The sequence below is a fragment of the Phragmites australis genome, chromosome 12 (assembly GCF_958298935.1).
Source record: "Phragmites australis chromosome 12, lpPhrAust1.1, whole genome shotgun sequence".
NCBI classification, from domain to species: Eukaryota; Viridiplantae; Streptophyta; class Magnoliopsida; order Poales; family Poaceae; genus Phragmites; species Phragmites australis.
Genome location: NC_084932.1, coordinates 12,815,650 through 12,887,738, shown reverse-complemented (window position 1 = coordinate 12,887,738; position 72,089 = coordinate 12,815,650). Strand labels below are relative to the sequence as shown.

General features: G+C 43.9%; 1 protein-coding gene across 4 annotated transcripts; it reads left to right on the top strand.

Moving 5' to 3' along the window:
* Window positions 1-40,526: 40,526 nt before the first annotated feature.
* On the top strand, window positions 40,527-66,183 carry LOC133886785 (phosphoinositide phosphatase SAC7-like). 4 transcript variants are annotated; one of them, XM_062326620.1, is made up of 19 exons: window positions 40,529-40,785; window positions 42,157-42,529; window positions 42,609-42,700; window positions 42,879-42,936; window positions 49,473-49,529; window positions 49,617-49,650; window positions 49,773-49,853; window positions 49,973-50,079; window positions 50,289-50,375; window positions 50,507-50,584; window positions 50,948-51,018; window positions 51,093-51,191; window positions 51,692-51,791; window positions 52,330-52,438; window positions 52,571-52,643; window positions 63,479-63,572; window positions 64,586-64,678; window positions 65,204-65,270; window positions 65,683-66,183. In XM_062326620.1, the coding sequence occupies exons 2-19, from the start codon at window positions 42,167-42,169 to the stop codon at window positions 65,811-65,813; spliced, it is 1,794 nt and encodes a 597-aa protein (XP_062182604.1). In that variant the 5' UTR covers window positions 40,529-40,785; window positions 42,157-42,166; the 3' UTR covers window positions 65,814-66,183. The 4 variants fall into 4 exon arrangements, with proteins under 4 accessions (XP_062182606.1, XP_062182604.1, XP_062182605.1 ...); XM_062326621.1 differs by having other exon boundaries at window positions 42,149-42,529; XM_062326623.1 differs by lacking the exon at window positions 40,529-40,785 and having other exon boundaries at window positions 42,476-42,529; window positions 49,589-49,650.
* The last annotated feature ends 5,906 nt before the right edge of the window (window positions 66,184-72,089 follow it).

Here is a 72,089-nt window from a genome sequence, read left to right as displayed (position 1 = left end):
TCACCTAATGCACCTCAAAACGCTCAAACGAAAGTAAAAGAATTAAAGAGACAAAGCAAGAAGACTACTTCTATGGCAACATGACTCCACAGATGGAATATGAACCATAGGTTCCATTCAGGACCATTCCATGTGTCTTTGTGCACAAAAACTCGCAACTTCCAAAGAAACTAGATAAGATGGACACCAGATAAGGTTATCCTCCAAGATGATAGTCTAGTGGCAATGGGACTCAAGACCCTCTCAAATACATGAGTATGTGAGTGTTTAAGCCACTAGCATCAAGAAAAACAACCCTCCAAAGGTGAAATATTGCAGCTCAAAGAAAAAGATCATCGGGCAAGAAACCTCTCCAAGTTGATGATCTAGAGGCAAGGGTACTCAAGACCCATGAGCATACACTCGTATGTGAGTTTTTAAGCCTCTAGCAACAAAAATAATGATCTCACAAGGTGCTGAAATTTCAGACCAAAAACCAAAACGAAAATCAAAGCCGAAAATCAAAAAACTTGCAAACTTGCAAGGGAACCAATAGAGGGAAACTAGAAGGAGGGGAATTCAAGCATATGCAAAAACATAAACTTAATTACTCAAAGAGGTCAGCCCTATTTTAGGCGGATTACAAAGATTTATCTCTCAAAACTCTCACCTATTATATAGGCTAAGCACTCATCCTTCTCTCCTCTAAAAACCTAGCTCCAAGGCTCTCAAATGAGTGGCACAAGGGTCTCAAGTGGCTGGTTCAAAGCTCTCTCTAGCCCTACCCCTCTAGTTATAGGCCTAGGAAACTTGGCCTTTAAGTTTCCTAGCTTTTCCCCAAAATACCCCCTCTTGTAGTGCACTTCTACCTACCACCGAGGGTATTTTAGTTTATTTTCTTCTCCATTCATCGAACGGCCGCGGCGTCTTCATGACTTAGCTTCGCCTCGATGCAAGCTTCGGGATGGTACCACATACTCCTCCAGTCCTCCCACGGTTTTGAGGCCAAACCGCGAAACCGCCTGCACGCTTCTCAAAGCGTGACTCACTGCCTTGCTTACACCTTAAGCAAGCGCTTCGATGTTGACACGTGTACTCCGTCATGCGATCCTGACCGTCGGCAAGTCTCTCCTGCACCCGATCCCTCGGGCCGTCTTGTCACTTGCACCGGCTTCCCCTTCGCTTGACTTTTTCAACACGTCATCTCCATCCGCCTTCAATGATTTGCTTCACCTCCATGTGTTCAGCTAGGATCACCCTTGACTCCGCCCGGCCTCCTTGATCGTCTGGCACCAAGCACTCCGCTTGGCCCCGATCATCCCGCCTTCGACCGCCAAGTTGCATCCATCACCTACACACCATGAGACAAGCAAACACATATCTCCAACTCCAATTCCAATTAGTCCATAATCATTATGCTCAAATGAAATCTCAAATAAATTCAAATCACATCAAAGCTCATGCAAAATCGAAGATCATCAAACCAAATAAATGACAATGATTTCTCAATCACTCATCACAAGAAAACCAAGGCACATAGTTTCTCAGTTGTGTTGTACTCTCTACCCACTCGGCTGCTTCTCCAGCCACTCCCTTTGTTCTGATCTGTGTTGCTCCCATGCACCACCTCTCTGCTTCCCCTCTCTCCTGTGTTACCTTAGCCAGGCTTTACCAGTATCTGTGAATTTTTTTCATAAGGCTCTACCAGTCTTTGAGGAAGTGGTATACTACGATCTTAGTTGAGAATTAATTCCATTGAAAGCGCGATCTTGGACAGGATATAGGCCGATTAGTGACATAGCACACCCTAATTGTTGAATTATGTCCCTTTGTCCGGTTAATGATAATTTGAGCATATCTAGTTAGGGTGCAGGACATAGTTTAGCCATGGAGCTAACTAGATTTTTAGTTCTGAGGCCGTTTTTATATTTGTTTTTCTTTTTGTAAATGATGAAATTGGAGACCATACATATGAGTGCAAAGCTCGACTGAGATGGTTATTACACATGCATCTTGTACGTCTTTTAACTATCCCAGTCGAGCTTGCAGTCATATATAATTATCTACATAATATGATGCTAATGCTTTTTTCATACATGTTTTACTTTTTGCAAGAAATTTGAATAGTTTGGTTTTAGTTAATTATGTACTATGAGTGTTGAATTATTTTTTATGTACTATGAGTTGTAATTATGTAATCACAATATTGTCCTCTTTTATCTAAGGTCTCAAAGTGGTTGTATTATTTAATTATTTGCCTTTGTCCGGTTAATAATAATTTGAATAGTTTTGTATTATTCAGTTATGTATTACGAGTCGTGTACAGACACAAATGAATCATGATGAAGTACTTTTTCATTAAATGTAGTCATACTGTATCTCTCTGCATTCTATCTATTGATTCCCTCCCGGTTAGTTACAATATTTTGATAGTTTATTTCCCTCCCTCATCGACTTTCTCTCTATCTCCTTCCTTCCTTAGCTCTCTATCCGTATAATACTCAACCGCTTGTCACCATCATATGCAGAACTTTCAGGAAGGGATGGCATCACCAACCGCTCGTTACGATCGTATGGAAAACACTTAGGAAGGTGGCTCCTCCGATCCGGCCCATGTGCAGGTTGGAGATATGCCGCTGTCAAACATTGAAGAAGGTAGCCCAAGTACCTACCTCAACCTGGAGCAAACAAACACCAGTGGAGGCGATGAGGTATTTTATAAGTAGATTATCTATTGTACATATGATCGTATATGTTCTCATTACTTTTTTCGCTTATTTATAGATGCATGTGCAATCCTAGGAGCGGCATTGTGTCTGAGGTCCCTCGAAGATGCCTACAGGACGATTTGTGATCATGAAGGTCTCACCTGCAGTGGAGCCAAACACACCAGAGAGTTCTAGGGGCATACAAGTCAGTATGTGGGATTGCTGTTAAGGATCACATGTCCATCATCTACAGATTTTGGATTGGCAAACGAGATAATCCGCACGTGGTTCTTGATTCGATCAAGAACGACATCTTGTGTTCCAAGATATTAGAAAGTTTGACTTCCCTAAAGAGACAGATATGGAAGTAGTTAAGCGTAAGACGCTAATGATCATAGGCCTTTCATTTAAGAATTGGAAGGGCACACTGAACAGAACATATGTGCAGAAATGTACAATGCCAGATTTCCATAAATGGCCACAACTGGAAGATCATTGGCATGCCTTGGCGGAGTACAAGTTGTCGGAAGAAGCACAGAAGTGGAGGTGACCAAAGCAAACTCAAAAAAAAACCTCTACCCCCATAAAGTCGGCAGTCGTGGGTACGTGGGGAAAGAACGACAATAGCCACAATAGCTAGATGAACTATGAGAGAGAGGTGTCACACCTGAGACGAAGGGCTGGAGCGAACGATCGACACACTTTCTTCTTGGGAGAGGGGCTTCTTACTTGGCTGATCAAAGCTTATGCTTTACGACCTCCAAAGACCAGGAAGTGACGCAAACTCTTGCAAAAAAGCTTGCAGAAGCCCATAAGCAGCCTGGGAAACAAGGGTTAGGGTGGTCTCACACGAGCTCACCTGGGCACTGGGAAACAAGGAGCACGGTAGTTGCACACGAGATGTTGGGGTGATGGGTTGGAAATATAGATTCCCAAATAACGTCGATAGTTACACGAGTCGAAAGAGGTCCCAAGTAGAGCGAGATGCAGAAGAAGAGGCAGAACAAGCTAGGATGATGGAAATGCTTGAACAAGTACTACAAAAGGATAGGGAAAATACAGACAAAAGGATAGCATAAGCAGTACAGCAAGCCCTCGTGCATAAATGGGACGCCATGTTGAGTGAAAAGGAACGGCTGGCAATGTCTCCTAATATTGCGCGCTCTAGCCCTGATGGTCATCAGAGTAGCTGTGCGTCCACGGGAGTTCCAGGAGCTGACCCCAGCACTTATCCCGTGGACCTCATCACAACACGAACACCGTGTGAACTACACATTAGTGCTAAGAACATTACCATCAAGGTGGCTTCCGGCATGGCTTATCTCTACGGCTCCCATGACCATTTGCACAGACATTCGATACCGAAGGGCTACTCCATGGTCGAAGTAGATAAGACAGTTGACTAATACCGTCATGTTGAGGTGGACTACCCCACAGAGGAGGGAGTGAACACTATAGGAGAGAATAAGCACATATTCATTGTGTGGGTGAAGGCCTACATAGTGTTTCCATTAAGGACAGCTCCCGAGAACCTATACTCTCCATGACACCACAGGCCACTGTCACCTCCTAGATCTCCCTCTCATCAGCCATCTTCTAGATGAAGTCCACCTCCTCACCCATCTCCTCAAAGAAGTCCACCGCTCAAGAAGGAGCACCATCAAGAAGCTAGCCATCAGCTTGGAAAACACGATCAGGTTCCGCAGCATCCAAGCAAATGACATCATCTAAGAAGTCGGTGCCATCTAAGGTGGTGGAACCCAAAAATGTCTATTCACTCATTGCTGAGAAAAACAAAAAGATTATGGACGCTAGTGTCATAGCTCATTTCCATCCTCCACCACCTCCACCGAAGCCTGTTGTGCCTGAAGATACCATAAAATTTTTCATGAATATAGCCAAAGCTAAACAAACGCAGGCAGCTTCAAGTAAGCCACCGACTAACTACGAACATATCAGTAAGAAGCAAGCTAGGAGCAAATCAGGTCTAATCATTCAGGATGCTCCAAGCATTGAGGACTTCCTAGCTTCTTCTAGATTAACAGCAGAAGAACTAGCACGACTTACTGTGGGAGTGGATATGTCAAAGTTGGATGTTATATGGCCATTTGAGTTGTGCAAACCTTTGGTCAAACCAGCTATAGAAAGAAACCTTACAACTCAAATACGTCTATTACATCATTGGTACTTGGAGTAGTCCAGGCAGGGTATACATGCGTTCCCCATAAGGTACAGAGATGAATATTTTCTCAACGGGGACGACTACTTCTAGGTGAAGTTCAAGTGCTTGTATGAAATGTACAAGGAAGATGCTCTCGACGTGGCCATAATCAGAGCATGGACTCTGTAAGTGACTTATACATATAATTCACGTTGTATGATCTTGTATATTGAAATCACGTGGCCAACTACTCTCTTTCGTAGAATGGAGATTCAAGCATTCAAACAAGAATTAGATAATAAAGTAAGATTCATCGATCCTGGGCTTGTCAACTAAAAAATTATACGGTTGAATTCAGATTTCACTGGGGACTACTTATTGAAGTGTCTCCTTCACCACCAACACAAGACCTTCATACTCTTACCCTACAGCTTTGAGTACGTGTTTGCATGCTAGGGTGTTCTCCTTTTATGGGCAACTTGATTCTAGTACTAATTAGCTATGGTGATATATTCCTGTAGTTTTTACTAGATTCTCCTTATCATCCACCCAAGCTTGAGCAAGATCATTATCTTGGACTCACAAAAGAGAGATAAGACGACTTACCAAGACATCATTGACATTCTAAACAGGTAAACTCGATCATTTAATCTTCACGTTGATTGCATCTAAGTTTAATTGGTCTTCATATTCATGTACAGTGCGTACACAAGATACTGCAAAAGGAGTGTTATGTATCATCCATACAAGAAGCAATATAATGTAAAAATTGACTTTTTGGTTCGTAGGGAATAATCATGACTTGCATTTCCTACTGAATAAAGCAGTTCAATTCATTACACTGATGAATCCTTTCCTCTTGAAATGTATAAGGCAGCCACCTGGCAACAATCTCTGCGGGTTCTATGTTCTTACTTTCATTCATAGATTCAGCCCTAATAGAGACACGTCATGTTCAATGATGTTGAGGTATGAAATTATATATCGATGCCTTCTTTCCAATTTCTATACGTGTTCAAGGACTAATTCTTTCGGTTCTTCAAATACAAATCTCCAAACAATGCACAGATGTGTTACAACCTATAGAAATACATGGCATTCAAGAACAGGTCATCGGGTTCTTCGTGGAACATGTTATCAACCCAACTGGCGAGTTTCATGAACCGATCATGCCGTCGACGCGTGAGAGATCTTCAAATGATTCCGTACCTTCTAATAGGGAGTATGCGACAAGGAGGAAGGCTACCAGGGGGTTAGATGACTTAAATATCGCCAAAGGACACAATTTTAATGGAGGATATTAATTAATATGTATTAATAAAGGACAAGAATTACTATGTATTAATGAAGGTGTATTTATTATTTATTTACATTAAATATGTATCTCATTGTATGCATGTCAGTGCACTTGGTCCGGAGGATCCTGTAGCCTTCGACCTGCTTTCAGAGTTGGTACCGTCGAACAACTCTTCAACAGATTGTCCTTCCAATGATGATACAATGGAGGTGCCAGAAGCAACGACTTGTAAGCATGCCCAGGAGGAGGAGGGTGAGAGGCTGGCCCGTTAGCTGTGTGCTGCAGAGGAGCAAGAAGTAGCGTCTCATAAGCGTGCCAAGAAGGAGAAGGACGAGAGGGTGGACCGTTAGTGCACTGTGGATGAGCACGAGAGCGTGGCTCGTTAGTGCACTGTGGAGGAGGCCGAAGGCTCAAACCGTAGTGGCATTTAGGTGTCGGACTTCGATGTCTCTGACACGCCAGTGAGCCTGGAGCATAGGCAATGTTGCGGTCGATCAGGCATAGTCGGGTCCTCCGCTCCACCACCATCGGTCCCCCAGTGTCCTCGGACGTACACACGCCATCAGCCATTCGTGCGGAGATGTGATCTTCATTGCGAGAGAGGTAGAGGGATATTGGACTAGCTCAACTCGACCGACTTTTCGAAGGGTGACCTATGAGAACTATTATATATATGTGTGTGTTTGTCGATACCTATGACTTGTAATATGTGTTCACTCGAATATGACATGAATTACTATGTATTAATGGAGGTGCCTTTATTATTAATTTACATTGTATGCATGTATTAAGAGGGAGAGACATGGAGAGATTGAGGAGATAGGGAGAGGATAGAGAGAGGGAGCACATGGAGGGATGAGAGGCAAAACACTACTAGCTGAAGCATTCAGCCGGCAGTGATGCCTTGTCGGTAGTGATTCCTAAGGCATCACTGCTGGCTGAAGCCTTTAGCCGGTAGTGATAACTCCTTCACTACCGGTCCCCCCGAGCCGGTAGTGATAGTCCCTAACTATCATTGTCCGTTACCCACTGCCGGCTCCAAAACAGGCAGTGAAGGGGGTTTTGGAGCTGACAGTGATGTGCTCTTCTGTAGTAGTGTGGGTTCTAGACTATCTATATAATTTAGATCTGTAGGCTAATTGACAATTAGTAGGCCTGACTCATCTATCTATATTCCAATTGGACCTTGCTTCGTCAATAAGCGTAGGGACCAGGCAACCAAGGGTGGGGGATGCCAGAACGCATCCGTCCCAAGCCCTAAACTTCACAACCCACCCTGGCTGTGAACTGGAGATGGAGGACACTTGCCCCCAACCTTGGCCCTGGCGGGTTCCTGGACACCTACGGGGCCTCATGTGGTGCAGCGCATGGAGGTGAAGAATGCAGTGGCTAGTGGCGGCACATTGTCATCCACAGCTCCCCAATGCTATGTCACCTCCACCTAACAGTGTATCATGTGGGGGTGGACAATGGGTTATGCGGTCCCGGATCTTGATGGTGACTGTCGTCCTCACCTATTTCTTGGATGTGGACGGTGAATCAATCTCGGTTGAGATGAGGAGGAGGTGGCGACTAGCGATGGACTCCCCACGGCGAAGGCGAACACTGTTGATTGTATCTTCATTCATGGATGCCACACCCTGTTTTAACGGACAAAATCAAGTGCGGCTTATGTGTGCCTAGGAAGTTTAACACATATAAGGATGTCATAGGTGAAGTAACAAAAGCAATACTTTAACTTATAATCTTTCACTTCTTACAATAAAGACTTCACGGCTAGACGCACACGGGGAACATGATGGAAGTCTTACCGAGGGTGGAAAGATACCGGAAGAAGGTCAGCGATGAGGGTGACGGACCTCACGGGATCTCATCGGTGGCGAAGCTCCGGTGGTCTTTCGGCAATGGCAAGCAGCGGGGAAGCTTCAGTGAACATGCGTGCTTCTGTTGATGACTTCGGGTGAGGCTCGGTGGCCCTCGAGCGGCAGAACGGCAAGCACGATCGAGGCGGCAAGTTTGGCGGTGGCAGCAAGCTCAAATCCAGCGAATTGGGCTCGATCTCAGTGACTTCTTGGATTGGATCTGCTCAGGAAGAGGCGACCTATATTTATAGGGGCTCGGGAGGACACGGGAAGGCCTAGGACTCGAGATTGGCGACGAACTCAGACTCGGACGTGGCGGCGGAGGCTTCTTTGACTCAGAGTCAAAGATACTAACAAGTGGGCCCCTCTGGTCAGTGGCAGATGGCGAAGGTGGAGACCGGGCAGGCATCTTCGGCGGAGCGCGGGCACACGGCTGGACCGACTCGGGCGCGCGGCGCGGCCCAGTGAAGCGGGGGCGAGCGGGCTGGCGCGAGAGATGGGCCGGAAAGAGGAGGTGGCCCAAGGTAAGGTTTAATCTTTTTCTTTTTGTTTTAACTTTGTAAATTCATTTGAAATTTGAATTTGAAGGAAATTCAACTCAAACAAGGACTACGCCACACAAAGAAAAACCCTACATGCCTAAGGACAGCATGGATGCACATTATTCAAATATTTCCTATGTCAAATTAGAGTTTCTTTTTAGAAAATAGGTTTAACGTTTTTAACAATTGGTTTAACTCAAAGTAAAATCTAGCAAATTTTTATGAATTGCCAAAAATGAAAATTAGGGTGTTACAAACCTACCCCCTGGAATGAATCTCGCCCTCGAGATTCGGACAGAATGGAGAAAAGATGAGAAAACTCTGTCTTCAGGTCTTCTTCTCTTTCCCACGTCGCCTCATCTTCTGAGTGGTGACTCCATTGCACTTTACACGTTGGTATTATTTTGGTTCTGGTCACTCTTTCTAATCTCTCTTCATTCCATACCACCAGTAGCGATCCTTGAGATCTTGATACATCTTTGTACTTCTGGGATGAATAGAATATGCTAAATCATGAGCTTCTCTCAGAATTATCCCTTTAATATCCTTCTGGTTAGGCACACAGATTCTCTTTTTGAACCACACAGTACCTTGACTATCTTCTGTAAAGTCTGGAGCTTTATCATCCTTAATAAGCTGGCTAATTTCCTTGAGCTTCTCGTCCTCCAGTTGACCTTTTCGAATCTCTTGCTCTAACATGCAATCAACTTCATGGCAGTTGCTTCCATGTCTGCCACAAATCCAAGGTGAAGCTTCTCGAACTCCTTACATAACTCAGGCTGACTTTCTTGAACCATCATCAAGTTACAGTAACTCTTCCGACTCAAGGCATCGGCTACTACATTAGCCTTTCCTGGGTGAAAATGGATTCCTACATCATAATCCTTGATTAACTCTAACCATCTGCGTTGACGAAGGTTTAGATCCGGTTGGGTGAAGATATACTTTAAACTCTTATGATCTGTATATATCTCACACTGTTTTCCAATGAGATAATGTCTCCAAATCTTCAATGCATGAACCACAGCTGCTAATTCCAGGTCATGCGTAGGGTAGTGCTCCTCATTCTTCCTTAACTGCCTTGACGCATAGGCCACGACTTGACCTTCTTGCATGAGAACACATCCAAGTCCTTGTCGCGAAGCATCACAGTAGATATCAAAATTCTTGCTAATGTCTGGTAGAACTAGCACTAGGGTTGTAGTTAATCTCTTCTTCAATTCTTCAAAACTTGCTTGACAAGCCGAGCTCCACTTAAAAACTAAGTTTTTCTGAAGCAAAGATGTAAGAGGTTGAGCTATCTTAGAGAACCCTTCTATAAAGAGACGATAATATCCTGCTAATCCAAGAAAACTCTTGATCTCTAACACATTGGTAGGTGGTAACCAATTCAACACATCCTTTACTTTACTTGGATCTACTGCTACACCTCTAGCCATTATGATATGTCCGAGGAAGGCAACTTGATCTAACCAAAAATCACACTTACTAAGCTTGGCATACAATTGATGCTCCCTGAGTGTCTATAACACCATTCTCAACTACTCTTCATGTTCTTCCTCACTCTTAGAGAAACCAAAATGTCATCAATAAATATTACCACAAATTTATCCAAGTAGTCCATAAATACTTTGTTCATAAGGTTCATGAAATAGGCTGGTGCATTGGTTAATCCAAAAGACATGACGGTATACTCATATAACTCATATCGAGTACTGAAGGCAGTCTTGGGCACATCTGACGGTCGAATCTTTAATTGATAGTATCCAGACCTTAGATCAATATTGGAGAACACTCGGGCTCCTCTCATCTGATCAAACAAATCCTCAATTCGGGGTAATGGATACTTATTCTTAATGGTCACATCATTGAGTGCTCTATTATCTACACACATTCGTCAGGTACCATCTTTCTTATCTACGAAAAGAACTGGAGCTCCCCAAGGTGACGCACTTGGTCTAATAAATCCTTTATCTAACTGTTCTTGGATTTGCTTCTTTAACTCAGCTAGGTCATTAGCGAACATTCTATATGGCCTTTTGGCTATAGGAGCCGTATCGGGTACCAATTCTATAACAAATTTAATATCTCGATCTGGTGGCATACCTGGCAATTCATCAGGGAAAACATCGGGAAACTCGCAAACCACTCTGATCTGATCAATGGTTGTACCTTCAAGCAAATTGAGACAACAATCCTCAGCTGTTGGAGTAGTAGCCACAAACTCAACTTTGATTCCATCTCTGTTGGTTAGGTGCACTGCCCTTCTAGCACATTCTATCACTCCATCAAACTTGGCTAACCAATCCATTCCAAGGATAACGTCTATGCCACTTGATTCCAAGACTAAGATTCGCTGGAAAGTCTACCCCCCTTATTTTAAGTTTCATCCTAGGGCATATATATTGTGCTCTCAATTCTCCTCCAGGAGAGCTAATGAGCATATTACTCTTCATCATAATCATAGGTAAACCATGCTTTGTAACATACTGAGTAGTTATGAAAGAATACGAAGCTCCAGAATCAAACAAAACAAATGGAGGTCGGGAGTTGACGAGGAACATACCGTACACCACATCCTGAGCATCGTGAGCTTCTTCTACTGTGACATGGTTGACTTTCCCATGAATATAATTATGTTCTCCATGGTTGTTCTGACTGAGGTTCTGACTCCCACTGTGTGACTGAGCTGGGGCTAGAGTTGACCTTGGTGTGTTATTGGTTTTGGCCTGATCCTGCACCCTCTTAAGGCATTTACTCACATAGCGCCCTTCCTCTCCACAGTAGAAACATCCTTTGTTTGGGTTAGGAGTAGCTGGGTTATTCTTGACTTGAGGAGTAGCTGGTGAAGTTGAACGGGGTGCCTGATAGTTGGAGCCCTGAACAGGGACTTGCGACTGAGTCCAGTACTGAATGTTGGAACGGAACATAGGGCCTTGCGGAGACATTTGAGTTGCCCCACGGGAACATGTGTTACTTCCTTGTCCTTGAAAAGACATCTTCCTCTTCTTCTCATCCAGCTGACGGCGTTTGTGTTCAACCATCAAAGCTTTGTTTACTATTGCTTGGAAATTGGGAAACTCTTGCGAAAGTAGAGCATACTCTATGGCATCATTCAGACCTTCCAGAAAACATTCCTGCTTCTTCTCATCTGTATCCACTTCATTATGAGCATAACTGGACAACTGAGTAAACTTGGTCACATACTCCCTTGCAGTCATTGGTCCTTGCTTCAGGCTCATGAATTCCTTCTTCTTCAGACGGACATCTCCTGACGACATGTGATGAGTGCGGAAACTGGATTTAAACTCCATCCAAGTGATAGCTACTGGATTTCCATGTCCGGTACAGTATGCTTCCCGCCAATCTAGGGCTTGACCACCGAGTTGATGTGAGGCATAGAGAACCATCTCTCTATCATTGCACTGAGCAACCTGTAGCTTCCTTTCTATATCCTTCAGCTAATCATCTGCATGACTAAAGACTGGGGGTTGAGTTCTTTTGAATTCTCCAAGTCTTGATGGTTGATGCGGTTGAGGAACATGATTTGGTTGTTGCTGTTGCATCTGCACCATGGTTGGGCTAAAGCTTGCAAGATCTGAGTTTGCATAGCCATCTGTTGTTCCAAGGTCATTGGAGGGGGCGGGGGTGGATTCTGGTTACTGTTGTTCTCCTCGTGGGTATTGATACTCCTCCTTGTGTTAACCATCTAGTTAGGGTTAGAAAGAAGGACAGGAGTAGATAAGCGAGACTGGAAATAATTTAACTAAGGAAACCTATCTATATTATATTATATAGATAATAAAGATGTGTCTGTGGATAAGGTGCCAAAGCATTCCACAGCTCACATCGACACTCAAACAAAATATCCAAATTACACACTTAGCACCATAACAAATCTCACACTAGCAATATTATTATCCTTAATGATTACATCGACGCTCGACTCTAACATAAGACCATCTACAATACTATTGGGACTCCTCTCTAGTACGGGATCCTGAGGGGGAGGAATCAACTGATCCATCTCCATTTATAGCGGGGGTGTTGAGACAGATCCTCTTGCGCGGGGGTGAGTGGATAGACAAGTCTTCTTCTATATCTTCAGATTCTTTTTGGTTGGCATCATGTTCATCCTCAAGAATTGTAGTGACGAAAGCAAGGCGTTGGCGAACTTCTCCCAACTCCCATAAAGCGCAGTCTAGTTCATCTTCCAAGGCCACAATGAGTGCAACTTGTTCACATAGCTTGGGGTTTTCTCCAAAGGGACTCTTCACGAACGGTTCATTACTTCCACGAGTTCTCCGGGAATAGTATGCATAAGGAGATTCAACTATCTTGCTGTTATATTGATCTCAAACACGGGATATGGCTTGACGAGCTGCATCTCGAACACCGACGGTGAAGGTTGCTCTTGGGGCCATTGCTGAGTGAATGCCCACAACTCGACGAACCTCCAAACCTTCATCTTGGCTTCGCTCATAATCATAGATAGTGACTTCAACCTTTCATTCTACATATTTAGAGTGTTGTTTCTTAACTCCCATGTAGACTGGCTCCTATGTATGTCTAAGTCCAAAAAGTATCCCCCATAGTAAGCAAGGAAGGTGTCCAGTGCGAAGACCGTCACTTTCATAGACGTCGGGAACAGGGTCCATACTCCAAAAAGTGGGGTCATCAATCTCCTCTTCGGTTGGAACACGTTGAAGAATGGGTGGACGTCCTCCAGTTGACTTGCGGGCAGTAAGCAGCTGGCAGACCATCTAAAAAGGAAGAGATGGGATATAAGAAATAACCTTATGAGAACTAATGGAAAGGCTCTGGTGGGTTTAGATGAACTAGGAAAAACCTTAGGACAACCATTCTATCTAGTCTTGTGGTCCTACAGTCACCTGGCTCTGATACCACCTCTATCACACCCGATTTTAACGGACAAAACCAAATATGGCTTATGTGTGCCCAGGAAGTTTAACACACATAAGGACGTCATAGGTGAAGTAAAAAAATAATACTTTAACTTATAATCGTTCACTTCTTACAATAAATACTTCACCTAAACAACTTCAAAAGCTAAACGACAGTATCTAAACAACGGCAGCGGGACGAAAGCATTGGTGGCCAAGCACTCCACAGGCACTGACCGGAAGACACGCTCCTAGAATGCCAGGTCATCGTCTTGAAAATCTCCAAAGTCTTCCACTGAGCAACATATGTTTTGTTGGAGATAGCAAGGGTGAGCACATAGAGTACTCAGGAAGTGTGGGAAAGTAATGATATGCAGGCTTATATCAAGAATAGGCTAACTCATGGTTTATTTGCGTAAATACGAGTAATAAAAATATATTTGAACTCAAAAAGCAATAAATAATTATTAAGTAAATGTAACCCAAATAGTCCATCACCCAGCATACAAGGCTCTGCACCTTGCATACCACAACCGTCTAGTACTCCCTGTACGATAACCAAAACCATGACCAAATCCGTAACCACAACCCACTAATCATGTGAGGATACAAGTCTCTCATAACCGTGAGCATGGCTGTTATAACAGTTTTACACTCTGCAGTGGTTGTCGAGCTTTCCCCACGAGTCAGTGAACTCCATGTTACCGTGTTCGCGAAACACTTAACACACGCCAGTGGTGTGCCACCAAGAAATCACTGAATGACACTTTTCACTATCCAGAGACTAATTCAGTATGCGTCTGCCCACTAGGTTTCACTGCCTGGATTTACGCGAGTTAAACTCCTACTCAGAAGCCCCCTTTTGTGCTAACACAACATACACTGGATAGACTCTAACTAGTATGTCACGCCTTACCCATATTAGTCTCGTGGTTGGTACGTTACTTCTTAGGTTGTCGCTCCACGAACAGGTCCTTACTTAGGTTACTTGAGCAAACACTAAATCAACATCATAACCATGACAACCATCAAAACCACTTTTCCCTTATCATCCCATAGAACCTAGATGATTTATGGTTAGGTGTCTTTGTGGAGTAGGTTGCTTAGCCATGCTTTTGGGATACTGGGAAGTGTCTTAATCTTGACTAATGAACATATGCAACAATGGTGGTTAACTTGTTAATGTTGTAGCAACATGGAACCTTAGGTTTCAGATGATCAAATACTACGTGCAATTTGTAAAACCAAATATTTAAAAATATAGGTTTCAGATGATCAAGGACACTTGCTTTCTCCTTGCTGCTGCTCAGTGTATTCTTGCTCCTGGTCTTGATGTTCCTCAAATTGATCTGGGGCGTTGTCGACTAATCGCACAATTATCGATAAAGCACATAAAAAATACACTAAGAACAAAACATAAAACAAAATAACAACAAGACAAAACCTATCTAGAAAGAAAGAGCACTGAAAAACTAATCTAACGGCGCAAGAATCGCTTAAAATAGAGCTACGACGAAAAAGATATGATAAAAACAAGATTAGGGCTTATTTTAATTAAGAAAAGGACTTAATTGTAATTAATAGAAAGTTTTAGGAACTTTTTTATAAAAATAGAGGACCTAAATGTAATTTTGGAAAAGTCAGGGACCTAGGTGTAAAATATAGGGCTCTTTATGCTATTTCAGAAAAGTGCAGGGTCTTATTTGCAAAATTACCAATTTCTGGAATTATCTTTATATTAGAAAATCTTATTTAATGCATGGTAGCTGACTGGGCTACACGTGGCTGACACATTAGCAAAGGTGCTGAGGTGGCGCACACGTGGCAGGGCTGACTGGGCATGGCGACTGACTGGGTTAAAGAGGGACACGCGGTGTCATCTGATTGGTTGCCGAACCGGTATGAAGTAGATCTAATCTGGGACGTTGGCTTCGGATCCGACGGCGCAAGGAGAACGGCGGCTGGGGAGGAGCGGAGAACGGCGGCGCCGAGGGACAGACGGCGGACTCGCCAGAATGGCGCTCCAGCAACCTAAGTGCTCCGACAAGCGGTCAAACACGTCTAGACGCACACGGGGAACGCGATTGAAGTCTTACCGAGGGTGGAAATACATCGGAAGGTGGTCAGCGACGAAGAGGGGCGGCGGACCTCACGGGATCTCATCGGCGGTGAAGCTCCAGTGATCTTTCGGCGACGGCAAGTAGAGGGGAAGCTTCAGCGGACGTGTGTGCTTCTGTTGACAGCTTCGGGTGAGGCTCGGCAGCTCTGGAGCGGCGAAACGGTGAGCACGATCGAGGCGGCGAGTTTGGCGGTGGCGGCGAGCTCGAATCCGGCGAATTGGGCTTGATCTCTGTGACTTATTGGATTGAATCAACTCGGGGAGAGGTGACCTGTATTTATAGGGGCTCGGGAAGACACGGGAAGGCCTGGGACTCGAGATTGCCAGCGAACTCGGACTCGGACGCGGTGGCGGCGGCTTCTTCAACTCGGAGACGAAGATACTGACAAGCGAGCCCCACTGGTCAGTGGCAAACAACGAAGGTGGAGACCGAGCGGGCATCTTCGGTGGAGCACAGACATGCAGCTGGGCCGGCTCGGGCGCGCGACGCGGCCCAGGGAAGCGGGGGCGAGCGGGCTGGCTCAGGAGATGAGCTGGAAAGAGGAGGAGGCGGCCCGAGGTAAGGTTTAATCTTTTTCTTTTTGTTTTAACTTTCTAAATTCATTTGAAATTTGAATTTGAAGGAAATTCAACTCAAACAAGGACTACACCACACAAAGAAAAACCCTACATGCCTAAGGACAGCATGGATGCACATTATTCAAATATTTCCTATGTCAAATTAGAGTTTCTTTTTAGAAAATAGGTTTAACCTTTTTAAAACTTGGTTTAACTCAAAGTAAAATCTAGCAAATTTTATGAATTGCCAAAAATGAAAATTAGGTGTTACAATGGAGGAATGAGCATCCAAGCGACGGGAGTGGGGACGGGTCAATTGGTTGGTCAGATTGTAGGAGGCAGCTGATGGAATTAGGAAAAGAGTTAGGGTCATGTTTGTGGGCTGTGTGACTAATGGCCGAGCTATGTGAAGCCTCAGCAGTAACATCAGGTCTTCAATTTCAGCAGATCAGTCAATATTTCCAGGCCTTGTGGAGGCCCATGGGTTGAAACCATCCCTCGTTCCCTGCCTTGACATCAGAGTTTTTTATTTTTATATTTTTTATTAAAAATTTAAATAAATAAATTTCTCATCAAAAAAATTGCAAAACTAGGCGCCTACAGCCCCCTGAGAGTGCTGCAGCCCTCTGAGAGGGCGGTTAGGCCTCCTTACCGCCCCATGAGAGGGCGGGTGGCCTAACTGCCCCCTCAGAAGGCGGCTAGAGCCTGCCCGCCCGCACCGACCCCTTACTGCCCCCTGAGAGGCCCTAACCGCCCTCTCAGGGGGCGGTAAGGAGGCTGCCCGCCCGCCTCCCCCCTCCCCCCTTCTCTATAAAAAGGCAAAATTGAGAGTAAATCCTCATTTTAATCCGAAAAAAGAGAAAGCTCTGAAGAAGGAGGAGAGGAGAAGAGAGGAGAGGAGAGGAAGAGAGCGCGGTGAAGCCCTCCTGCATTTGATCCGCGGATTTAAAGATCACTTTCCGGTAAATTCTTGTATATTTTTATTGTTGTTAATAAGTACAGTAGCACTGTATGACATAGGGTTTATACACGTATGACCTAGGGTTTAGAAAATGATGTCTTTAGTAGAAAATTGTCAATATTACTTATGACATGGTAGGATAGCAATTAAATACAGAATATTATTTGTAGTATGGTAGTTTTGAATATGTAGATTGTACAGAGTAATAATTGTAGGGCAGCATTGTGTGATATAGGAATTAGCACTATATGATAACGGTATGACCTAGGATTTAGGGTTTAGAAAATGCTAGTATACTGTGAATATTAATTCCGACATGATAGGATAGCTATTAAATGTAGATTGTATAGAGTAATATTTGTAGGTAAGTTTGGTTATGGGTATTATTGAAGAACCTATTGTTAGGTATGAATCGGTGTTGGTAAATTTTTTAGTTCCGATACTGAGAAATATAGTTTGTCGGTCTTAACATTGGTTATATTTGCAGATGTTTCCAGGGATGGCAGATAAATTAATTTTTTAGATATATTATGGTGAGGGTGAAATTAGGTACGGGATGAAATTAGGTACGGTCCTAACGGTGTAGATCTGTCTGGATTTCGTCATGTCATGAAGGGTCTTAGCAAAGCTAATGAGAGGACCATTGTGGGTGTGTGCAAGTGGCTGATGCGGTTTTTCTAACTGGATCCGCAGCAACATGATCTTAAGCTAAAAGCTATCCTCAGTCGTGCTAGTCAGGGATACTTTGGCGAGCTTGTTCCGATCGAAGCCACATCAACTTGGAGGCAGTATATAGATATATCTTGTGAACATGGCCTGCCTCTGTTTTTGTTAGCTAAGGCGTACCTGAAAGATCAAACAGAGGTGAACTCTGCGGAAGCAGTAGCGGGACCAAGTGAGGAAGTGGAAGATGAATCAGACCCGGTAAATGTCGGGACTAGGGCAGATGTTGGGGATATTCCTGAGATGCAACCGATGGGTGTAGCCGATGAGGGGGAGCATATCCCTAGCATAATTGAAGAGATGGAGTTGGAGGATCAAGAGCTGGAGGAAGCCGTTGCCGATGGGGATTCATCTGACAAGGAGGGTAATGCTCCAGTGCCTGCAGAGTGGAGGGATCATGAATATTCAAAGCTGGTGGTTAGCGAGGCTAATCGGACACCGTGGCAGTATCACGAGAACGAGGTGTCTCAAGGTGCTATGTACCCTACAAAGGAGGTTGTTATTGATGCAGTTAAATTCTGGTCGCTGTCTCTTCGAAGGCAGTTCAAGGTTGTTAAATCTAGTAAATGGGAGTATGATGTGAAGTGTTTGGTGCCTCAATGTCCTTGGTGGGTGCACGCATTCAGAGGGAAATGGGTATACTACTGGAAGTGCTCAATAGTCATGGAACATAATTGTCACATTGAGGAAATAGAGTTTGCCCACCGGAACCTGTCATCTGCCTTTATTGCTCATGTTATGTATGGGGAGATTGTGGACAACCTAAGGTATGAACCACGATCAAAATCTGTGCTATTGAGCAAAGGTTCCAGTACACAATAAACTATGCGAAGGCATGGAGGGCGAAACAGAAGGCTATTGAGATGAGGTTCGAAACATATGAAGATTCATATCACAATCTACCTCGTCAATTAGCCACAATATGTGGAAGGAACCTAGGCAGTTACTATGATATCAAGCATTACCCCTCCACTGATGCGGAGTACAGCAGGAAACGAGTATTGCAGCGTACTTTCTTTGCATTCACTGCAACCATCAAAGCATTTTTGTACTATTGACCCATCATTTGCCTGGATGGGACATTCCTGACTGGGAAGTACAAAGGACAGATATTGTCTGCAATTGGGGTCGACGGTAACAACCAAGTCCTGCCACTGGGGTTTGCTTTCGTGGAGAGTGAGAACGGGGACAGCTGGTATTGGTTCCTTGAGCGGGTGAAACATGCTATTGTTCTTAACCGGCCAGATGTGTGTCTGATTCATGATAGACATGAAGGGCTGTTACAGGCTTTGCTGGATATGCAACATGGGAGTGTTCGACGGGGTGTTGCAGCACAGTGGCCCGACCTGAAGAGCAGGTGGTGCATGCGCCATATGGGTGCAAACATCTACAGACAGTTCAAAAACAAAGAGTTGATGAAGCTTTTCAAAAAATTGTGCAGTCAAAACCAGCAACGGAAGTTCAATGCCCTATGGGCAAGACTGGACGAACTAACTCTGAAACAGACAACGAAGGCTGCACACACTGGTGATGAACTGATAGCTCATGGACCTCTCCCAACAGATACTTCGCAGATAGTAAGGAGGTCAGGGTCAGCTATTAGGAGCTTTTCATAGTGGATACGTAATGAGCCAAATGAAAAATGGGCTTTGATGTACGACAGTGGTGGGGCAAGTTATGGGGTAATGACAACAAATCTTGCTGAGGTATATAACTGGGTCATGCGAGGAATGAGGTCCCTACCACTCGTTGGAATTGTAGAAGGCATTTTGCATGGGACTTGTAAGTACTTTATTGATCGGTATGCAGCTGCTAAAAATGTAATGGAGGATAATTGTATGCTTTATGGATGGATGCTATGTGAGTATATGGAGAAGGCCACAAAGAAGGCCCACATGCATCGCGCTAATCAAGAGGGGACTGCGGAGCACAGGTTCAATGTCTTGTGCCGGGATAAGGGTCGGAGCGGTGGAAGACGTGAGCGGTATGTGCAAGAGTGCGTGCTTAGGAGTGGGACATGCATTTGTACTTGCCAGAAGCCACAATTACTTCACAAACCTTATACACACATCATAGCTGCGTGTGCGGAGCACAATATGCTTTCCAGGCAATATGTTTCAAAATATTTCATTTAGGATCAGATACTGAACACCTAGAATCATGAGCTGTATGGTTATAACATTGTTGACACTTTTACAAGTAATCCAGACCCTTCACGAATCTATGTGCCTGATTTGGAAAAGATGAAGAACGCAATGGGCTGTCGACAAACTCGCTGGATTCGCAACGATATCGATGAATCCAAGGCGGGTCCTAGGGTCAAGCGATGCAGCCAATGCAATTAAACAGGTCACACGTACAAGTATTATCCTAAAAATGCACCTGTTGTGTTGGTGAGTATTACAGCGCGTTCTAGTGTGATTGTATTTAGCGTAGCTTGCTATCTTAATTGTACTTCGCTGTCTAGCATTTGAACCTTTCATTTGTAAGTACCTGCCGCAATATATTCATGTTACATATAGTTGTAAAGTGAATTTGAATTCAATATATATTGTTCTTGTCTACATGTTGCAATGTATTAATGTACATGTCGTTCAAATGAAGATATGGCAGATCCTGTGACCCCCGAGCTTCTCGACCCTACAGTGGACAAGAGGCACCGCAGCTTCTTATCCGTCAAGCACCAGACGGAGTTAGGAGTGTTCCGACCACGTGGCTCTGGAGAGCTACTTACGATCGACGATCGGTGGAAGCACAGGTACTTTGATACTTTCATACGCATTTGCCATTTCATTCATGTATTGCATTCCCCAGTTTATTTATATTCCCGATGGTGCAGGTTGGCAGCAGCGAGACTCCTACCACTTTGCCGTTTGGTTGAGGCCCGATCGACGGAGAACCCCGAGGCAGCAGCGCGTCGTTTCTATTTTGACCGCTCGTTGATAGCAGCACTGGTTGACCAATGGAGGACGGAGACACATATGTTCCTTCTCCCCTGCGGTGAGATGACCCCGACCTTGCAGGACGTAGCCTACCTCTTAGGCTTACCTTGCACGGGAGCTGCAGTTGGGGTCATCGACATGGATTCTGACTGGATCAACGTCATGCATTAGCGCTTTGGCCCGGTTGAGCGGACGGACGACGCACCCCCTACGTGCCTGAGTTCTTGTCCGATGCACAAGGACCAATGAAGAAGGGGATCCTAAAGTTCCAGGTACCGTACAATGTAACCTCTCATTTACTATTCGAGTATCTAGTTATGATCCTTATTACCACCTGTCATACTTGCAGCCGGCGTACATGCACCTGCAGGCCAACGCGTACTTGGACTATTTTAGAAATTAAAATAGAAAAATAGGAGAAAAAAATATGACAGAAAAAAAAAATAGGAGAGAAAAAAAAACCCGAGAGAAGCAAAAGTCACTTTCGAAGGTTTAGTTACGGAAGCCCTACCCAACGGAATGTTCCGCGTTCGCCTAGAGAATGACACCATCATCCTGGGCTATATTTCAGGAAAGATCCGATCCAGTTCTATACGAATACTGATGGGGGATAGGGTCAAAATTGAAGTAAGTCGTTATGATTCAAGCAAGGGACGTATAATTTATAGACTTCCCCATAAGGATTCGAAGCGTACCGAAGACTCGAAGGATACTGAAGATTTGAAGGATACCAAAGATTCAAAGGATTAGGTTTTTCTCCAGGCATTTGGAGGCCTATCTGCTTTAACTGTTTGGCTGGGTTATGTTCACCAGCAGCCAAGGCCATCTAGTTGCGAGGACCCTTGTGCCGTACGCCAAGTTGATAGCGGATGCTGATGGCGAGGAGGTACCACAGTTCAGTTGGGCATCTGCTGTCCTTGCTGTGACGTATCGGGCACTGTGCGATGCGTGCACGAAGAATGAGCCACTTGCCACTTTTGCTGGGTGCCCACTTCTTCTGCAGATGTGGTCCTACAAGCGGTTCGCCATAGGCCAGCTAGTTGTGGACCGCTCCCCGTACCCTAAGGAATGGTATGGCGAGCCCGAAGAGGATGCGCCTACCATGGCCTCGCTTTGGTGTCGACGTCGGGTACGTCCTTTTTTTAACACTTTAATTGGCACATGTTATTTCTAATGAATTCTAACGATGTTTGTCACACAGCCACACTGGGTGCATGAGCAGCCTCGCAGCGCTTATGAGCATTTTTGGTCGCAGTTCGACCGGCTTCGTTCGGACGATGTGATATGGCAACCATACAGCTTCTTGGCCGTCCCAGGCCGTGCGGGTTTGGGTCTGTCATCGTTGTGTACCCGAGACGAGGAGTACTGGCTTACAAAGACACCACTTGTCTTCGACATCTACGTCGAGGAGTACTCACCGCACTGCGCCATGCGGCAGTTTGGCCGCCACCAGGCTTTCTCTCTAGTCCACATTCGCACTGTTCCAGTGCACGTCCACAAGTAAATATAAAAAATTCAATAATTTGTAACATTCGTCTTACTGTCAATTATATTTAACATGGTTCACTTGCAGGTATACACGTAAGGGTCAGCCGGCTGGCAACCTCTAGGCAGATCGCTTGGCCCCGTACGTCTCAGCATGGGCCCAGGCGCTTCAGGATATCATGGAGGAGGCGCGTCCCTTCGACGCGCGGAGCTTCGACAACTACCTATGGTGCTACGTGCCACGTACACGCACACGGGTCACCTACACCCCAGAGTGTGTCCGACCCCACGTCGCGTCGACTACGGAGGCGTACTCGGTCCATTGGGATGAGGACGTTGCATTGGCGGTATGTGTAACTTACAAGTCATTTCAGTACTCCATACTCGCGTAACAATGACTGTAAATTTAAATTGTTATTTCTTATTTGTTTCCACAGGCCAATATCATTTATGATATCCATAGGGACGCTGCTGGTACCATGGACTGCCTCAAGCAAGGGGTGCATCTCAGTGCGTCGGATGTCGCGGGGTTCGTCAAGCGGGTTTTCGACAAGACCACACGGGCCTTGAAGCTTACCTCATGCCGGTCCACCACAGACGTCGATGGAGCGCCTCCCCAGTCTAGTCAGGTCCACACAGAGTCGTCCAGGAGGTTTGATGTGCACCGCCGTTCATCGATGTCTGCACCCACACAACCCCTTTTACCACGCCATGCAGGCTCGAACCAAATAGGTACGGATTTTTTATTCGCACGGCATTTAAATATATTCGTTTCTTACTGGTGCATTGATTTTAAACAAATTTTAAGTGCACCTACACACGCCTTGACGCAACCACGTAAACCGAGCCCTGTGCCTCCACTCTTAGGTACTGGGTGACACTACATCCCCGTATTCAATATATTCAGCAATACATCTAATATTGTCCACAGGTTATTTCGGTGACGAGGCCGGCCCGTCTTCAGCTGCCCCGCGACCGATCTCACCACCACCGTTCGAACCCTACTACGGCACGCCCGCCTAGCCATCTTCTGCTGCACCGGCATACCACACAGATACAATTGTGCATTTTGTACAACTACTTTAATTTCCACATTTTCCATATGTAATATAATTATTTGTTCTTAGGCCCCTCCAGCCAGTACACATGGACGCCAGCAGATCCTTCGCAGTCTTCGTACCCTAGTCAGGAGGATGAGGCTGGCCCGGACCCCGCGTACAACCTCGTTCGGGACTTCTTCGGGGGCACACTAAACTACGACGTCCTCCAGTGGTCCCAAGTACCCAGTGCTCCACTTCGGACGCAGCCCACGCAAGACGAGGCCTCGACACCGGTGCTCCCTACTAGGCCTACCAGGTAGGTCGGTCCACCCGACCCCCTCACCTACTCCAGGGACCACGTGAGGGTCAACCAGCGGTAGCGGCAGCGGGACCATGATGTTGGGAACGGCCGACGGCAGCGGAGGAGACAGCAGTAGGATTGTACATTTGTTTTTGTAACTTACATATGCATATTCAATTTACGATGTACTCTTATGTATTCGGACGCATGTAATCTTTATGGTCCACTTACCATGTCATAACTGCATTTCTTATTCCAATGTGATCGCACGCTAGTTGCATTTCTTAATCCAACATGACCACAAGCTACTTTCTATTGTCCTCACCCATGTATGAACCGTTCACGACAGACCTAGAAAAGTATATCTTACAAAGCTACTTATACACAAAGTGACCGCTCCATAACTCTGTCAGGAGTCTAACTTTAATCACGAAGTGACCATACTACTGAACTTTAACCATTAAATGACATCACCTCTTTCTTGGCGTAATCTATAGAAATGATATGACCGCTCAACTTTAACCATGAAATGACAACATATGTCTCCTTGCGCAGGCTTTAGACAAGAAGTGACAACACGGGATAGCTTTTACCCAAAAAATAAATGATAACACATGTACCAATACACATGAAATCTCTGTCCAGCATCAATGCCACAACTTTCCCATTCTTCAAGATGGAATTCAATGCTCCTGCCACCCTCTAAGTCCTTCCACTCACTCCTTTCTTCAAGAGAGAATCCAATGCTCATGCCTTCCTCCACCATAAATAGCCCAACCTCCATACATTGATGCACCACTCATTTCTCAGATCTCTTAAGTGCAATGTCTTTCTCAACTCCACCAAACCCACCAAAGAAACATTGAGGAATTTTCATCCTTCAAGGGATCAAACCACCGATGTACTTCTGTGGTGATCGTTGCAGGCTTCGCGAGTAGCATGACATCTCATACACCTATGGGCTGCGCTTCTTCATGTGTGCCAACTACCAATATGACAAGCCTCAACATGTAACATATGGGTATCCATCGGTATAGCAACAAATATCAGCCACATCTTTGCCGATTTCACACCCTGTTTTACTAACCTCTCATCTTGTTCTATTTATTTAGTCCCCTCCATCGCTCTGTGATTTTATTCAATGGCTCGATATTGAGCAAAATGAGGAACAGAAGCAGTGGGTCGATATGACCATGAGGTGGAGAAGGGAAGCTTACGCACGTCGGGAGTATGAGCAACAGCAAAAGGAACTTCACCTGAAGAAGCAGGAAGAAGAGCGCATGAGGAAGGAGACGCACGACCATACCGCGGCTCAGGCTCGGGAGGCTAAGAGGGCAAGGAAGCGGGAGAGAGCCCGCCGTGCTAAGGCGGTAGGTCCTGATGCTCTGCGAAAGGAAAAATATCCTAGATGCACTCAATAGGGAGTATGTAATGTAACCCAACATATTTCCACTCCCTAAGGCATGTTATGATTAGGAGCGGCGCACTAATAAATAGGTCTTTGTGCGAACCGTACATGCCACTTTTTTTTCTCGTCGTGTCGTCGTGGTTACAGTCTCATGTAATGTTTTTCACCATATGTTTAATCTTATGTTTGTCACCGTTCGCAACCTTATACCTGCATAATATGCTGCGAGTGCTTCACATATACAATTTATTCATAAATATTGATTTTTTATCCTCTGAATATTACGTAATCTACTCCAAATTCTTGCTTCATCAGTATACCGTTTTCAGTACTCTTCAACCTTTTTAATTCCAAATTTTGCAAAATCTCTATTTCAAATTTTGACCAAATACATTAAATTTTGTAACTTTTACAAAATAATATGTCATAACCGTCCTTTGGGAGGGCGGCAATGCTGCTAACCGCCCTCCCACTGGGCGGCAGGCCCTACCCGCCTCCTCAGATGGCGGTTAGCCTTGCCGCCCTCTGAGGGGGCGGTTAGGCCACCCTCCCTCTAAATGGGCTGTAAGGATGCCTAACCGCCCTCTCAGAGGACTGCAGGCATCTAGTTGTGTAATTTTTTTGACGAGAAATCTATTTATTTAAATTTTTAATCAAAAAATATAAAAATAAAAACCTGTCATCCCCATGGGTGAAAATAACCCCCGCCCCAGCCTCACCGGGTCCATTCCCTGCGACCCCTGGCTCCACATGGGAAATTGCCACACCTATTGGCTATTGGTCGATTGTAAGCTTCCAGTAATTAAGTCAGTGCAAGTCTATTTTTCATCCATATTTATATTCAACCTTAATTGGAATCCACCTATAAAGAGCCCCTTGTTTTATTTTTTGCGATATTTTCTATAATGTTCTCTCTTTCCTTAACAACCTCCAAGTGGGACCTAAATTCATGTCTTTCAAATAGGACCTAAACCTCCAAATAATGTACACCATTATTATCAACTCCAACCAAAATAAGTGGTGTCCTTTTTTCATATATAAATGAAAATTTATGTGACAATCTGTAGGATCGATTACGCATAAAATATCCAATCAGAAATTTCCTCAAATTGATTATTAGTAAGAGAATATAAAAAGGATAATGCTTGATGAAGAAGACTCAGAGTTAGACATGTTACGTTGGGAAACAAAGCAATTGATTTATTAGCAAAGATATCTAACTCATGAATTTTCAATTTAGAATGAGGAACATCTAATATAGGTGTACTCATGGAAGTAGATTCTCTAATTGATTCACTTTTATATCTCAAATTAACATGTCTAAAACACCTAATAATTGATATACATTTTCATCATCATTATATGTAACATTAACAACATGTAGATTGCTAAGGATTTTATTAAAACAAGCAAAGAAATCATCAAATGACTCACCAGATTTAATCTTAAATTTCATGTAATCTTTTTTTATATAAATCTTAATATACCTCCTTAATAGTAGATGAACACTCATGGTAGTCACATAAAGCTTTTTGTATCTCGTGCACCAATTTGAGATATACAACTCGATCAAAGTCGCTCCTTACTAAGTATTTTATGATCAAATTCCTCGCCTTCATGTTCACCTTGACGTGTGGCATGTTAAACGTCATCACTTCATTATTTTCTAGAATCTCGTACGACCTATAGATCTTCTCTCAAACTGAAAAGCTATGTGTTTAAATGTAAGTCTCCATTTTTGCCTTCTAAAACTGAAAACAGCACCATTAAAAATACAATGTTTTGTCAACTACCTATCGACACCATATTGCTAATTATCATTTAAGATCAATTAGATAGGTGTCTGGCTCTAGTTCTACATGTAGGGTCGATTACATGCAAAATATTCAATCAGAGGGGGTAAATGATTGCGGAAGCTAATTTTTAAAATTTAAATCACCCTAATTAAATATTCAATTTAATCTCAAAATCAATTAGGGACAAATTACTATCATGTCACTAAAAGCAATGTATAAAAAGATCCAACCGTTCGATTGCCCTCAAATTTTTACTATAGAAACTATAGAATAATGCGAAACTATTAAAATAAGAATCAGGTCAATCGAAACTCTGGATCTAAAGATATAAAATTCAAAAATAGACTATAATGAAAACACATCAAACCTAAATATCACAAGAATTACGAAAATTGACTAACCAAATTTTCAGAGGATTATATCGATACTATATGATGATTTTGGATTGTTCAAATCGACACAAATCACAATGATCAACAGATCCATCGAAAATCACTGCAAAAAGACGAACATAAAAAGCACGGTGAAAAACTTACGAAATTCAATCTTCATTGCATAGATGGGTTACAAAATGTATCACCAAAGCATCCCTATAAAGTTTCACATGAAACCCTAGATTTTTCAATCAATCTCTACTATGTTCCTGAGTAAATTTTACAAAACTACATATATTTTGATAAAATTATCACAAAACTACAGATTTAAGCAATAGTTTTATAAAACTACATATTTAGTACCAATTTTATAGTAAAAAATATAGATACGTTGACAAAATTATCGCAAAACTACAGATTTAGTATCAATTTCATCATAAAACTACAAATACTTTGGTAAAATTATCGCAAAAACTATAGATTTAAGCAAAATTTTACAAAACTATAGATTTAGTGCTGATTTTATCGTAAAACTACATATTCTAGATAAATTGTTCCTAGCCCCATTACAATAATGATCAGGCCCCGCTTGTAGTCTCACAGCAGTTCATGTAACGGACCATCTGGGAGTTCATGTGACTGCAAGCAGCACTCATTCATCAGTTTAATAGGTCTGCGATGGAATCTGTAGTTCTACGATAAATCAGCGTTAAATTTATAGTTTTTGTAAAAATATTGCTTAAATCTGTAATTTTACAATTTGCAATAATTTTGCCAAAGTATCTATAGTTTCATGAGCTCCCGGATAGTGCGTTTTATGAGCTGGTAACTGTTGTGAGACTGCAAGCGGGTCCGATCGTTATGGTAACCGAGCTGAGAACAACTCCTCTAAAATTTGTAGTCTTGCGATAAAATCGGTGTTAAATCTATAGTTTTGTGAAATTGTTGTTTAAAAATCTGTAGTTTTGCAATAATTTTATCAAAGTATATGTATTTTTGCAATAAAATTGATACTAAATCTATAATTTTGTAAAACTAATACTTAAATCTATAGTTTTATAATAATTTTATTAAAGTATCTTTTGTTTTGTAATAAAATTAACACTAAATCTATAGTTTTACGATAATTTTATCCTAAAATATATGTAATTTTACAAAATGTACCCTATATTCCTGGTTCCTGACTACTATTGTGCACCTTCTCATATTGTCGGTCGACCACGAGATCATGTCCGACATGGACTCAACCATTGCCTGGGCGATGGTCGTCTCCAACACGCTCTGGCACTCCATCCAACTGAGCTGCCACTTGGGCTGTTCACCTATATTAGGCCACGCCCCAGCGCCCGCACCAGGTGCCTGCGTGAGATTTTTTTATTTTTATTTTTAAATATTTATAAAAATACATATATATTTCAAAATATTATACATATAGACTATCATCATCTGTTGAGAGAGCAACAATAATAGGCGACACCTTTAAAAAAGTAAAGATATCGTCTTTCCATCGAGCAATAGCTTAAAAATAAAAAAACTTTGTATTTCATTACTCTTAAAATTTAAAATATTATCGAAATAACTATGAAAATTCTAAAACAAAAGTATATTGTAGATAATGCTTTAATCTATCTCTCCAAAAAAATAAATGCAAACAATTAATTTTACAATGAGAATAAAAAAGTAAATTTCATTGTACACAGTGTCTAATAAAAATTTTCTTTTTTTATTGTGCAAATCATATTTTTATCTGAATTTTTTTAAAGCTACATCATTGTATCCTCTACACTCTATAACATACAATTTTTTTAGAATATTTTATGACTATTTCGATAATCATTTGAATTTTGAGAGCAATAGAACACAGTGTATTTTTATTTTTTAAAAGATATGCGACATCTTATTAGTAAGCTATATGTGTAATATTTTAAAATAAACATATATTTTTGTAAATATGAAAAAATAAAAATCGCTGCTTGGACAGCTCAGCGCACCACCGGCCCACAGCGTGCCACCGTCCCACAGCGCAATATACGGCCCACGGAGCAAGCCTGCTCCGGACGCCCTGCCCACGCTGGCTTGTTCTAGGCCGCCGAGCAGGGCCTGCTGCTGACGCCCGACCGTCAGATAGGCCTTGCGTCACAGCTCCAGCCGAGCCTCACAGGCTTACGTCACCAGCAACTGGACCGAGCACTCGCCTGACTCCACAGTTGCTATGCCGACAACACATAGACCAAGCACAATACACACAAGTATTGTAGCATTTCTTTTTTGATCTCTTTATTCCAATGCATATACGCATGCATCATCGAATAAACCCTCTGTGCCACATGATTCTTTGTACCACAACTGTACTATCTCGTAGTGCATTCCATCTCCACTATACTATAACCCGTATATCTCTCGTGCACGTCTTATGGTATGGAGTGATTATTTTCTTGTACACGGCTCCTTAACCCGAATGTCCTACGTAACCTTATAACCGTCTTGACCTCAATTCCTCCTAAACCTAGTCCCGATCTTGTCAGCGACCACATCCATCTTTAAAACAACACACTACGTGAAAAAAAAAACACATCAGTGACGGGTGGTAACCGTCATTAGTGACGGGTAACGCGTCCGTCACCCTGAACTCTTCACTAATGAGAGGTCATATAGTGATCCGTTACTAACATGTGTCTCCATGTGCTGATAGAAACACCTCACTGACGTGTTATGGGATTATCCGTCACTAATGTTAATACATAAATGATAGGTGAAAAGTTTATCTATCACTTATATGTATATCATAATTGACGGTTAATGGTCTTCACATGTCACCGATGTGCGTCTCCTATGTGCTGGGGAGAAACACATCAATGACAGATGATGAGATTACTCGTCACTTATGTGTAGGTCATAAGTGACGGGTAATGATCTTCACCCGTCACTATTGATCTCACCCCTGCAAGTTTCGCCTGTTTGGTTACATTCTCGTGTATAGCCAGGATTTGGCAGTCGTCTTCTACCTGCAAATAACAACAATGCATCCATATCCATATCGACAAACACACTTATATAAGAACTCACTTCATCATAGAATCGCAAAGGTTAAAAAGTTCAAATCAATTCATCACAGAAATCACAAGTTATAAATTTATAATCACTCCATATTACATAAGACCTCACGGCCTAGTGTTTCTACAGTGGAACACGCTATGTGGGTTGATGTCTTCGGATATTATGAACTCGGCGATCCGTTGTTGCTTTTGGTCCTACTAGTCTTGATGAGTCGAAGTACCACACCAAGTTCCACTTGAGGCAAATGACCAATAAGATCCAATGGCCACCAGTATTATAGGTACCTAACAGATAGTCTATTTTAGAACAGTATTGCATTGTCCTAGCCACATAGTCCACAGCGTAGTCACCATGTGCTTTGATGATCGAAATTGAAATGGCCTCAAGGTCAATAAATCCGATGGGCTCCTTCTTTTTTGTTTCTTTGATCAAGTGTCTACAAATAAGAAAATAGTTAGATTCAAGACTTAGTGGTATTAATTAATGAATGTCCAATGTCAAAAGACTTACAATGTGAAAATTCATAATAATGATACGTCCATAGCATCAAAGTTGAAGAGGTCATATAAGTCATTGAAACCCATAAGAAAGAAGCCGTCTTTAGTTAAGAAGTGACATCATTTGTACTGTATGACTATGGATTGAGCCTTAGTGTCTCTATAAGTCTGCATGTAGTAACTATGCAAGTCGACACATGCTTGCCCCGCCCTTGTTAGGTCATCTACCGTCATCAAGGGCTTCCCATATTAGAATTTGGTGTGAGCACTAGTCCATGCTTCTCCAATATCCATAGACTTCTTCGCCGGTATAATGGCTTTCGACTTCTTTGACGGGTGCTTCTTAGAGCTTTTCTTTCCGGCTCTATTTTCCTTCTTCTTTGGGCTATTTGGGGGAGACAAAATTGGAGCTAGAAACGAGGTTGTTGGATGTAGAGGAGAAGGCAGTAGAGCTGGCTTCTGTGGAAGAGGAGAAGACAATGAAGCTATCTTCTATGGAAGTGAGAGGTGCGACGGTTGTGGACTTGAAGCTCGTCCAGACTGAGATGCACTGGAGACCATGATATCATCCCTCTTCCACTAGATCCCTTGATGAAGAACTTCACCCAGAGTTGTGATTTCATCATGGGGGGCTCCTACACGTGATGGGTGGTATTGCTATATACCATTTTCACCATAACCATGACATAGCCAATACATATTGGGACTGTATGTAAGATATGGACGTCTAAAAGCACCTGGCCCCTTGCAACTTTCATTTGATACCCACCAGGCCTGATTACAAAGCTTCAGGGCATGGGACCTTGTAGTAGATCAATATTATCCGGCTCAGTCACATCGGCTACTGGTTGATTGACCTCTTTGGAGGATCAACTACTCTTCCATGCAGTTCCGGGGCTAGCTACGTCTGGGATGGAATATTCCCCATGCTGCAAGCGTTTGCATGATGTTTGCGTTAACTTTCTGAGTGATGTCCTGTGACAATGCATCCACATCCACTACACCCGATCTATTCATTTTCTTGTATATTCCAAGGTCTTTGGGAAAGCCGCATTTCCAGCCCTGTGATTTAGATACACCTCGCACTCGACCTGGGTGCTCCGGGTTTCCCAGTACCACTGAGAGAACATCATGTTCCCTGACCCAGTGAAAGAATATTGGCTAGCTTTGACTGCCTTTTCTTTTACTTTTTCCACAATTAACTGTGTTTCGCTGTTTCTAAATGTGATTTCTCTACTTTCAGACAACTCAACCCTTTGCACGCAAATATGATTGTGATCCTCCCAAGAATTGTAACAAGGATTCTCGTGGCCTTCTTTGGCTAACTTTTTTATCCTCTGCCTGTCATTTTGCCCTTTTCCCTACATACCTGGTTGCGCTAATCCTGTGGTATTGGGGAACGGGTTGGCTATACTGGCCTAAAAACAAAAAATTTCTACCACATTCACACATGAAACCATGCAAGTAGGAGATCATAGATCGTTACTACTTAACGTGCGGTGCAGCAAAAGAAGAGTTGAAGTAGACCGATCCAATGCCATGCGCGTCAAACTCCTCGAGAAGCCTCTCGATCAAATCCGTAACCAGCCCTGCGCAGGTGGTCATGCTCCTCGACCAGCTCCAAGCAGGTGATTGTGCTTTTTGACTAGTTCCTCAAGCAGGTCTGTCGCGTCTTTGACCAACTCCGAGCAGGTAGTCGTACTTCTCGACCAGTTCCTTGACCAATTTCTCAAGCTGGTCTGCGTCCTCGACAAGCTCCGAGTGGTCGTGTTGTGCTCCATGACTAGGCAAGTAGGTATGTCGACCCGCTGAGTAGGTCCTTGACCAGCCGGACAGAAGCGTCACAATCTTCACGCCGAGAAGATCAGCGTCACAATAGCAGTAGCGCCTCTACGGTATCCACACGTACTGGGCAGGATCACCAAGCGCCGATATGCTAGCACAATGTGCACAGCTAGGGTTTTAGGAGATTGTGTGGAGGGTTACGGCTAGGGTTTCAGAGTGGCTCACCTCCACACACCCTACCCCACGCCTCTCCTTATATAGAGCTTACTAATGGGCTCTCATGTTGGAAGCCCTTTAGGACTCTAACGCCTCATGGATCACAATCCAATCAAACTCATATACGAATCCAATTCGTATATTTTGTTCCAACCTATTAAGTGTGTGACCTGTTAGGTTCATTTACAAATAGATATGACTCGAAAACCCTTTTCAAACCGAAGTTAATAGTGATCCCTAGCAGGATATATTGACTCCCAAGTATATACAAAGATCATATGTTGAACCTTAATATACACATGCACCAATCCCTTCACCTCACGATACAAGTCAACCTTAAGGTGAGATACATGCCACCCTTGCGATAGTCCAACCATTCACTTGATTAAGTAGTAGATTCATCATGATAAACTCTTTAATCATATTGGCACGACCATGTACTTTTTCAATCCAACTACCTCAAGGGGCCTAGAGGTATCTCTCCTGTTATCAAGAAGGGACAAATTCTATCTTGATCGCTCACACCCCACAACATGTTTCATGACAAACCTGAAAACTACATTTATGACTACTCAATTACGAAATAGCATTTGACAGCCCCAAAGTATGTCACTACACATTCTGAGAATCAATAATGACTTAGGTCCAAGGATCTTGCAGGTACACCATCTGAGATAACAATTAATGGCACATCATAAATAACAATCCTAGTGATATCTCAAGGTGGGTCTATCCAACATAAATGTTTACATTATTGACCAGGTATATTTGTACCTATGACTCATAAAATGTGATCATCAATCAAAACATGTGCTGGTCTTATGAATCATCACAATGAAACGTGACCAGGGATCAATTTAGAATAACATCATGATACAAACAAAGAGTTCAACAAACAAGTCACATACTTGCTAATCAATGTAAATGATAGTCATTCTTAGAATAATATATTATTCAAAAGTACATAAATATAGATGTGATACAATCATCTTTATGATTGCCTTTAGGGTATATCACCTTCATGTGGTTATGTTTGTTCCTAGCCTGAAGCTGCTTCTTCTCCCCACTCTCCTTTTTGAACTGCTCTGAGTTCGTCATCTGCACAAAAGCTTCTCGATCTTCCTCTTTCAAGTGCTTGTAGCTCTCGAATGGTGCCACCCCTTTAACCAAGTATTGCTTAATAAGCTTTCTCTTAAAGCTTCGGTGAAGTTTCGCGATCGCTTTCATTGCTGCATTGACCGTGGCATTGGTTTGATGCTCACTCATGTTTTCAGGTGTACTCCTTGATGACAATATCGAACAAGTCCCTCTTCGCTTCATCATTGAGGTCATTGAATTTAGTCATTATTTGCACTCTCTCCCGAACAATGAGCACTGCGACCCTCAGGAATCTATTCAAGGCCTTTTCATCTGTAGGCAGCCCGTCAGCATCGATTCCCGTGATGATAACCTTGTATGTCAGCCACTGTGTTTGTATCCTTGGCTTTTGGGCTCATGCACCACTACTAGCTATCTGACTTGTAGAGTGCGCTTCCTCACAGCCATGTGACGGGTCAGAGGATGTTGTTGAAGATGCATTGGAAGACATCTAAAAAAGAAAGAGAGAGAGAAAAGAGATAAGGGTATAGCTAGAATAGGATGTCATGCAAATTAGTAGATAAGGAGTAAATGATGCCAAGAGTGCAATAAATAGGAATCATTCAAATTGGAACAAAGTGATAGCACCAAAATGTAAAGAAAGCGTACACGCAACGAAGATGGGACATAATGTTGCTTGCTCGCATGAGCCAAGCATGCCAACAATGATTGCATCGTCCACAAGAGACAACTTAATTCGAAAGCATTAACACATCTTAATACCTCTTCGGTGGGATCGTAGTCGGGGTTACTTTCTCAATGTAGGCTCTCTCGCTCGCGCAGAACAGGGCTTGGTTTGTGCCACGAGCGCTTGCTTTCACTGTTATTGGAGGAGGACGAAGGGTGCGAGCTTGGGCTCCTATCCGACCTCCTGCTTGCATCTGCCCCATCTTGTGTCGGGGCACCCTCTAGTGTGAGAATCCTTTGTGCTTGTGGTTTCTTAGGGGTAAATATCCTCTTCTTTCCCATGGTACTTAATCGACCACTAGATTATTATTTGCCTAGAAAAAACTAAGAATTTATAAACAATCTAGCTAAAGGGATTCTCATATTTGCATGCTTTAACTACAATCAACAATATTCTCACATATTCATGCCCATCATTTTTAAGTCCTTGAAATATAGAGCATCCTCATGATTGAAATACAGAGCATCCTCATCCTTTATCTTTTTGTCTGCACCAATCTTTCAAATCTCGTACTTAGAGATTCTTATCTTAAAAGAAGGAATCATGTCCTGAAGTACCAAAACTTTTTTTTCCTTAGAGACTATTAAAAGTCAAACCAACCTATATGTATATCTATCCAGATCCAACCGTACATACTACCATACTACTTTCATTGACTATCCACAAAGCTCCTTATATGTACATTCTAGGTGTCTACTTTGTGTGTGTTCCTATTCTATTTCACATGACTTCTCGCTATTTTAGTAAAGCGTAGTGACTAAATAAATTCTTCCATTGATGTTTAGTATGTACAAGGGTAATGAGATGCCTTAGGAAGGAAGCTATTGCTGCATATCACATACATTCTTACTGACTCTAACTATGAGATGCCTTTTGAGTTCAGGAAAGTAATCTCAAGAACTTTGAAACTATATATTAGCAACTGAAATCAATGTAGGAATCGGTGGGTGGGTGGTCATCGGCGATGAATTGAAGACAACTTTGGTTCAAGGACTCACTGACCTTAAGATTGAAAGCGGGGATGAACCAATGCGCGAAGGTGGAGTGGTCGTTGGTGACGAAGTTGCCACTATGAACGTGGTCCTCGACGATGAAGGTGCTACCACAGAGGTGGTTGACAATGACAGTCTTCACCTCGGTGGAAGACGTGGATGGCGGTCGGTGAAGCTCCTAGTGGTGATGCCCTCTTGCGGCTCCAATCTACGGCGGCGTGGGGCAAGGCGGAGGCGGTGGCCCGGTGCTCAGAGGCAGCTCGGGGATGAGGAGGCTAGCGATGGTCATCTTCCTCCTCGGTGTGGTGGAAGCACAGGAGGAGGAGTGGCTCGACACGGTGGAGGGCAAAGGGCGATATCATGGTGGGGGGAGGGTGGAGGCCGGTGGCCTGGTGCTCGGAGGCGGCGAGGATGAGGAGGCTGGAGGCAGAGACACCAGTTAGGGCTAGGTGAAATGACACAGAGGAGGGCGGGGTCTCAGCTTATATAAATAATTATATGGTCATAGGTGATGGCGAAGACTGTCACCCGTCACCTATGATCACCACCTGCCACTTAAAATAAGTTACAGGTGATGGGTCAAGAGTATCACCTGTCACCTATGACTTGTAATAAGTGATGAGTGAAGATAATAAAAGGTGGCGGGTGAAAAGTATCACTGTCACCTATGACTCAACGTTGGATGATCCGTTGCAAACACAACCAAGCGCCGGAGATCACGCCGGACAGCCACGAGGATAGAAAATTTGTGCAAACCACTGAGTTCTGAACACTAGATAATCTGGTGATGATAAAATTGAACTCGTCAGACTTGTAATAAGTGATGGGTGAAGATAGTAAAAGGTGACAGGTGAAGAGTATCACCCGTCACCTATTATAGCACGCCGGATGGTCCACTGAGGAGGAAAAACAGAGTGTCGGACCATTCGATGAAGAGAAAAAGATTTTGCTGAACTAAAATTCAAATAGCTTGAAACCTAAAATTACAAATTTGACATTAATATTAATAATTTTACATTAATATTACAAAATTAATATATACAAATTCAAATTTGACATTAATATTACAAATTCAAATTACTTGAAACCTAAAATTCAAATTTGACATTAATATTACAATTTAATATATACAAATTCAAATTTAACATTAATATTACAAATTTGACATTAATATTATAAATTCAAATAACTTGAAACCTAAAATTTAAATTTGATATTAATATTACAAATTTGACACTCAAATTCATTTTCATCGTTTTCGTGCTTTCTTGACATGGATCCCTTCGTTATGGTCGGAGCGCAGGTATGGAGTTTTCTCGATCGGCGAAAGGTGTGGCACGATTGCAGTAGCAAAAGGGGTGGATTTCATCGAATTGATTTAACTTCTCCTCATCAACAACGTGCAACTTTGACGATGTGTCTTTTCCCAGCGAGAACCATATGATATATTTTTTTATTGTGTTAGTCACATAAAAGACTTGGCGAACATCTTTAGCGAGTATGAAGGGTTCAGACTTGTATCTAATATGTTTGAGATCAATGCTAGTGAATCCATACTTGTCATTAGTGATGCCCTTTGTCGAGACTTAGGCACGCCAATTGGGTTATTTGAGTCAATGTAATCAATAGACCACTCCAATACCTCCTCCGTAGCGTAACCCTGCACGATGCATCACTCAGGAAAGGCTCAATTCCTTACGTACGACTTGAGAACACCCATAAATCTCTCATATGGAAACATATGATGCATGAACACGGGGCCAAGATAGTGTATCTCCTTTGCAAGGTGAGCAGTGAGATGGACCATGATATCGAAAAAGGATGGTGCAAAATACACCTCAAGAATACATAAAATCTCAAATTGTCTTTTTTCTAGCTCCTCCAGCGAGTCTGGATCAAGCACCTTTTGTTCAATTGCATTGAAGAAAAAGCACCGGCTCAGGATAGCCTCACGAACCTTAATTGGGAGGATGTTCCTAACAGGTACCGCAAGTAGTGATGTCATCATCACATGGTAATCATGAGACTTCATCACGGCCAAATTCATTTTCAGCTCTTTCACCGAAACGAGTTTTGCGATGTTGGACGAGTAACCGGAGAGAACTCTCACACTATGCAAGAACTCGCATAATTCTTTTTTCTCCGTCTTGGAGAGAGTAATAGCTACTGGGGTAGGTGTTTTTCTTTATCCGTATCATGTGCATGAAGCTCTAACCTTAAGCCCATTTCTTCAAGGTTAGCTCGTGTGTTCTCATAATCCTTTCCTTCACTTCATTTGGAGCAATGTACCAATCATACTCTTGCATATATTCTTCTTTATATGCATGTTGTTGATAGAGTGATGAACATCTAATTTTTCTCAATACTCTAGCTTGAATAGTATTAATTTTTTTGTTCTACATTCCTTTTTGTTCATCATCTTTGGAGGATCGTTTTCGTTTGCTAATGACAATATAGATATTCTTAACCTAATTGTGGACATCTTCCCCGCTGAAATAATTTGGAGGTAACGCTTTCTCCCTTGTGCCATCGAACTGCTTGTCCATGTTTTGGTATGGGTGCCTTTTGGGAAGGAAAAGTCGATGTTGCTTGTATACTATTTTCATTGAGTTGTTCAACCTCAAACTACATGTGTCATCTAAGCAATTGGGGCAAGTTTCACCTTTTCTTTTGCTCTGGCCTGACAAGTTACAAAGTGCTGACAAATCATTGATGGTGACAAGCAACATGGCATGCAAGATAAAGTACTCTTGCTTGTACTGATCCTAAACCTTGATACCTTCTAACCAAAGTTTCTTAAGATCATCGACTAAAGGCCTGAGGTACACATCGATATCGTTGCTAGGTTGTTTCGATCCTGATATCAAGATCGACAATATAATGTATTTATGCTCTTTACAAAGTCAAGGTGGAAGGATGTAGATCGACAATACAACAGGCTAGGTGCTATATGAGGTACTCATGTTACCGAATGAATTCATACCATCTATACTCATAGCAAACCTAATATTTCTCAATTCTTTAGCGAACCAACCAAATGTGGAATCAATGGTTCGCCACTAAGCGGAATCCATCGAGTGTTGTATCATTGCGTCATTCTTACGACCCTCCTTATGCTAACAGACCAATTGAGCCTCCTTTCTATTGGCAAACAATCGCTTCTGACAGAGATTTACAAAAAAATACCACACCACCTTCCTAGGAGGACCTTCACTTTTCTTGCCTCCATCCTTGTCACCACCGTTATTTCTACGTTTATATCGATGGGTTCCACAAACGGAGCATTGATCCAACTCTGCATACTCTCCATGAAACAAGACACAATCCTGCTTACATGCATTTATTTTTTCTATTTCCAGTCCTAAAAGATAAATTATCTTCTTCGCGTTGTAGACACCCTCCAGCACTAAGTTCCCCTCTGGTAGCATGTCCCTTAGCAGATTCAACAATGTTTCGAAACTCTTGTTAGTCCAACCATAGGTTGCCTCCAGCTGCAGAAGCTTTAGGTCCCTAAATAGCCATGTGTACTTATTCTTACAGTTAGGATAAAGGGGCGCCTTGGAATCTCACACAAATTCTTAGAATTTGGCAAACTCACCATTATTATAGTCGTCGTGTCGCTCGACATCCCGCACCATATGATCCATATTCTCCCTAAAATCCACGAGATCATTATCATTAAAACCTAATATGTCCTCGTCCCTGAGATCATTATCTATATCATCAGGAGTAAGTCCTTGATCTACACTATCGGTATGGAGGCCCCGATATAGACACGAGAAAAATAATGATAGGTTTTCAAACTGATGAATTTTCTTGTTCAACATAGTCATTAACAACTTGAACTTAAGGGAGATCGAGCTATCGAGTCATCGATATACCTAGTCAAACAACCATCGAAACCCCACGTTTAAGAAACTAGATTGTGTATTAATGACCACCAGTGAGAGCTAAAGTACCCATTGGTCATTATCGATTCATATGGCTTCCCTATAGTATTGTATATACTATTCGACCAGCAAGTGAACTGAATGAAAATTTACCTAACTCGTGGAAATATATGCAAGCCATGGCAATATATGTAGCTTCTCTCACCTAAAAGAACTAAAACTATGTGAGACAAGCAACATATTTGAAATTTATGTGACTTCTCATCCTCCATTCGATTTGAAATGAATTGAGTTTCTTTAGAGCTCTAATAAAACATAAGGATTTCAGCCGAATCTTGGTAAAATAGGGAGAAAAAAGTTGAGTCATACTATATTTTTTAAGAGACCATGCACTTTGGTTGCCAGAGGGGCCGTAGACACCATGGAGCTTCAGCCCAGACACCCATCTCAGTTTTAAGCGAAAGCTAGATCTCCTTGCATATATTTTTTCAAAAATACTTCCCTTCACATGTCCGATGCCCGCTCAGCCCACAGTATCATTAGACCAGTCCAAAAATATTTTCATATCTCTAATATTTTAGATGTTCAAATTTAATATTTCAGACGTTATGAGAATTTGTTGCTGTAGTTATTTTTGTATTTTGTATCCCGAAAATCTCTTACGTATAGATCCGGATCCGAAAATAGCATTCTGAAACAGTATGCTATCTTCGTTGTTTTAGACGTTATGAAAATTTGTTGCAGAAGTTCTTCGAGAATGTTGCATCCCGAAATCTCTTGTGTACAGATCTAGACCCGAAAAAATTTATCCATTCGAGTTAATTCTTAATTTTCGCATATCCAATATTTCAGACATTCAAATTAAATATTTCAGACGTTATAAAATTTGTTGCAGAAGTTATGTTCGTATGTTGCAACTCGGAATATAGGAATTATACAAATAAATAATTTTTCGAGTCCGGATCTATGTGTTTTTTATGCATTTTTTTTGTTACAAATATTAATTTCAAATATTACATATGTTAGTCTTAGATATTACGACGAGTACTTACGACGGACGTCCGGGCACTAACTTTGCTCATAATTTTTCTGAAGATCTATGTTTTTCAAAGAAAAGAAAATAGACGAGTTCAACCAGCTTCCAACATTGTCGCGCACCACCACGCCACTTCTCCTTCCCTCCACTCCCCTCCCCTCCCCTCGATGCGAATATTTCTCCCGCGTGGACGCCGTCGCCACCTCTAGTTCCATCCCCTTCCCCGCGCGGCCCCGGGGTGATTCCCCTCTCCGATACAAATCCCTCCTTCCTCTGCTAGCCGCGCTGTGATCCAACCCCTCCGTCCCGCTGGGCGTTCTCTCTCCGGTAATTTCGATGTGCCTTGTGCGCAAGATTCATTCAACAATCAGTGGGCAGCGTCCTGCGCGGCCGTTTCATTGTTCTGATAGGTTAGGCCTCGCAAGTGCGGTTTGTGACCGATCTCGGGGCGCCGAATGGTTGTCCGCTTGAATTTTGCCTGGCTGTGTTTGGTCGAGTTGATTTTTTGGTTTTCCGTGGCAGTGTGGAACTGTGGATCAATTAAGGGCTTTTAATTTTCTTTCAATGCTGATTTTATGGCTTCAGTTAGCATTAGCTTGTGGATTATGTGATGCCGGATGATGCTAGTGGCTAATTTTTTTTTAGCAAATTAATGCTAGTTCTTAATTTTTTTAGCAAGTTTTGAATAGTCCGTACACACTGTCTGCATAATCGATTAAAAACTGCCTAATTTTTGTAGCGATTTTCTGTCAAATACACTTCATGAGACGTTCTTATATTAAGCTTGCTGTCTTTTATTGGTTTAATTAGTTCCCAGCTTAGCTGATCTGTCTCCATGAACCTACATGATCAGATATCTCAAGGATACAATATCTTAGTGGCATACTGTTTCAGAATGCTATTTTAGTGGCATAGTGACTGGTGGCTGGATACACTACCTTAGTTACTAAGTGCATTATTTCTGGAATCCGCATTGTGTGAATCATATATATTAATAGAATGATGAGGGCAGTGTATTTTTCCCTATTTATCAGAGTTGTGTTTGCCTTGTTGCCTCGAAAGCTCTTTTGTCCTTCTAAGTAGATGCCACCACTTGTTCAGTGACCTATATGGCTATACCGTTGTAGCCATCTCACAGTTTTGCATGCTGAATGCTGACTGATCTGTCATTTCTGCTAGTGATGCTAGTCGAAGGCATTCTTGCCTATTGCCTCTGTTTCTTTTTATATGGCGTATTCGGATTTGAAAAAGTCAATCTTTGTAAGTTTTGACTAGCAAGTAGTCAAATTATTTGCATGTTTAGTGTACAAAAGTTGTATCAATAGATTCATATTTCATGGATCTTTTAATACGATATTGATTTTGTAGCAATTGATAATATATTGTAAGATAAATTAATGGTCAAAGTATACATTCAAAGATGTTTTCAAATCCTAATATGCCCTATAAAAAGAAATGGATGGAGGGATTAGTTTATACCAAACAGCTCGTTTTGATGGTTGTAACTGCAGTGCTGGCATTTATGTTGGTATCGATCATTTTAAGAACAGGGTCCCATTTCGAGGATCCTTATATACTTTTATGCTACTGTTGTTCTACAATCTTTATGTGCATCACATTTCACAGATTTATTTGTTGGTAATCTGGATGAGTCTTCATCTTTACTGTTCAAATCGTTTACAATGATCAGTATTTCAGGTACCCCACCATGGATGTGGCAAATGACACATGCCCTTCGCCGAAACTTCACACAAGACTCAGGCTGTGGGAGTATGCTGACCGTTATATGTTTGAACCAGTTGATGGTCTTGCTGACTTGTACCTGTCAGTTAACCGGACCAATGGATCGATGAATCTAGTGGAAGAGTTGCCACAGCGTGCCCCCTCTACAAATCCAAAAGTTCAGATAGTGTTTGGTGTGATAGGAGTGCTCAAACTTGCAGTTGGGACATATTTTCTGGTGATCACAGACCGTGATTGTGTTGGATCCTACTTGGGACATGCAATTTTCAAAGTGACAGGTCTAAAAGTTCTGCCCTGCAATAATTCCCTTAACACTTCTTCTGAGCAGGTATGGTAATGTTTATTTATTTCCAGTGATATTGTTTCCATCTATGTTGCATTTAAGCATTCCAGTAAGCTGTCAACAGAAAAAAATGGAAACAGAATTTTCGGAACTCCTGGATGCTGCAGAGAGGACTATAGGCCTGTATTTCTCCTATGACACCAACTTAACACTAACGTGAGTATTCTACTTTTTAAATGCCTTTTGTTAAAATCTTGTTTGGAAGAGAGGATTTCCAATAAAATATGCATGGGCTGAGTAAAATTGGTAATTTGGGTAAATTTCTCAGTTGATTTATATAATCTACACTTGTTACTGCATGTTATGATTTTTGTCTTTGTCCTTTTTGTTACAGTTCACAGAGGCTACATGATCTAGGTGATGAGTTCAAGTCACTTCCACTTTGGAGACAGGTTTGCTGCCTTCTTATGAATTCCAGAATCTCAAAGCTTACACATTATAGTCACAATCTTGTTTCCCCATTGATTCTAGTAATCGGCAAGCTTTTGTTGCTCACCATTTCTATCTTTTACCTTGTTCCAGCTACATATTTGTTTAGTAGGTTGCACGTCTGATGTAGAAAGATGGAACTAAAACACAAAATGCACTTGGTTCAAAATTCTGAATGCAACTTGTTTTAATTTATTCATTTTGATATATATCGAGATAAAAATGTGAACAAATTAGTCACCAATATTATGCAGAAGCATGGACCAGCATGTAACTTATACTCCCTCCGATTGCAAATGTAGGTCATTTTAGACTTATGCACAAGGATTAAGAAAGTAGATCAAATGACCTTGTTGCCCCTTATTTATTCTGCATTCGAAAAGATAACTTATTCATTTGTGAGAGTGATAGTATTTATTAAACAAAAGCAAAAAGGGAACAAAAGAGAAAAAAGTGCATAGAAGTTTGAAAATGACTTATATTTAGAAAATAGTTGAGAAGGCTAAAACGACCTACATTTGCAATCAGAGGGAGTATAGAATAACATCAATTGCCATGGAAGTTGAAAATTGCAAGGAGAAACTTGTTATTGTGTGCTTTGACATTTGAGCACCCATTAATTTTGGCCACTTTCTAATAATTTCTAGCATAGTGCTGCTTTGACCACTCTCCAACAAAAATTAACTTCTTTCAAGAACAAAAAGTTACCCAACAAATGTAAAGAGAAAAAGAATACACAAACTATAGATCTGAGGATTACTCACACACTTGATATTCCTTCTGTTGTTTTTAGTATCAAAGAGACTGCCAAGTGGCGTACTGTCCTGAGTTCAAAAAAAGGATGGGAAATTATCTCAGCTAATGTCAGAGTGTGGCCAAAATTAATTCTTCAAGTGGTTAATATTGAAGATGCCATTTTCCTAGATTTACTGTATAGTAATTTGGAGTTAACTATTTACTTTTATTACCTTGCCTCCAGAAGATGATTCATGGTTGCTGTTAGACAATAGGATCCTCTATTCTCGGTAATGTAGCACGTCCGATTCTATCAATCACACGTTAATCGGCATGCCAATCTCCTCCGATCCTGTTTCCATAAATCGGTTGTAGAGATATGGCTAGTACCTGGCTATATATGTAACATTGCTTCTCAATGGAATACATCGTGTGGTTATCTCGCTAACATGGTATCAGCTTTCTTCGCTCCTGCAATCGCTTCCGCTCAACCCTAGCTTCTCTATCCATGGCCGCCGCCGCCGCCGCTCGCCGCGTCCAAGAGGAGGCTGACGCCCGTCTCGCGCAGGCTGAGCAGGCCGCTCATGAGGCCGTCCGTGACGCCGATGCTGCCCTGGCCGCCCGAGAGGCCGCACTCGCCACGCGCGAGTCCGTGCTCGCCGCTAGGGAGCGCGCGTTTTAGGAGGCTGCGCCAACGCCTCCTCGTCCACGTCAGCACTCGACTCCAGCGTTCCCGACGTGCATGCTGCTGTCCTTGCGGCGCGTGTCGCCCCAACCGTGCCCGTGCTCTCTGCTCCGGATGGCGCGCCGTCCGCTGTTGTCGACGCCCTCCACGCCCAGGCAGTTGCCGTCCTCAACATCAAGGCGCTCGTCCTGGTGGTGCTCGACCTTCGCTCCTCCAAGTACATGATGTGGCGTGGCTTCTTCCTCGTTGCACTCGACAAGTATGCACTCGTCGACCACGTGCTCACCGCGGCTGCAACGCCTGATGCCGATTGGGCTTGCCTCGATTGTGTCGTCCTGTCGTGGCTATATGGCACGATCTCCGCCGAGCTTCTTGAGATTGTGATGTCTCCTATGGCCACGACACGTTCCGTTTGGTCTAGCCTGGAGCACCAATTTCTCGGCAACCGGGAGAGTCGTGCCATGCACTAGGAAGCCGAGTTCCACACCTTCCAGCAAGGAGATCTCTCCATCTCGGATTATTGCCGCAAGATGAAGACTATGGCTGACGTCCTCGTTGATCTCGGCGAACTCGTTAGTGAACGCACCCTCGTCCTCAACCTTCTCCTTGGGCTGAACGAAAGGTACTCTCACTTGGTTACGTTGCTACCGCTGCAGCGTCCGTTCCCCCTCCTTCGTTGAGGCGCGCTCCATCCTCCTGCTGGAAGAAATCACCAAAGGGAAACCCTCCGGTGCTCCCTCCTCTGCGTTCATCGCCACGGCTCCCGCTAGGCCTAAGGGGTCCGAGGGCGCATCTTCCTCCACCGGCACCAACAACGGCACGTCCAGCCAAGGCTCCGGCGGCGGCCACTCCTCCGGCAAGCGTCGAACGCTGTGGCCGCGGCAATGGCGGTGGTGGCAATCAACACCAACAGCAGCAGCCTGACGGTTCAACGAGCTGGCCCCTTCTTCACCAACCTGGGCCGGCACCGTTCAGGTCTGGCCTGGCCCGGGTCAACCTTGGCCCGGGTCGCGACCGCCTCTGCCACCTGCTGCGCCGCGCCCTCACGCCTTCTTCGTCGGCCCTGGAACCGTGCCGCCCCAGCACGGCACATGGGGGGCATACTCCTCACTGGTTGCCCTAGCCACAGCCGGTGTGGCAGCCGCCCACACCACCGGCTCCGTCGGCCTGGGAGCCCGCCACACCACACTCCTGGACCGGCTCTTGGGATCAGCATAGTCTGACCAATGCCTTCAACACTATGACCCTGACTCCGCCGACATCCAGTGAGTGGTACATGGACTCTGGCGCTATATCTCATATGACGTCCGACGCCGGTACTCTTTCCCGTTCCCATCCTCCCACCTCCACCACTCCTTCTCATATCATTGTCGGCAACGGGTCTTCTTTGCTTGTTACTTCCGGTGGTTACTGCTCCTTTAATTTACCTTCATAATGTTTTGGTCACTCCTAACATTATCAAAAATCTTATTTCTGTTCGTCAATTTGTTCTTGATAATTGGTGCTCCATTGAGTTTGACCCTTTCGGCCTTTCTGTGAAGGACCTTTGCACCAGGAATGTAATCGGCAGGTGCAATAGCTCCGGGCATCTTTATCCTCTCTGTCTGCCTGACCCATCGGCGTTTGCCCTCACTGCCGGCGCTCCTTCCTCCACCCTTTGGCATCGACGCCTTGGTCATTAATATTGGTTCAGACGCCCTTTCTAAGTTAGTTAGTTCAGCCGTTATCTCATGTAATAACAATGACCCCCCACCCTTTGTCATGCCTGCCAACTTGGGCGGCACGTTCGGTCACTTTTTATGTCCTCCAATTCTCGAGCTATCAAAATTTTTGATTTAATACATTGTGATCTTTGGACCTCGCCTGTGGTCAGTGTGTCTGGTTACAAATATTACTTTGTTATTCTTGATGACTGCTCTCATTATCTTTGGACATTTCCTTTACGGTTGAAGTCTGACACTTTTTCTACCATCTCTCACTTTTTTTCGTATGTTGCCATGCAGTTCGGGTGCACCATCAAGAGCATTCAGTGCGACAACGGTCGTGAATTTGACAACTCCACCGCCTGCACTTTCTTCCTAACCCACAGCGTCGCACTCCGCATGTCGTGTCCACATACATTCCAACAAAACGGTAAAGCTGAGCGCACCATTCGCACCACTAACAATATCGTTCGCTCACTTTTGTTTCAGGCTAGCCTTCCCCCCTCCTACTGGGTTGAGGCGCTCCATGCTGCCACCTATCTCCTGAACCGCCACCCTACCAAGGCCCTGAAAAGCCACACTTCGTTTTTTGCTCTCTACGATACTCATCCGTTCTATTCTCACCTTCGGGTTTTCGGTTGTAGGTGTTACCCTAATATTTCCGCCACCGCACCTCACAAATTGTACCCTCGTTCCACATCGTGTGTTTTTCTTGGCTATCCTTCCGACCATAAAGGATATCGGTGTCTCGACTTGTCATCCAACCGCATCATCATATCCCGGCATGTTACCTTCGACGAGTCGTCCTTCCCGTTCGCCGAGTCTCACACACCACCTACTAATGAGGATTTCGATTTTCTCTTTGAGTTCGGTTTGGCACCGGCCTCTATTGGTCCGCCTCGCCGTGCAGGTTCAAGCTCCACACATGGTGTTCCTGCTGTAGCAGCCCCATTGTCACCACCGCTTGCGCCGGCCCCCGCCCCTGCCGTGCGAGCGCAGCCGGCCATCTTGCCTGCTATGCCGGATGCTTTACCACAGTCGCCATCACCTACGACATCTTCACCGTCAGCTACGTCGGCAGCCAGGGCCGGTGTGCCCATGGTGCCGGCGTCTCTTTCACCCACTGCGTCGGCAGTCGGGCCCAGCATGCCCATGGCTGCCTCGACACTAAGGCCCGGTGTGTCTCTGGCGCCGGTCCTTTCGTCACCAGGACCCGTGGCCGTGCCCACGGGGTCTTCACCGTCGATCGGCTCAGTGCCTCCAATGACTGTACCGATCACACCCGTGGTCAATGACCACGGTATGACCACCCGTGGCAAATCGGGGTATCGTCAACCCAACCCTCGGTTCAACCTCCATGCCGCTCCACTATCGCCCATCCCGAAATCGGTTCGGGGTGCTCTTGCCGACCCAAATTGGCAAGCGGCCATGGATGAAGAGTTTGAGGCGCTTCAACGCAATGGGACTTGGGATCTCATCCCACGTCCTCCCGGTACCAATGTTGTGACCGGCAAATGGATATTCCGGCATAAACTCAAGTCAGACGGCACTCTTGATCGATACAAGGCACGTTGGGTTCTGCGTGGATTTATTCAGTGTCCGGGTGTTGATTTTGATGAAACTTTCAGTCCTGTGGTCAAGCCGGCGACAGTTCGCACTGTTCTCAGTCTCGCCGTCTCCCGTGATTGGCTTGTTCATCAACTCGATGTCAAGAATGTTTTTCTCCATGGCACTCTCACATAGACTGTTCACTGTTCACAGCCCACTAGCTTTGTGGACCCTTCATGCCCGGACTTCATCTGCCGTCTCAACAAGTCTTTATATGGACTCAAGCAGGCGCCACGTGCATGGTACAGTTGCTTTGCCACTTACTTATTGTCTCTTGGATTTGTGGAGGCCAAGTCCGACACCTCTCTCTTTATTTATCATCGTAATGGCGCAACTGTCTACTTGCTTCTATATGTTGATGACATTGTCTTGACGGCATCTTCGGCGGATACACTACGTTGGATCATTGCTGCCATCCAACAGCGGTTTTCTATGAAGGATATGGGTCAGTTACATCATTTTCTTGGTGTCTCTGTCAGTCGCTCTGGTGGTGGTTTGTTTCTCTCTCAACGCCAGTACATGACGGACATTCTTGACCGTGCTAGCATGTCAGATTGCAAGCCTTGCAGCACTCCTGTTGACACTCATGCCAAATTGTCTGCTGATGCTGGACCTCCTGTCAGTGATCTCTTATAGTTTCGCAGTCTTGCTGGTGCACTTCAGTACTTGACGTTCACTCGGCCTGATATTACCTATGCAGTTCAGCAGGTGTGCCTTCATATGCATGACCCACGAGAACCTCATCTTACCACCCTAAAAAGGATCCTCCGCTACATCAACAGTACTCTTGATCATGGCCTTCATCTTCATCGGTCCGCTTCACCAGACTTGGTTGTCTACTCCAATGCCGACTAGGCGGGTTGTCCTGATACACTCAAGCCCACCTCGGGCTATGCAATGTTCTTGGGTGATAACCTCGTCTCCTGGTCGTCGAAGTGCCAGACTACAGTTTCACGTTCCAGTGCGGAGGCCGAGTATCGGGCTGTGGCCAATGCAGTTGCCGAGGCCACATGGTTACGCCAGCTCTTGGATGAACTTCACAGTCCTCTACGTCGTGCTATGTTGGTGTACCGCGACAACATAAGTGCTGTGTACCTGTCCACCAATCTAGTACAACATCAACGCACCAAGCACATCGAGATTGATCTTCATTTTGTTCGGGATTGTGTCGCATTGGGAGAGGTCCGTGTTCTCCACGTTCCGACCTCCTCTCAATTTGCAGACATCTTCACCAAAAGATTGCCTACATCGGTCTTCACCGAGTTTCGATCCAGTCTCAACGTCTTACCCGCCGTTTCAACTGTGGGGGCGTGTTAGACAATATGATCTTCTATTCTCGGTAATGTAGCACGTCCGATTCTATCAATCACACATGCCAATCTCCTCCGATCCTGTTTCCATAAATTGGTTGTAGAGATATGGCTAGTGCCTGGCTATATATGTAACATTGCTTCTCAATGGAATACATCGTGTGGTTATCTCGCTAACAGTTGCCTTGGGAAGAAGTGGCATTTGCACTTAGCCTCACATTGAGCCATTGATAATGATTCTACTAACATTTTGCAAATTAGAATGCTGACCCTAAGTGGTTTTTATAATTAGTTATTACGTCTTCACTACTCATGACAGATAGTAAGTGTTCGTAGGTTTAGTTGAAACTATTATGGTGTAGATCATTGGCAATCTGAGCCCTAAGTGTAAAAAATTATTTGTAGTAAGTATGCAATACTTTGAACATGTAATGATTAATTGACTACATGTTTTGCAGTCAGAACCAAGATTTCTGTGGAATGGCTACTTGTTGGAGCCTCTTATTGAGAACAAAGTAAGATAAGTTTTTCTATTTACTTAATTTCTTGTTTCGAAGGATCTAAGACCCACTAGTTTTGATTCATGTTTTCTCCTTCAACAGCTGCACCAGTACTTGTTACCAGTTATTCAAGGAAGTATCCTTGGCTTGCTGTAACATTTTGTGATATTATTATTAGTTTATAATTCAGTTGCTTGTTTTGTACTTCTTTAAGGGTCATATTTCAATTTGAGTTGCTGCAACTTAACTAAATAACAGGTTTTCAGAACATTCATACAGAAGTTAAGTCAGAAAAGGTGAATGTGACTCTGATTGCACGCAGGTGCACACGGAGGATAGGTGAGGATTACCATGTATCAAAATAAGTTTGGCCACAAGTTTCCTGCAATCACATTTTTACAATATTTGATAAATTTCCACTTGTTTCCTAGTTCATGAGGCTGTTTTCTTCGCTGAAGGTACTCGGATGTGGAGACGAGGAGCTGATCCAGAGGGTTATGCAGCAAATTTTGTTGAATCAGAGCAGATAATGCAATCAAAAGGATTTACAGCATCCTATGTACAGGTATGTCTCTTCACTTAATTTAAAATCAATTGTTTGGACTGTTTGTTGATTAAAATGTTTTGGATCTTTGAGGGCCTTCTCTTCCTTTTTTGTCTTTTTATATTTTTTTTGGATGTTTAAATGTTTGTGTGCTGACAGTATTCATAGTCATTTGTTATAATATTTTTTGTTTCCCCGAGAAAACACAGTGAAACTAATATGTTTTGCAGGTTCGAGGTTCTATGCCTTTTTTGTGGGAGCAGATTGTTGACTTGACATATAAACCCAGTTTTGACATTGTTAGAGTAGAGGAGGCGGTGAGCTTAATTTATTCTTTGTCTGTTCTATTGACCTTGTTCTCCAATAACATCTACCTTGACCTTCAGTGCACTTAGGCTGCACTAAACTTTTCTTACATCCTAATTTCTCTTTGGTTTCTGTTCTGCAGCCTCGTGTACTTGAGCGGCATTTCCATGATTTACAAAAGAAATATGGAGCTGTTGTAGCAGTGGATCTTGTCAATACAGTAATTGCTGAACTATTTGGCTTTAACACCTATACTTCTGCAACTATTTATGGGTGGTTCTCCTATATGACGGTGTCTGGTTTTCAAGTACAGATTAAAATTTTCTTCATTTGAAGAAATAGTCTCCCATATTTGTTCTGGCGTACTCCCATTGTATATTTGATTGTGCATATGTCCTTAAAATGGAACTAAGTTATTCCCTTCAGCTTACACTGCATAACCCAGGAGTCATGAAATGTATATTTACAGATTTACTTCTCATATTAATAGTTGTGCTCACATATGCATTTTTTTTGGCCTAATGAAAGTAGTTGCTATTTTCCCTGTGACATTTACTTTTTTACCTTTCTAATTCGTATTCAGCATGGTGGTGAAGGACGACTCTATGAAAGATATGCAAAATCTATTGAACCTATACTCAGTGAAGATATAAGGTGACATTTACCCATACTGTAGTTTCCTTATTGATGTTTACTGTTGCTAACTATACTATATCCATTTATTGCAGATTCATACATTTTGACTTCCATCAAATCTGTGGTCATATTCACTTCGAGCGCCTTTCTCAGCTCTATGATCAACTTGAGGATTATCTTAAGAAGCATAGGTACGCTGCTAGAAGATATGTGACGATGTTTTACTAATCAATTGTTTAGTTCACTTTCCTCTGGTGTTTATTTCTGCAGTTGCATAATTGTAAATTGATTTCTGTCTTACACTCTTACTTCTAGCTGATCAGTGCTCTGTCTTTTCCATGTTCAGAAACAATGAGTTCTCCATGCTTGCCACAGAATTTAAGTGTGTATGATATGTGGTCTCTTGGTTTCGCAATCTCACACTTGTATAGAAGATATCCGTAGTCTTGTGATTTAGTTTAATAAACAGATGTTCCTTTAGTACTTCTCAAGTTTTCATATCGGTCTAGGCAGTGGCATACATGTGTCTTTTGGTATACAGATCCATGGTTTTGGCTTACCCCTGTAAGAGTAGTGAGAGTAAGTTTTGTATCTGAAGCATCTTGTATTCTGATGATGATTGTACTTTGTGATAAAAGCGTCTTATGCTATTTTCTCATGGTCTTACACTCTTACTAATGTTATTGGATAGGTACTTCCTTTTGTGTGATAAAGGCGAGAAAATTGAACATCAGACTGGCACTGTCAGGACAAATTGTGTCGATTGTTTAGATCGTACTAATGTAACTCAGGTACATGCTTCCATGTTCAGATATATTATGTATGTTTGATAACATCGTTATTGATTCCCTGTCTTTTGAAATCAAGAATAGTGTACATTCTCCTTTTTGCAGTACTACAACCTAGACGGCTCGATGTAATTTTTAGGAATATGCAATGACAAAGTAACTTCTAGTTATTTTTGTAGTTTATATCTTAGTACCTCAGTGGACATGTTTAAACAATGCCCAATGATAAACTGGTTATGCATTCTTGTACCTTTAAAACTAGCATGATCTACAGTGCTTAGCTGGTTTAGTTGAGCCAATAGTTTTGTTTAATGATGGTTTGTACTCAAGCAAAACATACGATTGATGGAGTCAGATCAAATGCCTCAACTTTCATAAGGTTTTCTCGTTATGTCTACTTGCGGACTATATGAACTAGATCAATTTCAAAGTATTTGTACTTTCATGTTGATATATCCTTTCCTGACGGCCTGACGGGCCATTATTGTCTCTCTGTTAGTATTGTATTTATCGGAACTCTGATAATCTCTACGATACACAGAGCATGATTGGGAGAAAAATTCTGGAAAGCCAGCTCCAACGAATTGGGGTTCTTGGTGCTAACGAAGCAATCAGCAACTATCCAGATTTTGATTCAAATTACAAAGTTTGTAAGTGTTTTATTTTATGTTTGCTATTGATTAATCATTGTTCTTATTCATACTACCCCCCCCCCCCACACACACAAATACTTGTCCATGAAAAACACTGCTGCAATGAAAATTGGCAAATTACCATTTCAGTGTGGGCCAATCATGGAGATGCAATAAGCACTCAATACTCTGGAACTCCTGCTTTGAAAGGAGACTTTGTTCGGTAATTTCTATAGAACAGATTCTGCATTTACTACAATTGTTACAATTCTTACTTCCACCCTTTGTCATTCCACAAATTGGAGCTTTTTATTGTTTCCACCTTTGGTATCTTCACAACTCAGCTGCTAATATTTTATGTGAAACTATAATGCTTTGAGGATCCTGCAACCTCTGTTTCACTAAAACTCCTTTTGAGTTTCACCAAGATAATGACCGCTGATTAACTAATGTATGAAAATTGTATTGTATTGTATAGTCCATATGCCCGCTTCAGCTCTCCCTCCCCTCCCCGGCGCTCCTACCCACAGTGTCACGCTGGCGCTTGCTCCAGGTCCGACGGCCACCATCCAGGCCATGCCTTCTTCTCGGCAGGCCACCCTCCCTTCCCATGCGTCGGGTTCCCCGTTGTCTCCTCTGGTGCAGCTTTTCCTCCCGGCTGGCCGATCGAAGGAACTATGATGGCAGGATGCAAGCCCCCTCTCTCCGTTATCCGGCAACCTATCCTTCCGTGATGTTGTGTGCAAGATGGCTCCCCTGGAGGCGGCAACGGTTCCCTTAGCCAGCTTAGAGGTGGCCCGTTTACAGGTCGTGGCTGCGGCAGCGCCACCGCCTAAGTTCTGCGGCCGCTCGGAGATTCTCCGCGCTCCTGCCCGAGCCAATGGCCCTGATGCTGACGGATGGCAGCGGGTTGAAGATCCACGTACCCAGCGGAGGCGCCTTCGTCCTCTCCGCCAGCAGCGCAGGCAGGTTTCGGAGGACCTCTGGGGAAAATGTTTTAACTGTTTCTCTGCGAGTCACTACGCCTCCCAGTGCCGGCACAGGGCACGCTGCTTCCGCCGCTTAGCCTTGGGCCATTGTTCCTACGTGTCAGCGCGTCGTTTCACGGCTGGCCCTGCCTGCCAAAGGCGCTCGGCATCTCCAGAAGGACAAGAGGCGGTTCAACTAGCGTCGAGTGTCGCCGGCGATCCCAAAGGCGGGCAGTTCCGGTGAGCTCGTGATGTTTCACGGCGCGCCCTCGACCAAAGGTTCGACAGTGAAGGGTGAGCCTGCTCCGTGTGACGGCCATGGTGAGCAAGGTGGTTGTCGCCCACGTCGCAGGCCTTGCAGGTGTCGTCCGTCGTTCGAGGCTGGTGGCGGGGATCCTTCGACTCCCCTTCTGTCGTCTTCAGGTGGTGCGGTCGGTTCTCATGCTCCTTTTCCAGCTCGGTTGGGGGCAGCACAATCCAAGACGGTCGTCGCCAACCCACCTCCAAGCGAGTTTTGCGTGCTTGATCATTTTCGGAGTATCGCAAGGGCTGAGGAGGAGCTTCGTCGTGCGGTGTTTGTTAGAGTTGCCGTTCACCATGAGGGAGGTTGTGGAGGTCATGGCGGATAAGTTCCACCTGGACGAGGAGACGGCAGATGTGGTTATTAGTGATGGGCGCTCGGTTCAACTTCTCACTTTACTCTGCTTTCGAAAAGGTGGACGAGGCAAGCTCATACATCTGGGAGTTCTCTGCCAATCAAGATGGAGCTGGCTCTCCATGGCGTTTCGGCGCACGCCTGGGACTTGGCGATGGCCGTGCAGCTGCTCGGGGCGTACTGTTGGATTCAGCACCTCCACCCCTCCACTGTTGACCGGTCGGACCTATCCTCATTCCGCCACATAGCTTGGGCTCTTCATTCGGGCCTGATCCCGCCTTCCAAAGATCTCATTGTGGAGCCGACGGAGCCTGAGGCCGCGGAGGGGCCGCTAGAGAAGAAGATGCTGACCTACAAGATTGGCATCGTTTCGACCGTGATCTGTGAGGATCTCCACCACCGCCGCCTTCTTCAAATGACGACGATGATAGGGATAATGAAGACATGCGGCGACGCTAGCGTACTGGGCCCTCGTTGGACAGGTCCGGTGCATACGGTGGCTTCGGCAGCCATGGTGGGGCTCCTTCCTGGTTCCCGGTGAAGTCAAGGCTGGGGCCCGGCATCGGTGAAGTCATGGCTAGGGCCCGGCAACGGTGAGGTGGGCCACGTGGCTGCTGGGAACGCACCGTCCTCGGTGGCGGCTGTTCTCCGGGAACTAGTGCTAGCATTGAACACGGCCCTGACGCCTCGGTCGAGTCTCGCCCAACAACATACGCTACGGGCGTTGCTGGGTTCAAGGCACGCGTGGAGTTTGAAATCAAAAGCGATGGGGAACTCAATGCAGATCCGCCTACCGCCATCGGTAGTCTAGCGATTTCCTGCTCCACTACCCTCTCGGATCGAGAGGTGGTTATCTGCTCAGCTGCGTCGTCCCATCCCCTGTTGGATGTGGTCCCTAGAACGGTGGGGCCAGTACATGCCTCCTCTAGTGCTTCGGCGCTTCTCGATGGGCCGTTTTCGGAGATTGGGTTGACTATAGATGCAGTCCGTCTGTACTCGGGCGCTGTGACGGTAGCTGGGCCCAACGAAGTGGTCGCCTTCCCGGTGCAATTGTGAGGTGCCGAAATCGTCAGACCTGGGTGTCCCTTGTTGGCCTCTCCTGCTACTGAGATGGTCTCACCAGGCAAGGATGCTGGAGCGCCAAAATCTCTGGTCATTTATTCGAGACAATGGCACCGATCAAGGATGCCAAGTACCCCTATGCCTGGACTGGTCTCTGATGGAGGCCCTCTTTCTCCGAGTTCTCCAGCTGTACCCTGTTGGGGAATGGGTAGGCTACGCTAGCCTAAAACAAAAATTTTCTACTACATTCACCTAGGAAACCGTACTAGTAAGAGATCATGGATCGTTACCACTCGACTCGTAGTGCAGCGGAAGAAGAGTTGGAGTAGACTGATCCAACGTCGTGTGCATCACCGATCAGCTCGAGCGGGTGCGTTGCTATCCTCGACCAGCTCTAAGCACTAGTCGTGCTCCTCGACTAGCTCCGGGCACTAGTCGTGCTCCTCGACCAGCCATTGAGCAGGTCTGTCACTTCCTCGACCGGCTTCGATTGGTCGTGTCATCCTCTGCAACCAATATCGAGTGGTCGTGTTGTCCAACCACCAGTCGAGCAGGTATGTCGACTAGCCAAGCAGGTTCTCGACTAGCCAGGTAGCATCGTCACAATCTTCATGCCGAAGAGATCAGTGTCGCAATAGTAGCAGTTCCTCTACGGTATCCACACGTATTGGGCAAGATCGCCTTGTGTCGATGTGCTAGCACCGCACGCGCGGCTAGGGTTTTGGGAGATCATGTGGAAGGTTGCGGCTAGGGTTTCAGAGTGGCTCAACCTCTTACGCCCCTCACGCCTCTCCATGTATAGAGCTCGCTAATGGGCTCCCACATTGGAAGCTTTTTAGGACTCTAACTCCTTATGGATCACAATCCAATCAAACCCATATACGAATCTAATCTGTATGTTTTGTTTCAATCCATTAAGTGTGTGACCTGTAATGTTCATGTATAAACAGCTACGATTCGGAAGCACTTTTCGGAAACACTTTTCGAACCAAAATCAATAGTTGTCCCTAACAAAACATGTTGACTTCTAAGTATACACAAAGATCATATCGGCTGAATCTTGATATACATATGCACAGATCCCCTTTGTCTCACGATACTAGTCAAGCTCAAAGTGAGATACGTGTCACCTTTGTGATATTTCGACCATTCACTCGATCATATAGTTGATTTATCATGATTAACTCTTTAATCATATACATTAGCATGGCTATGCGCTTTCTCAATCCAACTATTTCGAGGGGCTCAAAGATCTCTCCCGTTACCTAGGAGGGGCAAATTTCATCTTGATTGCTCACACTCCACGACCTGTTTCATGACAAACTCGGAAACTATTTTTATGACTACCCAGTTACGGAGTAGCGTTTGACAGCCCCAAAATATGCCACTACACATTCTGGGAATCAATAACGATTCAGGTCTAAGAATTCTGTAGATACACCATTTGAGATAACTGATGTCACATCATAAATATTGATCTCAGGAGTATCTGAAGATGTGCCTATCCAACATCATGTTCTCTAATATAAATATCCACATTATTGATTCGGTATTTTTATACCTATAATCCGTGAAATGTGATCATCAATCAATACATATAACAATCCTAGTAGCATATCAAGATGTGTCTATCCAACATCATATTCTCTAATATAATGTCCACATTATTGATTCGGTATTTCTATACCTATGATCCGTGAAACGTGATCATCAATCAATAAATGTGCTGGTCTTATGAATCGTCACAATGATATGTGAACAACGATCACTTTAGGGCATGTTTGTATTTAATTATGATTCAAGGATTCTGATTTTAAAAATCAAAACAAACAGGTCGATTTTATAATCCAGATTCCATAATCTGGAGGCAGATTATGCCATAATTCATCATACAGGGAAACACTGCTTCTGGATTGTGGATTGTAGATTGTGGTACATATTTATCCAAAATTGCCATTACAAACATAACGTTTCACTTTTTTCCCCTTCGCTCTCTCCTTACTCTCTCCCTCGCTGTCGATACTTCTCGAGCCATCGCACGACGCAGCTCGTGGGGCGGCTGGCTGGCGCTGGTGCTAGTTCTTGCACTTGCGGGGGTTGTCGGCTTCAGAACCGGGGTTAGGGTTAGCGGTGCCGTGCGTGGTGGTGGATGCGGCCTTGCGGAGGGTGAGGAAGAGGGAGAGGAAGGGGAGCGGGGAGAAAAGGGTGAGGGTGAGGAGGCTGGAGCGAGGAGGCGGCAGACAAGGGCGGTGAGCTTGAAGAGGAAGAGGCACGGCGGTGGAGGGCGGCGAACTCGGATAGGACGACGGAGAGGGAGCCGGAGCCGGAGGCTAGGGAGGCTGAGACGAAGGTGGAGAAAGGGGAGTCGATCTCGTCGGTGGCAGTGAGATGGGGACGAGGAGGGCAGGATGGAGATGACGTCCATTGGCGAGGTGGAGGCGCTGCGTGCAGGGTCGCAGGGAAGAGATGCTGCGCAAGCGCGGCGGCGAAGTGGTCCACGACGCGGCTGATCCCAGTGGCGGTTGAGATCGCGCCGAGTAGTCGTCCGCCTGGATGGTGCCAGTGCTGGTGACAAGAAGGTGCATCAGGTGACAAAATGTTGGTCCTGTCGCCACACGTAGGATGCCTCGGGAAGGATACATGGTGGCTAGAGAAGGAAGACGAGGAACTAAGGGTAGGAGGTGGGAGAGAAGGGAGATTATAATAATCTGATGCAGTTTGTTTTAGATTATACAATCTAAATTCTAACAATCTAGAATCTAGATTGTGAGAATTATAATCTGGATTGTTAGAATCACAATAAAAATCAAACATGCCCTTAGAATAACATCATGATACAAACAAAGAGTTCCACGAATAAGTCACATATTTGCTAATCAATGTAAATGATAGCCATTCTTGGAATACATTATTCAGAAGTGCATAAACATAGACTTGATACAATCATCTTTATGATTTCCTCTAGGGCATATCACCTACACAACCTAACCCCATGTTTCCATTAGCGAGATGTCTAAGCCTATCGAGAGCCTTCTCCCGTAGCCGAAAATTTAGAAACACAGAAGAAAAGGCCCACTGCCCGGTTGCTTGCCATGGCGTAGTAGAAGGGTGGCCGGGGTCGCTCCTTGGTCACCGGGGCCGGAGGTTCGAACAACTTAGTAGAATATCTTGAAGCAATTGGGGCTTTTATCGGACAGGGATCAGTTTGACCAGTGAGCTCAAGACAGGTACAACAAGCTCTTCGATCAGGCTCTCACTCATGCGCATTTGACCGCGTTGGTAGCTATTTTTGGTTGGTCTGCCGATGTGGTGGGTCAAGTTAGATCGGTGGACAGGCTGATGGTGTCGTGTTGAGAGCGTCCAGCTACATTCTTGGTTGTTCTTTCATTTGTTTCCAATGAACCCGTCCACTATTTTGGTTTGGAATGTTCGTGGCCTCAACAAAAAGGTGAGGCGTGACACAGTGAAAGAAGTGGTTTTCTCCGCTAGTGCAGGTATTATTTGTTTATAGGAAACAAAGGTGGCTTCAATCTCAGCGCGCTTGCTACTCTCTGTCCTTGGTGCTGAGTTCGACCATCATGTTGCTTTACAGGTTGATGGGACGAAGGGTGGTGTTCTTATGGCTTGGAAAGGAGCTGTTTCTCAGGCCCTTGGCATGAGAGTGGACAATTATTCCGCCTCTGTACAGTTTGCTCATTTGGACGGGCGCGATTGGTGGTTTACTAGGGTTTATGGGCCGCAAGAGGACGCTGGTAAGCTGCTGTTTTTGTAGGAGCTGTGCGATGTACATGCTTTGTGTGTTTGCCCGTGGCTTGTTGCGAGGGATTTTAATTTGATCTATCAAGAACAATGCGAACTTGAACCAGGCGATGATGGGGCGATTCTGCCGCCTTTTGGATGACACTAACATCAAAGAAATTTCTCTCCTAGGTCGAAAATTTACATGGTCAAATGAAAGGACTTCTCCAACTCGTGAGACTGGACAGGATGTTTTGCTTGGTGGAATGGGAGGATATTTTTCCAAACTCTTTGCTGCAAAGTGTGGCTTCTATCGCCTCCGATCATTGTCCCCTTATCCTTGGGCTGAAGGTTAACACTTGTGGCAAGTGCCACATTCATTTTGAGAGTTTTTGGTCAAATCTAGACAGATTTTAGGATGCTATTCGGCAGAATTGGAAAGCCCCGGTTTCAGCAATGTGCCCCATTGAACGGGTCTTTAGCAAATTGTCGAGGCTGAGCAGAGGCTTGAAAATTTACAGTCAAAGAAAGGTCGGCAACATTAAATCTCAGCTTGCTATGGCAAAGGAAATTCTTCACCGTCTTGAGATAGCACGAGATGTTTGACAATTATCGGTGGAAGAGGACTGGCTGCGACAAAAGTTGAAAATGCACTGCCTCGGGTTGACCTCCCTTGAGTGCACAATTGCGTGGATGTGTTCTCGCATTATATATCTAAAAGAGGTTGAAGCGAATACATCCTTTTTCCATCATCAGGCAAGATATCGTAAGAGGAAAAATTTTATCTCTAAACTCCTAGTGGATGATTAGATTGTGACGAGTCAAGAGGACAAGCAAGCAACTATTTTTGACTTCTATTCCAACTTACTGGGTATAGCCGAGGAGAGAACCATCTCGTTTGACCTTAGGGCATTCCATCATCAATATCATGATTTGGATTCTCTTGAGGAGATGTTCACGGAAGAGGAGGTTTGGGCAACCATTAAGGATCTCCCACGGGACAAAGCGTCGGGATCCGATGGCTTCACGGGAAGGTTCTACAAGTCCTATTGGTCAATGATCAAAGAAGATTTGATGGAGGCCTTGCTGGCCGTACATCGAGGAAAGGGAGCCAAGCTGAGGCTATTGAACATGGCTTTTCTCACTTTATTACCTAAAAAGGCTGATGCCATACAAGTTAAAGACTATCGCCCAATAAGCTTGGTTCATAGCTTTGCAAAATTGATCACCAAAATCTTAGCCAACCAATTGGCCCCGAAGCTCTCCTCCATGGTCTAGGCAAATCAAAGTGCCTTTATCGCAAATGATGCATACAAGATAATTTTATGCTTGTGCATCAAACTGCTAGGCGGCTGCATGTTCAAAAAGATCCTCACATCCTTCTCAAATTGAATAGATCTAAGGCTTTCGACTCAGCTTCGTGGCCTTTTTTACTGGAGGTGTTACAATGTTTGCGTTTTGGTCGCTGTTGGTGCAATCTTCTTTGCAGTTTGTTGTCCACATCCTCCACCCGTGTGCTCCTAAATGGTGAACCAGGGGAGGAAATTATGCATCATAGGGGTCTACGACAGGGAGACCCACTATCTCTCATACTCTTTATCTTGGTTATGGCTGTATTAAATTCTCTAATCAATCGTGCTAGCCAAGATGGTCTTCTGCAGCCCCTCTCGGCTCGAGGTGTACAACATCGAGTCTCGTTATATGCAGATGATGTGGTGTTATTTTTACGATCGGTCGCTGCGGACTTGGATTTGATCAAGCAATTTCTTTGGATTTTTGGTGAGGCATCGGATTTTTGGTGAGGCATCAGGCCTTAAGATCAACATCCTCAAATGTTCAGTGACTCCAATCAAATGCAAGGAGGAGGATTTAGCTCTCATTCAAGACTTGCTGCCATGTGATCTGAAGGATTTTCCGTGTAGCTATCTTGGTCTCCCGTTGATAGTGAGAAAGCCCTCTAAGGTCGTCCTTTAGCCACTAGTTGATAAGGTGGCTGACCATCTCCCGGGGTGGAAGGATTCCTTGATGAACCGGGTCGGAAGATTGATCATGGTGAAGGTGGTTCTCACGGCAACACCCATCTATCTGATGATTGCCATGGATCTTCCCAAGTGGGTCACAAAAGCGATTGATAAATCTTGTCGTGGTTTTCTTTGGAAAGGTCAAGAGAAGGCCAATGGTGGTAAATGTCTCGTCTCTTGGCAGTGAGCGTGTCATCCTATCGAGTATTGTGGCCTGGGTATCCATGACTTACCAACCCTCGGCGGAGCGCTCTAGATGAGGTGGTTGTGGCTTCAAAAGATCAAACCTACAAGGCCGTGGGCTAGCCTGCAGGTCCAGGCTCACCTGAACACAAGGGCCATGTTCACAATGGCCACTGTTACGCTTGTTGGTGATGGTAACAACACTTAGTTTTGGTCGGATCACTGGCTGCATGGCTGTACTATTGCTGAAGTTGCTCCTCATCTCATTGCTCTCATTCCAAGAAGGGCGGTCAACCAAAGGATGGTGGGAGAAGCTTTAGAGAATCGACGATGGGTGGCTGATATTAAGTGCGCCCTTTCTGTGAGAGCAATCGAGGAATATTTGTAGTTATGGGATTTGGTGGAAGGAGTAGCTCTCCAACATGGAGTACAAGACCAACACGTTTCGAAGTTATCTGATTCTGGAGTCAAGCAAATCAGCCTGCAAGGCCTTCTTTGTTGGCTCAATCAGGTTTGCACCTTGGAAGCATGTGTGGAAGACATAGGTGCCATTACGCTTCAAATTCTTCATATGGCTTGCTATTCTTAACCGTTGTTGGACTACGGACAGGTTGGCCAAACGTGGCCTACCACACTCGGCAACATGTCCCCTTTGTGATCAGGCCGATGAGACTATCCAACATTTATTGGTGTCTTGCGTTTTTGTGAGACAAGTTTGGTTCTCTGTCCTAAAGAAGCTCGGCTTGTAGTTGGTAGCACCACAGCCCGGGTTTGGAACCTTCGCTAGCTGGTGGTGTCGAGCCCTCATGATGGTGGACAAGCAACATAGGAAAGGTCTTAGCTCTCTCATAATCCTTGTTGCTTGGGAGCTCAGGGAGCATCGAAATGGATGTGTCTTCAATGGAGATGCACCAAGTATGGATGGTATCTTGAGGTCGATCGCTGATGAGGGCTCACTGTGGTGTGCTGCCGGAGCCAAGGATCTCTGGTGCCTTCTAGCTGGGTAGCCTAGGTGGTTTACCCTTGGTCGTGTTCTAGGGTTCGTGTGGCGCGTATGTTATAAAGTGACAGTGCGGTGTGGCGTTGTGTTTTCGTTTTTCTTGTTTTTGTGCTAGCTTTTGCTTCTTATATTAATGGAATGACACACAGCTCTCTTGCGTTGTTCAAGAAAAAGAAAAATAACTAATGTATTTTCTTGTTCTGTGCAATGTTCTTATTGATATCAGCAATCCAATACCTGTTAGGTAGTTGGCTAATTGCTCACATGAATTTCATCATTTTGAACAATAACATATATATTATGCATGAGATTCATGGAGTGATATAGTGTTGGCAAATTGCTTAGTAAAACAATTAAGAATGTGTCTGTTGTAATATGACATTGATGCATCAGTGATATGCATCCTCATATTGGTTTTTATTTTCCAAGTTATGCATCTTTGCAATAATACTAAGTCAGCATGTTTTTTTTTCTCTCTGTTGAGCTACTGCTGCCTTATGTTTGTATTTCTGTAATTGTTTCATATTCAAATCTCTAGGAATGAAAAACTTTATCTCTACTATATAAAACACGAGTTGGTTCATGCATCACCTTTTCTTCCTACTCCTCTCATCTAATAAAAACCCTTAAAATTCTAATAATTTACCTATTTTTACCATCCACCCTCGTCCTCCAACTTCCGTGCCTCTTTACCGCTAGGATATGGGAATTGTTTTACTAATAAAAATAAATAAAAAAATTAGGGAAAAATTAGTAGATAATCTTCACATTTTTTGAATCCTATCTGAAATCAAACTATGACATCACTCTCGACGTAATCATTCGGCAATACTCCTATGACTTCATACCTTGAGTTTGTGTTTGATGTTATCGTGTCCAATGGTTGTGTTTTTATCGCAATGCATGGGCACTTAGCTAATTATTACTTATGTAACATCCCAACGAAAGTATGATTTAGCCGAAAATTCAAAATTTTGGTTGAGTTTCCTTTATATTTTGAGGTTTAACTATCAAATCAACATAGGCATGACAATATAACACCTAAATATGATATGAACAACAACCGAAACCCTTCAACATTCTCACCATTCCAACAAAAACGACTCAACACCTTAACAATGTATCAACGACAAAACACCAAGGGAATGACAAAACACCAATGTATGAGAATCAATCAAGTAACTTCAATAGTACTTATTTCAAACAATGAACAATGGTGAGCACATATAAACAAGGCAATGAAATGCAACCCATACCCATCTTATTTGTGTAAAGTGTGTCAATTTTTAACTTCTTACCCTAGGACCTAAAGCCTAGGCTCTGTACCAACTGTAGTGCCATACTGTATGACTAAAATATACTTTAGTTGTAGTGTAGGACGTTACAACTTATACTTATGTTGTTCATATTTGTATTTTTATTGTCCATTAGGTATGGAAAACGAACTACTCAGGGAATTCTAAATGACCTATGGAATGCGCTTGCTAGATACTACTTGAACAACTTTGCAGATGGTACCAAGCAGGTATTTTGCTGGCTTTGCGTACATGCACATGAATAGTTCCAGAAAAGAATAGTTTGCATTGCTATGGTTTGGGTTGGGCATATACTGTCAATTGATATACTGTCAATTGATTGGGTCAAGTCGAGGTTAAGTTATAGATTTGATTAAATAAAAGGGTTGTTAAAATATTCTTTTGTTATATTGATGTAAGAAATGTAAATTAAGTAACTATGTATGTGATTGATTTTAATATGCTATAAAATTAATCATGTTCAAATGTTTATGCATAACATATTATTTTTAAGCATTGAAAACCACGCATTACGCGGGTCATGGTGAGGTTGGTGAGGTGGGCCGGGTAGTTAAAATTATCTCTAACAGAAATACGAATTGTAAATTTCAGTTTTGTCAAATCAGAGTTAGTTTTACTTCCTCAGGTGGACAGAATCAGGGCAGAATTGTAAATTTCAATTTTGTCAGTTCATCATTTAATGATATAAAATGATGCAGGCTTAGCATCTCTTGCTAGTAGTGATGCAAGCTCCAGCCGTTGGAGCTGTCACAAAATGCAAAAAACTTTCTGTGACAGATGGCAACTTACTCTGTGTTGCTGCTGATTTTAAAATTTTGAGTGGTAAATATCAGAGTTTGTTATACAGATACAGCAAAGTATTGTTGATCTCTTTGACAGTCAAAACTAGTGTATGGGGTCCTTAAAGTCAAATAACTTCTGCAATAGTTACGCACATGTTTTACTAGGCATGCAAAACATATATTATAGTTAATATTAGCTTGAAGAGGCCCTATTGAGTAAACTATGCATCCTTTATACCCTTTTATCTGCAATTGTCTCCAGGATATAGCAGCGCCATGTAGACAACCCTATTTCTGTAGGGGGTATTCGAATTAGGGGTATCTCTATGGGAAATTTTAGGATATATAGCTTCCTCCCATCAAAACAGGTCATCGGGATATATAAGAAAAGCTGGATCAAAGTGCAGAGATTCGTTATTTCTTATTATTGTCTTGTATAGGATGCTATGGATCTTCTTCAAGGACATTACATCTCCACTGTTAGTCGGGACATGGCAGCTCCAAGCAAAGCAGGACTTCTTGAGAATTATGCGGTGGGTACAATTTTGCCATTGCTAGAAATTGCTCTTTTACAGGACGGAATAATCATAATATGACTTCCTAACTATGAATTCTTATACTGTTCTTCATGTTTAATGCCTCCGAAATCACTTTTTGTTTGATATTATTTTGTTAAAAGTGATTTTATATACAACGAACTAGCATGTGAGCTTTTTAAACAATAATCTTATTTGGGACTAGTTTAGCACTTTATGCACCTTACATCCTTTTCTTATCCTGTGTACTACTTGATAATAAAGCCTTTCTTATTTGAGCTTTTACCCCTTTTGGTGTGTTTATGTGTGTTGAGGGAGTGAGAGGTTTCCTATGAAGTTACAATGCTTATTAGTCATCAATGTGCACTATAGTGTCTAGTAGTATCTGGGCTACCCGTTACTACAAACCTCTATGATTGGGTGTGTTGCGGACTTGTGTGTTGCGGACTTGCAAGCAATGCACAAAATTATTTTTGTTAATTTCCCAATAGTAAATAATCTTGCACAATTTCCCCTTTGCAGTCCTTCCGGCTTGCTTTTGCATTGGTTTTGGCAGCTCTTATGTTCATGATGATGTCACTAAGACAAGGTGAAATTTCTGACTGCTGACTTCTTTCTTTTTTTCTTTCTTTTTGAAAAAGTGAACTGAACATACTTGCATGTGCTTGTTAATGTGTCATGATTAGATCTCTCCTAAGGTTTACTTACATTCTGGCATTCATCATCATTTTCGGCTGTGTACACGTTACTTTGGACCTCAAAACCTCACAAATACAGTTTCGGACAAGTACCGCGGAAAGTTCAGTGAGCACTGGAAAAGAGAACTATGTAAAAATGTCATATGTTATACTGTCACAAGCAAAAATAAAACTATGGAATAATTCTGGTCTTTTCATGCTTTGTGAATTAATGGACAAATTATTCCTAATCGAATTTTTCATGTTTTTTGAACCATATTTTCATATTTACTCATTGCAAAATGTGAACAATTAACTTTGCAGCACGGAATGATGTTGGTCATTTGGTGCTGTCACTTATGTGGGCTGGTCTTTGCATTGGCATTACACGGTATGTCAAAAGCAAGGGCCGGATGTTCACCAATCGACCCCGTTTCTACCAGTTGCGCCATTGATGGGAGCAAAGAATCATTTGCACGTCAAAATGAGCTTGATGGCATCTTCAGCTTCTGGCGGCACCTATTTTGTGAAGATTTTATTCATTGCATTTTTTTGGGTCCTGCAACGTGTTTCGTTGCATCACGGTTTATTTGACTTAATCTGCTTGTAAAACCTGGTTGCCATCGGTAGCAATTTACCGGTGTACATGTATTACGACCATTTGAGTATTATTTGTGAGCAAACAGTGTAAACTCGTTGTCACTGTTGCGTTGCCAAATTAAAAAATTTTCCGGACTCACTATTTGTGAGCAAATAGTGTCAACTCGTTGTAATTGGGGCATCATATACTCATATTGTTGGGGCTGCCGTCGGCCTCCTTTCTAAGACCACCGTTGCCAGTGATCTAACCCCAGCCCTAGTCCTAATTGGCTACACTCGTCCTACAGCACAGTCAATTGAAAAACGTTTTCAGTATACTTGATGCCCCACAGCCTACGGGTTAATTACGATTAGGGGATTTAGGTTCGGAGGAGGGGGAGAGGATTTGTCAATGGCAGCCGCAGAAGGATGTCCTTGGGCGGTAGTGTGACAAGCGGTGGTGGTGGACGATGGGCGAGGGACGGGAGAGAGAAAGAGACAGCCTGGCAGGGCGGTGCAGCAAGGCAACGCTGTGTGGTGCCACGAAGAGAGAGGAAAGAAAGTTGTTGTGATGGAGAAGATGAACAGACAGAGGAGAAGGGTCGAATGATTGACAAGGACACCTGTCAAGGGTTAAGATGGAAAGTTGAGGCATCTGCACTATAGCATCTCCCAGTCTACAATTAACTCCCACGAGGTGATGAACTGACCCTCGAGCTAGGGTTTCTCACCTCCCGTCGCCACCTCCTCCCACCGAAATCCAATTAGCCATGTTGCAATAGTGGAAATTAGAATCATAACATAATGAATGAGTATATGTTATCAGTGGGATTCATTATCTTTTGCATCAGATGGGGGTATTTATAGTCATCCCCCAACCACCCCATTCTACATTACAGGAGTGCCTCTATCTGTTAGGATATTCTCAAAATATTCTCAGGGTATTACAGTCATTGTACCTGTACATACCGTACAAACATGAGATTCTACACTTATGCCCCCTGTAGCTATCTTCAATTGGTGGGACCTTCAGTACTTTGGCCCTTCATCCCTGTGTCGTAGCTACCCTCAGGCCTCCGGCAGCGAAACCTTTGACTCATCTTCATCCTTTGTATTGTGGGCTCCTATGCAGGCTTCGTTCTTCTAACTCCTTGCTCTGCATCCACCAAACCTTTGAGCCAGGTTGGTTCCTCCTGTGATCTGACCTCTTGGAGGTTCAGCCTTCGGGCGCCTTGCCCCTCGGCCATTCTTTGAGTCAATACCTGCGACCAAAGTAGCTCAAGGGAAATGGTAGCGTTACGAATCACTTCCCATTTATGAGGTTGGCTAAGGCCGAAGTCAAGGGGGGTCAATGTGGTACCATTCCCTTAACAGTGGACTACTTTGGTTGAGGTCTGACTTCGGGGGCCGAAGCCGACTCTTTAGATGGTCGTACCACCTCTCTCGATAAACCCCTTTGGCCAGCCGGAGTAAACCCCGATAGGAAATTTTATTATCTTTCGGTTCTGCTTTCACTTGACAGATCTGCAAATTTTGAAATCTTTATTTGCGTGGATTTTGGCCACACATAATTACCATGACACGTGTCATTCCACTATTCATCACCCACTTTCAACCCCTGGTTTTCCCACGCGTGCAGTTGGAATTCCACAGTTGAGCATTGTTTGTAGCGATGGTCATGGCGAAGGTGAACCCACAGCAAGCCAGTGATAGGTTTCCTTCCATTCCCGCTCTTTGGTGCTTCACAGTTCACTAAGGCCACCCTTGCCTTCCTTGTGGAGCGAGGGTGGATTAGCAAAACTGAAGATACCAGGGTACCAGCTGCAGGGGCTTAGAAGCTAACCCCAAAGAAGGATGATGTGGTGGTCTTCGTTAAGTTCTTTGCCACGAGATTCAGATTCCCCTGTAGGAAGTTTCTCAGAGATGTGCTGGAAAAGTACAACCTCGAGATTCAACAATTGGATCTAACCGCCTTCGTGCGCCTCACGACCTTCGTGTGGGCATGTAAAGTTAAAGGGGTGGTCACTTCTCCGGTCGCTTTTGCCTCTTTGCACTACGCACACTAACAGCCAAAGAAGGTGAAATTGAATGGAGTAGAGCATGTCCATGTCCTTTGGCATTGTCTCCTTTGTTCCCTACGGGACCTCGGAGATTGTCGTGAAGGCCTACCACAACCAGTGGAGCATGGACTGGGCTGAGTGGTGGTTCTACCACAAGGTCCTAGTGAAATGTTCCCTGCATTAGGCTACCGAAGTGATTTTCTATCTTCAAAAGCCAAAGGCTGAAATGACGATGAGCACCATTCCGAAGGTGGAGATATTGGCTATAATTTCTCATTAGCTAGGGGCACGTGGCCTAGTTAAAGAGCATTGCCCTACCAACATCTGGCCCATCAGTACCGACTAGGCGTTTGACAAACTTACCGCTCCTTCGGATGAAGATGGCTTCCATCGTCCGATTCTTGACTGTGGGGTGTCGCTGGTGGGTAGACTTGTACCTTAGCATTAGATATGTCTTCTTGCTTGTACAATCTTGTTTGATTTCTATTTTGCAGTGGCCAGCGTCGAAGCGATGGAAGCGGTGGGAGCCTTAGATACTGCTTCATACTCCGCCACATTATTCATTGTGCAGAAGTGTAGTCACGCTGCATAACAGAGCTTCAACCCACTAGAGAGACAACCATAGTCAGTGCACCTATACCCAAAGCCCCCAGGCTCCATCAATGTATATGGTCCACATAGGGTCAAGCTCCAGCTCCGATGGTGCTCTAGCATGCTGCGTCTGAAAGAAGTTGGGTCCTTACTCTGATACCAATTGAAGGGATTGGTGACATCCTAAGAGGGGAGATTTGAATTAGGACACTTAAAACTAATTAGCTCCAAACACTTCACAAGATAAACCTATATTAATTTCTATCTAAATATGCTCTAGGTTCATTTAGTGTGTCTACTCTACCGTTCAAAAAGGTTTGTAACCTATAGTCAATCCTAACAAACTACTCTAGGAAGGTAAACATGCAGAGGTAGATTGCAAGTATATAAATATGAAAACATAAAGATGGTAAAGAGTGCAAACTTGGTATAAGAAATTTTTATCCCATGGTATCGATGGCATAAACACCAGCCACCAAGGCTATAGCTCCCGGACAACACCCGATCACGACCCTTGAGCCACCTAAGCCTTAAGTAGATTGAGCCACCAAGCCACTAAGGTAAGGCCTCACTACAAGCCTCTCTTCTATTCACTTGCCACCATCTTCACTTCGGAGCTTGAGCCACCAAGGCAAAGGTTTCCGTGTCCCCGTACAAGAGTCTCGCCACTGCTCCACACCAAGTCGGAGGGTCAACAAGCATGAGCCACCAAGGTTCATGATGTCGGCGAGTCACCAATACTCCAAGGTGCCGGCGTACCACTTGGTACAATGTAGGATCACTCCTTGATGCCCTCTCTAGGTAGAATCACCTAGCAACAAGTCTCTCTAGGCCTAATAGCACTAATCACTTCATGATCTTGTGCTTAATTGCCTTGGATGATCATTTTAAGTACTTTGGTGGCGTGAATGTCTTCTCTAGTGTATATGAGCTTCTTTGGACTCCAGCAAACTCAAATGGCCGAGTGGGGGGGGGGGGGTATTTATAGCCTCAACCCCGTGAACTAGTCGTTGCTCCTGAACACCGGATGATTCGGATACATACATGCCTTAAAATGACGATGTTCGCTACAACATCCAATCAGCAACAAGCTAAGCCAGGACCTGGGATGTGATGACCGTGTGCATGAGGAAGGTAATGCATAGCGGGGAGAGTTCGGTAGCCCACTTCCTGATGCGCCTAGTGGCTTTGTGATTTGTGAAGATGTCCTTTAGAAGGTACGAGGTTGGGACCATGATTGGGTGAGCTGTGAAGTAATGCTTCAACTTTTGGGATGCTATGACCATGGAATATGCCACCTTCTCAAGCTCAAGGTAGTGCTCCTTTACGCTGCCCAAAGCCTCAGAGATATAGTAGACCTGAAGATGCAAAAGGTCATCCTTGACTTTCTTTTCTTGAACCAACACTACACTAATTGCCGAAGGTGAAGTCACGTGATGTATAGCTGCAGGCTAGCACTAGGCTTAGGGCTAGCCAATATGGTGAGGGTAACCAAATATTCTTTCAGGGCTTCAAAGGCTGTTTGTTGTTCTTCAGTCCATCAGAACAGATTTGAACCTCGGAGGACCCGAAGGAAGGGTAAACTCTTCTCTACGGATCGAGTAATAAAGCCCTTTAATGAAATCATTTTTCAACCAGGCTTGCAAATCCCTGATAAACATGGGGGGTGTTGTGTCCATGATGGCTCGTATTTTCTCTGGATTAGCTTTGATTTCCCTCCGGTCACTATAAATCCCAACAAACGACCCGAACAGACTCCAAAGGCACACTTCTCCGGGTTTAGGCATAGCTCTGCCGTTAGGAGGTCATGGAAGGTCTCCTCCAGGTCAACCAGATGATCTCCTTCGGATCAGTAAGCGTGTGAAGGTTGCACCAATGTTGCAAAGGACAAATGGCATCCATACATAGCAATATGATCCGGAGGGTGTGATGAAACTCATCTTTGCTTCGTCTTCGTTGGACATCCACACTTGGTGATATCTAAAGTACATGTTGAGGAATCTCATCATCTTAGATCATGTGGTAGCATCGACTAGTTGATCTATTCATGCCAAAGGGAAGTTTTCCTTCGGGCATGCCTTGTTGAGATATGTGAAATCCACACACATGCACCGTTTCCCATTGCTTTTCTTCATCAACACCGAGTTTTCCAACCATTTTGGATGTATCACCCCGGCTTTGAGGAGCTTCTTTACATCGATCTTGGTGGCTTCTTGATGAGCGAGGGACATTTTTTGAAGCTTCTACTTTTGGGGCTTCACCCTGAGTATGATGTTGAGGTAGTGCTCGATCAACGTTCGGCTAACCCCTGGTAGGTCTCGTGGTGACCAAGTGAAGACATCTTTGTTAGCAAGAAGGGTAGACATCAAGTTCACTTTTGGCCCCAATGCTAGACTTCTACCAATCTGGATGTACTTCTTCTAATTCCCCGGGTATATTTGGACTCGCTTTGTGTCGCCCTCTGGCCTAGCCTTCGGACCTTGATGGCATTGTCCTTTCGAGTTTGCCTTAGACAATACATGGGCATTGCATTATCCTTGGATCATACCTAACTCAATCCTCTGAGCTACCATTTGATTCTCGCAAATGGTAATGAGTCTTTCTGTTGGGTATGATCTTACGTGTCCCTTCAAATCCTGAGGCAAAGTCCACTGGTGGCTGTTCAATGACGAATAATACAGTTGTGTTTTAGGGAACATAGGCGAAGCATCTGGCGGGCCTTCGCATGGAGACTGAAGGTTGACCCGCGGTGCCGAGTATCAGTACAGGCAAAGCCTCTAGTGGGCCTTCCCATGGAGACCGAAGGTCGACCCGCGGCGCCAAGTATCAGTGCAGGAGAAGCCTTTGGCGGGACTTCGGGCGGAAACCAAAGGGTGACTCGAGACGTAGCACCAAGGCTGGATGAAGGTGCCCTGGGGGCCCGTGTAGCGGTCTGGGGTATAATTGTAAATGTGCAAATGTACTCAATAGTACCAAAATGCCCCCGAATATGCCGAGAATGTGGCAGTTAGAGGGGTAACGCTGTAAATGATGGCACGGAGTGGTTGATTACGGGCTATAAATAGGCTGGCACTGTAACTGATTGGATAGAAAATAATTAGTTTACTCATCCCCCACAAACACGTGTTGCATCTCCACGCCTTCGGCTCTTTCTCTCTCTGGGCCGAAGGCTTCCCCTGCTTTGGTGACTTCGATTACTAACACCTTCCAAGCAGGGCATTTTCATGCATAGGTAGCTGTGATGGATGACCGCACCAAAGCTTTCCAGGACTCCTATTCCAAAGATCGCACTGTATTGATATGGGATGCCCATAGTTTGTTTGGTTTGCTGCTGCACTTTGCAACACTTTGCCAGACATTCTATGGCAGTTGTTTGGTTCACTGTTACAGTTTTGGCGTGCCATAGTTTTTCAACCTTTGACCCACCTGTCATAGACTAATTTCTTTGCCAAACTTTGCCTAAGGTGTGGTGAGCAATTTGTTCGCCACAGTTTAGGAATG

Bases quoted from the DNA above. Each gene is read 5' to 3' on its own strand.
- LOC133886785 (XM_062326620.1), top strand. From the start codon at position 42,167: ATGGATGTGGCAAATGACACATGCCCTTCGCCGAAACTTCACACAAGA. The intron at 42,530-42,608 runs GTATGGTAATGT...AGCTGTCAACAG, and splicing joins TTAACACTTCTTCTGAGCAG to AAAAAAATGGAAACAGAATT. The intron at 49,651-49,772 runs GTATCCTTGGCT...ACTAAATAACAG, and splicing joins GTTACCAGTTATTCAAGGAA to GTTTTCAGAACATTCATACA.